This window comes from Rosa rugosa, chromosome 2 (genome assembly GCF_958449725.1).
Source record: "Rosa rugosa chromosome 2, drRosRugo1.1, whole genome shotgun sequence".
NCBI classification, from domain to species: Eukaryota; Viridiplantae; Streptophyta; class Magnoliopsida; order Rosales; family Rosaceae; genus Rosa; species Rosa rugosa.
Genome location: NC_084821.1, coordinates 19,306,912 through 19,379,000, shown reverse-complemented (window position 1 = coordinate 19,379,000; position 72,089 = coordinate 19,306,912). Strand labels below are relative to the sequence as shown.

Here is a 72,089-nt window from a genome sequence, read left to right as displayed (position 1 = left end):
GTTCTACAGCTTTATTATAATTAATTATAGAAGGTATATCATGTTTGTTGACTTGTTCGGCGCCGATGCACAAAGTCCAGCTTTGCATTGTTATACCAAAAAAAAAAAGGGTTTTTGTCCATTTACCCCATTTCTAGGGATTTTTTTCCCACTAACCCCATTAAGTTTTTTTAATTCTCTCTTACCCAATACACTCTAAGGGAGTCTTCCCTAATACCTCATTAAGATTTTTTTTTTGTTTTTAATTTTTTTTTAATACCATTCTACCCCTAACCCCTTTGTTACTTAGAGAGAGAGAGAGAGAGAGAATATGGAAGAGAGAGAAACCATAGGAGACTTCGCCGGAGCCCGTCACCGGCCGCCGGATTCCGGTCACCGGCCGCCGGATTCAGGTCACCGGCAGCCGGATTCCGGCCAACTTTCGCCGGAATCCGGTCACCGATCGCCGGAATCCGGCGAGACTGGCTGCCGCCCACCGGAAATTGCTGAAAATCTCACCGGAAAGTTTTTTTGCCCCCAATAGACATCTATTGCCCCCCAATAGACGTCTATTGCCCCAATAGTCTATTGCCCCCTAATAGACGTCTATTGGCCCCCAATATGACGCAGTCGGAATGATCGGATTGATAACTTAGGTTTACCAGCAATAAACCTAACAAAAGGATTCTGGAGTCCACCAGAGATAAAAGAGAAAATCTCTATTTTATTGATTAAAAGTTGAAAGATGCGTTCTGCAGCCGCTTGCGGCTGCATAAATAAGAGAAAAGTATCCTAGGGCGACTAACAACGAAACCCTAAGGCCCATGGATAAAAACGAAAACAATCCAAAAATAACTAAGAAAACCAAAAACGGGTAAAATAGAAAAATGCCGTTTTGAGGCCCTAAACGATCCCGAAAGCCCGAAAAATGCTACAGCTCATGGCAAAGCGATGAGTCTTGTTTCTGGCGCGATTCCCTTTCCGGAAAGGTAAGGTGCGTCCCAATCAGACACCGAACTGCCATTTCCTGTCTACTAGTCACTTTTCGTTTTCCTCCTTTAGCACGGTCTAACTGTTGTTCAAATTGAGCCGCCATCCTCTCTGCATCAGTCTCCTCCACCTCCGAAGAACTCGACCCCGAGTTCTCATCTGGATAAAGAACCTCATCTTCACGAAACTCATGCAGGTCAGCCACATTAAAAGTGTTAGAGATACCCATAGAATCAGGTAAAGCGACAACATAAGCATTGTCGTTAATCTTCCGCAGCACCTTAAAAGGACCATATTTTCTGGGCTTCAGCTTGTTATAGGTACCAACAGGAAATCTCTCCTTCCTCAGAAATACCATCACGTCATCACCTTCTTGGAACAATTTCACTCTGCGATGTTTATCAGCTGCAGCTTTATTCTTAGCATTAGTTGCTTCCAGCTTGGCCTTAACTTCATCCCGAACAGCTTGTACATCTCTAGCCATACTATCAGCAGCAACACTAACTCCAGGAACTTTAGGAAGCTTCACCAGATCAACCACATGTTGAGGAACAGTAGTATAAACTAAGGAGAATGGTGACTTCCCTGTGGCGCTATGCACAACACTGTTATAAGCAAACTCCACTTGGGGCAAAGCATAATCCCACTGTTTGGGTCGATCTCCACAAACGCTCCGGACCATGTTACCTAAAGTTCTGTTAGTAACCTCTGTCTGACCATCCGTTTGAGGATGGGCTGTGCTACTACGGTTCAAAGATGTGCCAAACATCCTCCACAAAGTAATCCAGAAATGGCTAAGGAACTTGGTGTCTCTGTCAGATGTAATGGACTTGGGTACTCCATGCAAACGAACCACTTCCCTGAAGAACAGTTTAGCTATATTAGAAGCATCAGCAGTCTTCTTACATGCGATGAAATGCACCATCTTAGAGAACCTGTCAACTACCACAAACACTGAATCCACTCCCCTTTGGGTACGGGGTAAGCCCAACACAAAATCCATAGCAAGGTCCTGCCAAATGTCATCAGGAACAGGTAAAGGTAGATAAAGACCTGTATTTTGGGACTGACCCTTAGATACCTGGCAGGTATAGCACTTTCTCACAATAGTTCCTGCATCCTTCTGCAACTGTGGCCAGAAATACCGCTCCTCAAGACTAGCAATAGTCTTGTCTCTGCCCAAGTGCCCACTCAATCCTCCTCCATGCAGATCTCTGATCAGTTTTTCCCTCAATGAAGAACTAGGGATACAAAGTCTGTTGCCCTTGAATAAATATCCTTCATTCTCATAAAATCTGCGACTGCATTGTTATTGCTGCACTTGGCCCAAATTTCTTTGAAATCAACATCTTCCTCATACAACTCCTTCAAGAGATCAAACCCCACAATCTCCTGAGCTAAAGTGACCAGTAAGGACGCCCTCCTACTCAAAGCATCTGCGACCCGGTTAAGAGTACCAGATTTATGTTGAATCACAAAAGGAAATTTCTGCAGAAAACTCACCCACCTTGCATGCATTTTATTCACAGTTTTCTGGCTATTGAGGTACTTCAAGGCTTGGTGATCGGTGAACAGTACGAATTCCCTCTGAATCAGGTAGTGCTCCCATTGTCTCAATGACCGGAACACTGCATAAAATTCTTGGTCATAAGTACTCCACTTCTGACGAGCTTCACTCAGCTTTTCACTAAAGAATGCTACTGGTTTCTTCTCTTGTGACAGCACAGCACCTACTCCCACGCCACTAGCATCACATTCAACCTCGAATATCTTGTCAAAATTAGGAAGAGCAAGAACTGGTGCAGTACAAAGTTTCTCCTTGATTAAAGCAAAACTCTTCTCTTGTTCCTCTCCCCATTGGAATTTGCCTTTCTTCAAACATTCAGTAATAGGGGCAGTAATGGTACTGAAATTCTTCACAAATCTTCTGTAGAAAGTAGCTAAACCATGAAAACTCCGCACTTCAGAAACTGATTTTGGAGCTGGCCATTCTCTTATTGCTCGTACCTTTTCTTCGTCAACCTGAATGCCTTCTTCTCCAACCACAAATCCCAGAAATAATAACTTGCTGGTGCAGAATGTACATTTTTTTAAGTTGATGTACAGTTTATTCTCCTGTAAAGCTTCCAAAACCTGCTTCAAATGCACCAGATGTTCTTCTTTGGTCCTGCTATAGATCAGTATATCATCAAAATACACTACTACAAAGGAACCTGTAAAAGGGCGAAGAACCTGGTTCATAAGCCTCATAAAAGTGCTGGGTGCATTAGACAACCCGAATGGCATAACCATCCACTCGTACAAGCCATCCTTGCTCTTAAAAGCTGTCTTCCATTCATCCCCTGGCTTGATTCGAATCTGGTGATATCCACTTCGAAGGTCTATCTTGGTAAACACTTTGGAACCTTCTAGCTCATCAAGCATGTCTTCCAAACGAGGAATAGGAAACCTGTACTTCACAGTTATCTTGTTAATGGCCCTGCTATCAACACACATCCACCATTGATTGCCTTTCTTAGGAACAAGGAGGACTGGAACTGCACAAGGACTCATACTCTCTCGAATGAACCCTTTTTTCAACAAGTCTTCAATCTGCTCTCTCAAAATCTCATTCTCCTTGGGACTCATTCGGTAATGTGGCAGATTGGGCAAGCTAGCTCCAGGCACCAAATCAATCTGATGTTGAATGTCTCTCATAGGTGGCAGCTCGTTGGGTAACTCATCCGAGATCAACTCTTCAAAATCTCCCAACATGTCCTGTACTTCTTTGGGAATCACCACTTCTTCCTTTTCTGCAGACAACAACCCCTTTATCACCACTGGACAGAAAACCTCAGATTCTTTAAAGGCCCTCTCCATCTCAAGTTCACTGCTAGATAAGGTCAGGAAACTCTCCCCTTTCTTCACATCAGATTTCTCAAATTGACACACAGGAGCCATAGCAATTTTATGGTTATTCCACATAAACAACATCACATTGTCCCTGCCTTTATAAGTAATATCCACATCATATTGCCAAGGTCGGCCAAACAAAATATGACAAGCATCCATATCAATAATGTCGCACAAAACTTCATCTTTATAATGCTTACCAATGGATACCGGCACTTTGCAGGATTCAACAACTCAAACTTGTGGACCTTTCTTGACCCACCCGAGGGAATAAGGTGCCTCATGAGGCCGCGCCGGTAACTGCAAATACTCCACCAGTTTCTTGGCTACAAAATTTTCGCAGCTCCCATTATCCACAATTAAATTACACACTTGGTTATTAATGGAACAAAGTGACCTGAAAATATTGCGCCGCTGCCCCTCTTCTTTAGGACATAGTAGAACCCGCTGCAACACAATGTTAACCTTCTCAGGGGATTCCTCCTCCGCAAACTCAGCTCCATCATAATCGCCATCCCTCCTAACTTCTTCTTCATCCTCATCATAATCATCTATAAGGGCAGTTTGTCTCCTCTCAGGACACACATTAGATCTATGCCCAGGCTTGTTGCATCGATAACAGACATCTCCTGTAGGTCTAGCATAAGGATTATTGATCCTCTGATTCGGGGCTCTATTTTGAACACCACTAGAATTGTTAGAACTGCCCGCGCCTTTAAAAGGAGGATTAGAAGCTTTAAAGGCGTTTTCTGCTCTCTGCAGCGTAGTTGTACCCTTGGCAGTTGAAGCATTAACCAAATCTGCACTCCTTTGGTAGTTATACCTCTGGAAAGAAGAAGCTCGTGAAGGTTTCTCCAACAACTCTGCTTTCAATGCTAGGTTTGTCACTTCGGCCATAGTATGAACAGTTTGCAACCCAATTCTCTCCTGAATGGAAGGCTTCAACCCACTGATATAGCGAGCCACCTTCTGGCCTTCAGTTTCTCCCAATTCATTACGCTCTGAATAGCGTAAGAATTCAGCCGTATAATCAGCCACCGTCCTAGTTCCTTGGACACATTCAATATACAGCCTATATAGAATCTGCTCATAATCATCTGGCAAGAACCTCTCCATCATCAACTGCTTCATTCTTCGCCATGTTCTAACACCCTGCTTCCTCTGTTTCTTTCGAGTGTTCTGCAACTTATCCCACCATACTGCAGCAGTACTCTTCAATCTCCAGGCAACATGCTTAACTTGCTTGTGTTCAGGCACTTCCATAATCTCAAAGAATCTGTCCACCTGAAGCTGCCAATCCAAATAATCTTCTACACCCAAATTGCCCGAAAAGAAAGGAATTTCGGCCTTGACTTTGTAATCCTAGTCAGCTTGTCCATGTTGCTCTTGTTGTAAAATTTCTTCTTCAGGCTCAGATTCTGATGTATTGTCAACAACTTCACCACGTGGAGCCCTAACTCGCTCGCCTCCTTCCCCGCCTCTATTCCGATTATTGTTGTTGTTGTTCCTCTCACCCAACAATCCACGAATTTCTCCGATCTGATTATTCAAGGAATTGATGGCAGCGGTAAACGCTGTTGTAAGAGCTTCAATATCTGATTTCGTAACCTCACCCATTGCTACTAAGGCAAATAAAAGAGACAGGGAAGACCTGCTCTGATACCACCTGACGCAGTCGGATTGATCGGATTGATAACTTAGGTTTACCAGCAATAAACCTAACAAAAGGATTCTGGAGTCCACCAGAGATAAAAAAGAAAATCTCTATTTTATTGATTAAAAGTTGAAAGATGCGTACTGCAGCCGCTTGCGGCTGCATAAATAAGAGAAAAGTATCCTAGGGCGACTAACAACGAAACCCTAAGGCCCATGGATAAAAACGAAAACAATCCAAAAATAACTAAGAAAACCAAAAACGGGTAAAATAGAAAAATGCCGTTTTGAGGCCCTAAACGATCCCGAAAGCCCGAAAAATGCTACAGCTCATGGCAAAGCGATGAGTCTTGTTTCTGGCGCGATTCCCTTTTCGGAAAGGTAAGGTGCGTCCCAATCAGACACCGAACTGCCATTTCCTGTCTACTAGTCACTTTTCGTTTTCCTCCTTTAGCACGGTCTAACTGTTGTTCAAATTGAGCCGCCATCCTCTCTGCATCACAATAGATGACTATCAGCCATGTACTGCCCCCCAATAGACGACTATCAGCCGTGTTTTGCCCCCCAGTAGACGTCTATTGCCCCCCAATAGACATATATTGCCTCTCAATAGACGTCTCGATTACCGAAATGGGAACCAATCTTTTTAAAATTATACAAATAAAACTTTGATTAAAGAAAAAAAAATGAGGAGATTACATCAATTCAAAACGTCTATTGCCCCCCAATAGACATATATTGCCCCCCAATAGACGTCTATTGGGGGGCAATACATGTCTATTGCCCACCAATAAAACTTTTTTTTTTCTTTTTTCTTTCCTTCTGGGCCTTCTGTCGTCATGAAACTGGCCTCCATCTCATCAACTCTCTTCCCAAGGACCCCTTGTGCAGCTATTTCCACTGCCACCTCTTCAGACGCCTCATCCATCTTCATATCTTCCAACTACACCAAGATGCACAACCAATAATCAATGTAATCCAAAATTCTAATAACTAATTCATCATTCACAATTATGCTTATCCACCTGCTTCATTAATCAATTATTCAAATTGCAAACTGAAGATTTAAGAAAAAGAACAACTCCTGAACACATTCCATTAACAAAAACCAGCTGATTCGGTCTATATCTAATTTCAATTTCATTTTCCTTTGCTTCAATTTCACGGCAAATAAACAAAAGGTAAGCAAATTCCAGAAAGTGATAAACCGGAAAAAGGAAATTGACCTTGGAATTTGACGGTGAGGTGGCCTGGATCTGGAACCGCCTGCAAAATCAACCAAGACGACGACGGTGAGAGAGCAAAGTCGGCAATCCGAGATGACGACGATGACGATGACGCTCAAGAGGACGTTGCCGGAGCAAACAACAACAATTCGAGACGATGACGCTTTGAAGTCTAGGATCAGCAAGGCTCGACTAAATCGGCGATTCACCGATTTGAGCTCGGAGAAGGCGAACACCCTCAGATCGACGATTGTCGGAGTCAAACTCGGACCGGCGATTGCAGCGGTATTGTCGTAGCTGCTGGAAGCCACACTGAGGGATCGCGCACACGAGACCTTGGACGGCGGGCCAGAAACAACGCCAGGCTCGATCTCCTCGTCGTCGTGCCTCTCACTGGGATCGGTGATCTGTACGTACGGGGAGGGGGGAAGAGAGAGAGAGAGAGAGAGAGAGAGAGAGAGAGAGAGAGAGCTGGGGATCGGGAAAAGAGAGAGAGAGATGAGTGGCAGTGGCTGTGGTTTCTTAATTAAAGTATGGGCAAAATTGTCATTTCTCTTTAGATTGGGTTAGTGGGAATAAAAATCTGTTGCTGGGGTAAGTGAGATAACTTTGGCTCATTTTGGGGCTTTTGGTCAAGGACCCAAAATAAAAAGTCCAGCTTTGGATTAACAACTTTCCTTTTGTTTTTTGTATTTTAAAATCTAGAGCCTCTAATAAAAAAAAATAGAAACTGAATTTGTTTATTGAAAAAAAAAAAAAAAAACCATGTCCTTCCTCTTTCTTTTATTTTCTTTTTTGGTAAATAGGGGCAGAAGGTCCCGAAGGAAAGGAAAAAGAAGAAAAAAAAAGTTTTATTGGGGGGCAATAGACGTTTTGAATTTGATGTAATCTTCTCGTTTTTTTCTTTAATAAATTTAGGGAGATTAGTTCTCATTTCGACAACTGAAAGTTCTATTGGGGGGCAATAGAGGTTTATTGTCCATCTATTGAAGGGCAATAGACGTCTATTAAGGGGCAGAGACTATTGGGGGCAATAGACGTCTATTGGAGGCAATAAACATTTCCGACGGGCGGCGGCCGGTGACCATATTCCAGCAAAAGTTGGCCAGAATCCGGCGGCCGGTGACCGAATTTAGGCGAAAGTTTGCATGAATCCGGTGGCCGGTGACCTGAATCCGGTGGTCGGTGACCTGAATCCGGCGGCTGGTGACGGGGCTCTGGCGAAGTCTCCTATGGTTTATCTTTCTTCCATTTTCTCTCTCTCTCTCTAAGTAACAAAGGGGTGAGGGTACGATAAAATAGTCTCAAAAATAAACTAAAAATAAAAAATAATGATTAATGGGGTATTAGGGAAGACTTCCTTAGAGTGTTTTGGGTAAGGAGGAATTTAAAAAATTTAATGGGGTAAGTGGAAAAAAAATCCCTAAAAATGGGGTAAATAGACAAAAACCCAAGAAAATAACAAGAAACAACTAAAATCAAGAACCAAAACCAAAAAAATAATAACACAAGCCAAGTACATAGGTGGCATACTGGCATGAGTTTACAAGCTGAAATCTATAGATCTCAAGCAAGAGCATGGATGTACCATTTGGAGCATGAAGGAAAAGCATGAATCAAGTAAATGTTTTCTCCTTATTGACATGATGACTCCCATTAGACCAAAACATGAGCAAAGGCAAAGCTGCTATTGATTTTATTCTGTTTGCTTCCTTGTGACAAAGTGTAAGTCCAACCACTGAGTTACTCTAATATTGCAAGGCAGCTAATATTGCAAGGCAGAACATTAAAAAATATAATTAAAAAATTATCACATAACCCATAGGAAATAAAACATCAACAATAACCAAAAATATGAGGATCAAAACTATAAAGCAAAAACAACATCAGAACAGTTTTGCTCATCGATTAGTAATGGAAAAACACAAGCCTTATGTATAGAAAACAAAAGGTACTGCAATATTGAAAAACATAAAAATTTTAATAAAGAAATAATAATAATTGCTGATTGTGTTCATTAAGGGTAATAGGCTGGGCATTACAACTCACAGAGGTCATTGCCTTACTGTTTTTCGGTAAGGAAGTTCCAGTCGCCACATTAAGTGAGAACCCGTAAAAGTTGTCGCCCAATTGGTCTTTTGCAAAGAAGTTAAGGTTCTCACCATTAACCGACAACTCACAGAAGTCGGCACTAAATCAGACTTCAGCGTCGAAAATTTAGTTGTCACATAAACATTAAGTGACAAACCATAGAAGTCATCACCTAATTAATCTTTTGCGAGGAAATTAAAGTTGTCACTTAAATATTAACCAATAATTGGTAGAAATCGTCTCCTGATTGACATTTTGCAAGGAATTGGGTGTCGCATAATGTCATATGGGTGACAACTGTCAATTTCTCGCAAATAACTACTCTATGCGAAAAATTGGTTGTCGCTGATGGGATCATGTGCAAAAACTGAAATTTTCTCATATTTTCCAAGTTTTTGCGACAAATTTTAGATTGTCACAATGAAATTTCTCACTTTTGCTAGTTCGAGGTGTCCGTCTCTTTCTGCACAACCACTGTTGTGGACTCCTTCATCGGCAGTCCCCAGCTCAAAATGACCTGCAAATCCGATAGCGAAAACCCACCATCTTAATTAAGGAAGACAGCGCATGTGAAGCTCCAGACCTATTACTTGAGTAGCAAAAGCAGCAGTAGACTCTAATCTAGGGTTAGGGTTAGAAACCCTAACTGCATTGGGCACACCAGTTTGAATATGAAAGCCCTTGGAACTTGAACCACAACGTGGATGAGTCCCCAATTCCAGCACCTTACCTGCCTTCAAACTAGGAGCTCCCTTCGCCTTCGATAGAACTGGACCCAGACCTGCTAGAGTCACTAAAACCCCAGCTGTTGCGCATGCAGAAACCCTAGGTGTAGCAGCAACCTTAGGTCCACGTGGGAAAAATGGGACCTTGCCTATGGGTTTATAAGGGTTTGGGCCACTCCATCCATTGCCAATTGGTTTTGGATGTGAACCCCAAATTACTTTATCAATTGAGAATATATACATCCCACATGGGAAAAATGAGACCTTGCCTATGGGTTTATAAGGATTTGAGCCACTCCATCCATTGCCAATTGGTTTTGGATGTGAACCCCAGATTACTTTATCATGGTATCAGAGCGGGTTATCCCACGTGTGCATGCCTCACGGCCACACGGGCTCCACGTCACCCAAAAATTGTCCACGTGTATGGCTTGAAAATTCGCCACACGTGCGGGGGCGTATTAAGAATATATACATCCCACATGGGAAAAATGGGACCTTGCCTATGAGTTTATAAGGATTTGGGCCACTCCATCCATTGCCAATTGGTTTTGGATGTGAACCCTAGATTACTTTATCAGAACACTGAAGAGAAAACTGATCAGCAGGCAGGTAGCGTCCCATCAATGAACCAAGAGGATAAGCGATTCCTCCAACCTCAGCCGTGGCGGCAGTTTCCTCACCACCACCGAAGTCTCTAAGGAATACAAAGAGACGACCTCCACATCTCCCAGACCATCGTACTCTCACAAAATCAGCATACGCTAGTTGAAAAACCACAGACCACCTTGCAACACCTTTTTGAATTCCTCTCTCCAGTAAAACCGGAACAGATTGAAACCGCCCTTCAACCACCGCCGCAATGGTAAAATGGTCCCCCAATCCCAAGATTGTAGATAGGGTACCCGAGAGACCTTCTCGTCGCCAGCCTTACTCTATTCAATCTCCTCAATTGATAAAAGTATTCCTCCGCAATAGCCACCGATCCAACCTTCCTAAAGTCCACCATCTCATCCTCTATGAGAGCCAAAGCGCCACCAGTCTAGAAGCCATGTCTTCCGCCATTGTTTTGGTTTGGAGAGAAAATGCAAAAAATTCAGGGAACCCTAGTTTCACAACCTTAGATTTTTTTTTGTTACCGTCACTTTAACTCACTAAAGGGCTACTCCAATAATGACTTATATTTCAAACTGTTGGAAGATTTAAAATTTTAACTCACTCTACCATTCTTCATCATATAACTCAACTTAATGTTTTTTATTTATTTATTTATTTTAATGATTCAAAGAATATTTTCATTCATTGAAAACGGGAACAACCTGGGTAAAAGCAAAGCATAGGCGCTTCTGTCCCCAACCAAGTACATTATATATTCCTCAACGTGGTTTTGTAGTCAAGGAGGGCCAATTTCAAGGCAAAACATACTCCCAGCCAATAGTTATAGCTGATCGATGAGCTAGCTGATTGTGTTTCTTTCGAACATGTTTCCGCTTAACCATCTCTAATTTTTTTTTTTTTTTTTTGAATAAAGGGCTGGTGCGGCTGCCCTCAAGCCTTGATTAAAGAAACTGTCGAATACAAGGGGGGGACATTGAGCCTAAACCCCTGATTACAATAGGCACCTAGAGAACATCCTAACATAATATTATGACTCTCTACTAAACAATTGTATTCAATTACGCACCAACTAGCAAATAGCGCTCGACAGGCGACTCTATTTGCTTTACAGCGGTGACACAACGGAAAGATAACTTGATTTGCAACTTGATTACAACATAGCATAATTTCCATACTCACAGCTTTCCCATCATGTTGCCACTGGAAAATGCATCCAATGACACTTAGTCTCACCCTGCCACTAGGCGGTAGCGACCATTTGACGAAGCAAGGAACTCGCCGCCTACCTAGAGCAGACAAGGTACTTAAAGTGCACATCCAGGCACAAAGCCCGACTAGCCCTACACCACTACTGTAGGGACTTATTTTCAATAGAACAACAACCGTAAACAAACAACAGGAAACAAAACAACTAGAAATTAAAAACCACCAGCAAGGCCCAGAAGCAAAAGCTCGGCCCAACCACCATCTCCCCCGAGGACCCAACGCTGCAGCCCACCAAGCTTGCAGCCAATGCCTTCCCTTGGAGCACAACGCCGCCGCACCGCATCCTTGCGCTGCCGCACCACCGCAACCCTTCGCAGGCCACCCAACAACCGGATCAACGTCTGAAACCAGATCCAAAATTGAGCTAAGCCTGCGCCGGGCTCATCTTTGCCTTGAGATCGAGATCTTAGCCGCCGCACAGATCCCAGTTGTAGGTGTGACGCCAGGTTTCGCTGCCGGCAAGCCGCACCCCAGAGCTGCACTGCGTCTGCCGTCACCCACGATCCCGGCAGGACAGATCGACATCGATCTCCCCACACTGAGATCGACCCTTCTTGCTCCCGCCGTGGGCCACGCTTCAACCCAAAAACCCCGCTGCAATCCCAGACCAACATCCTCTCCCGGACCGGAACGCAGCGGCGGGAGCGCCAGCTGCGTTCGGCCGGGAGAGATCGTACGAAACAAACTTTTCTTTCTTTTTTCTTTTGCTCGTATTCTAACCATCTCTAATTCTAGCATCTCATGCATGCTTGAATTCCTCAGACAGCCCTAATCTCGCTCAAATCAATACCATCAATATTTAAACTCATCAACACATTTAAGGCATCACCCTCAATCTCAATTTTAGCAAACCTTAATTCTTTTCAATAACACATGCCATACCTCAATGATAATGTCTTTGTTTCCAATGGACTCATTGCCCCATCAACTGGAACAACCAAATTAAGCACATCAAGTCTACCAAATTCATCTCAGATTACGCACCCATGCCAACCTTTCCATTTTTAACATTACATCTGTCATCAAAGTAAAGTTTCACCCAATTTGGTGAGGGAGATATCCGTTGTGGTATGTCATGATCATTACTTTCTGGAGAAGCAATTTGCATTAGCCTCTGTTCCATTGCTTGGGAATAGTCATCAAGCCACTTTTACTGTTTTTTGAACCAGCTTTGAAGCTCGCAATTTCTTGCCTCCATGGAAAGCATTGTTCTATCTTGCCAAATCCACCAAGCTACCACCGAAAACAACTCTTTCTCCTTAGCCTCACCTTCCACAACCACATGGCACAGCAGATTAGTAAACGATAGCTCTCTCCAACTCTCAGACTAAATGTTGATATTAAATGCTTATCATAAACTTTTATTTTAAAAAAAAAAATTATGGAGATGCTCTACCCAACATTATAGACATGCATAACTGCTGACTATCAAAAATTATGTGATACATTGTGGCATTAAATTTCATGAGTTTTGTAAGATATAGGTTTTGATGAAACAATGGTCATGCAGGTATAATTAAATCTTGTGGTTAATTACTTACTTCAATCAATGATGGCCATAAAGTGGTGGCCTGTTGCCCATAAAATTGCTAGTTAGATCACAAGTTACCAACAATTTTCTTATATATGATTATGTTCACAACATTGAGATATTTGAACAAATTAAAGAAGTTTGCCAAGAGTGTAATTAAGTATGTTGGGTGGGCCATTACCATTCAACACATACTTTCCCAAGGCCACTAGGAGATCAGATGTTGCACAAGACTAGGAGAGTACTTCTCCTACTTTCCCGGTGGTTCAAGGAAAATAAAGAAACGTGCAGAACATGAAGAGAAAATCAAGGAGAATCATTCTCACTGATCTTGAGTTAAAGGTGGTATTCATTTCATATCATTGTACATGATTTAAAATTGATATGCATATCGGTTAAATTGATTTGATATACGTATCTGCATTAAAATGTTTTCAAATTGCATACCAGATAGAGATCGGGTTTGCATACAGTTAGGAAGATTTGTTTTTCAACCTTTCCATGTTTATCTGATTCTGTGGTGAAAAAGAGATTTTGTTTTGAGGGGGAGTCTTGCTCCTCTATAAAAGGTTTTGAAACTGATCGTGATGGTTGGGGCTTTTGATATGAGCTTTTCATAGTGTGTTGCTTAGACTTCACAAACTGTTTTTGCATAACCCTCTCTAATATTCTTTACAAGTATTGCTCACTGCATACATCTTGGTAATTGTTCTTGAGATCAGTGAGTAGTTGATTCTGGAATCAAGTGGAAGGTTGAGGGTGTAAGGCTTTAAGCCATCTGTGTAAGAAACTATATCAGTTGTAAACCAAGTTAGCTGTGTTGCTGGTGAATGTGATTGTGAAAGAACATCACTACTTGTATTCTGTAACATTTGATTCATAGTGAATTTGTTTCTCATGTTGGCTACGTTATAAGCCACGTAGTGAAGTTTCCTCAGTGGTGAGGTTTACACTGCGTTAGCAATTGTTGTGTTCTTCTTGAGTAAACTATCCTCTTGTCAAACTGTTCTATCAATCATATTGCAATACATAGCTCTATCTGGTATTTTCATTTGGCATCAGAGCGAGTTCTAGAACTTTCTAGTGATCCCAGGGAAAATGGAACATTCGCGTGATAGGGCTGCAGGAGGATCTGTCAACAGTCCTCCATGGTTCGATGGGGGCTGTGAAAAGTACACGCAATGGAAGATTTACATGAAATCTTACCTCTTTGCACAAGACGAGCATGTATGGAACATTGTTGAAAACGGCTGGAAGACACCGATGGTTTCAAGCAAAAGTGAAGGATCTTCCACAAGCATCCCAAAGCCAAGGAAGGATTGGACAGAAGAAGAGGTACGTGATCTTCAAGCGGATTTCAAGGCCAAGAATAGCATATTCACAGCTCTATCTGAACGAGAAAAGCTAAGGATCAGTCACTATGATACTGCTAAGCAGACTTGGGATCTACTTTAGACAACCTATGAAGGCAACAAAAATGTACGGGCTCAAAAACTGCAAAGTCTGATCTATGAGTTTGAAACTATGGCTATAGGGGATGATGAGACGGTAGATGATTTTCATGGTAGAATTCTGAAAATTGCTGGTCAATGTCATAGCTTGGGAACATCGTTTGAAGATGACAAACTTGTCAAGAAAATACTGAGGGCCTTGCCTAAAAAATTTCATTCCAAGGTTACCAATATTGAGGATTCTTTTGACATTGATGTATATCCTCTTGATGAGCTTATCGGGAATCTCAAAACCTATGAGATGAGGTTGAAACCTGAGAAGAAAAATAAGGGTGTAGCTTTCAATGCAGTGAAAGGAGTAGAAGAGGAAGAAGAAACACTAGATCTTGCTCTATTGACAAAGGAATTTAAAAGATTTCTCAAAAGCAAGAATTCTTCTAGGAGTCCTAATGCTCCTAGGAAAAACTCTTATAGCAGTAGTGACTACAATGGTAAGAGTGGGAAAGGAAGCTTCAAGGGAACTTATTCAGGAAAAACTAAGTGCTATGAATGCGGTGGCTACGGTCATATCTCTACTGATTGTGGCAATAGGAAGCATGGAAATAGCAACAATAAATCTCTTTTTTTGATATGGAGCGATGATGAGTCTCAAGAAGTGGAAAATGTGGCTTTTGTATCATCACTTCTACCTGATTCTGATAGTGACGAGGCTTTTTCTGATGATGAAACAAATATCCGCTGCAAACAACTCTACAAGGCTTCGAAGGCCATGTTACTTAGAAACTTGAGTTTGGAGAAGGAAATTGAATTTCTGGGGACTGAAAAAGAGAAGGTGGAGCACATGTTAGAAACTTCACAGTCTGTGTGGGAACAGGAAAGAAGCAAGCTTGTGAATGAGTTGGCGGACTTGCAAGGTGACCAGGATTCTTCAACTTGGAAGACTGAAAAGACTGAGTGTTTCAACATGATCAAAATGCTGGAACTGGACGTTAGAGGACAACAAGTCTTAAACCTGGATCTGTTGGCTAAAAATGAATCTCTGCAAGACGAGTTAAAATCATCTCAAGAAAAATCGCCAAGTTTGAGGTCAGCTCTGGTGCTATGTCTAAATTACTTGGGTCAGGAAAAGCTCCTCATGACACTTGTGGGCTAGGATACACTGGAGAGAATTCCAAAAGTACTAAGTTTGTAAGAGCATCAAGACCACTTGTAGAGAAAAAAGAAGCCTCTGTTGATGATCACGTCACAATACTGAAGAACATAAAGGAAGGTCAGCCAACACACACTCATCAGGTAAAAGTTGACTAAGAGACTTCCACTGGTCAAAATAGGTATACAAACTCTAGAACTTTTATTCCCACTTGTCATCACTGTGGTAAGATAGGCCATATCAGATCTAGGTGTAATGAAAGACCGTTAAATTCACAGGTTTCTCAAGAAAAATGTACTGTTGAATCTTTACAGTGTGAACTTAGAGAACAGAATGAACTCATTAATAAACTAACTGAAATGTTTTCTAAGAAAAGCTACCAATCTGGAAGAGGAAAAACTATATGGACCAAGAAAAATGCGAGTGTCTTCTAGCTCTTGCAAACGAAACTGATGCTACATGTCTTTTGACTCGTGCAAGTACAACCCAGCAAACTACGCATATTGAGGCCACGTGTTTGGTAGCTCTGACTGCCCTGGCAGACAAGCGATGATATTTTTGGTATGTTGACAGTGGTTGTTCTAGACATATGACTGGAGACAAAGCCTGGTTTGCCTCCTTTGAGGATGAAAACACGACCAGTTCAGTCACCTTTGGAGATGGGGGAAAAGCAAGTATTCTAACTCGGGGCACGGTTAACACTCCAGGTATACCTAATCTCAAAAATGTGTTATATGTTGAAGGCTTAACTGCTAATCTAATCAGTGTCAGCCATTTGGCTGATGACTATGAAGATGTGTGGTTTAACAAACAGAGATATTTGGTGCTGAATCAGAAAGGAGAAGGTATCATGAGAGGTAAGAGATCTTTTGATAACTACTATCATATTCGAGCTAATGAAACTTTCAGCTTGCAGTCCTGTATGTCTGTGAGATCCACAGAGGAGACTTTTGAGCTTTGGCACAGAAGGATGGGACATGTGAACTATCAGGACTTGCTGAAGTTATCTTCCAAGCAATGTGTCAGAGGCCTGCCCAATCTAAATGGCAAAACTGACAAGATATGTGGCGACTGCAAGATTGGAAAGCAAACCAAGGCACCTCACAAGGTGGTGAACTCAACAACAACCACAAAAGCATTGGAACTGTTACACATGGACCTGATGGGACCAGCTCAATCTGAAAGTATTGGAGGTAAAAGCTATATGCTAGTGGTTGTGGATGATTTCTCAAGATACACATGGGTCAATTTCTTAAAAGACAAGACTGAAACATTTGAGTCATTTAAGAACCTGAGTCAAAAATTGATAATTGAAAAGAAGTCATTCAATACTAGCATAGTTAGAGTAAGGTCAGATAATGGTACTGAATTTAAAAATGCTGCATTTGCTAACTATTTTCATGAGCTTGGTGTGTCACATGAGTTTTCAGCTCCAATTACTCCTCAGCAAAATGGCATTGTGGAAAGGAAAAATAGGGTACTGCTGGACATGGCTCGAGTTATGCTACATGCTGCAGGTCTAAGTACAAACTTTTGGGCTGAGGCTATAAGTACTGCATGCTATACAATCAATAGAGTCTTCTTAAGATCAGGTACTGATCAAACATCTTATGAGCTGTGAAAAGGTAATAAGCCAAATGTAGGGCACTTTCATGTCTTTGGAAGTCTCTGCTACATTTTATGAGATAGATAGTATCTTGGTAAGTTTGATGCAAGAAGTGATGATGGTGTATTCCTAGGGTATTCTATGAACAGTAGGGCTTATAGAGTCTATAACAAAAGAACCCGAGTTGTTATGGAATCCATTAATGTCTCTATTGATGATCAATGTATGAAACAGGAAGAATCATTTGCAGATACATCATCCATCTCAACCTCAGTCACACCAACATCAAGCAAAGAAGTTCAAGCTGATGAAGAGGAGATCACAGATAGCATTTTTGAACCAGCTCCTACCATGAGAAGAGGCTTCAAGCAAGTTCAAAAAGATCATTCCAATCAGGACATCATTGGCAATATATCAGATGACCTGACAACAAGAAGGCAAGCTGTAGCACAGGTAAGTCAGGATGAGGTGAGTCAAGGAAATGCACTACTATGTTTTATCACTGAAAATATGCTAAGTATGAATGTTATATCCCATTTTGGTTTCGTGTCCTTAGTTGAACCAAAAAATGTTAAGGAAGCCTTGTTGGAGGATCACTGGATTAGTGCTATGCAGGAAGAACTGAATCAATTTACTAGGAATGATGTGTGGTACTTGGTACCTCGACCTAGTAATTGCAATGTCATAGGAACCAAGTGGATTTTCATAAACAAAAGTGATGAAAAAGGGAATGTGGTTAGAAATAAAGCTAGGCTAGTGGCTCAGGGTTACTCATAGGTCGAGGGTCTTGATTTTGATGAAACTTTTGCTCCTGTTGCACAATTAGAGTCTGTGAGATTACTCTTGTCTGTGGCTTGTCATCTTATGTTCCAACTGTTCCAAATGGATGTCAAAACGGCATTTCTCAATGGAATCTTACAGGAGGAAATATATGTGGAACAACCTCAGGGTTTTAAAGATCCACATCACTTGGACCATGTCTACAGACTCAAGAAAGCTTTGTATGGACTGAAACAGGCTCCTTGTGCCTGGTATGAAAGGCTTTCTAATCATCTCGTGGCAAAGGGGTATTCTAGAGGTTCAGTTGATAAGACCTTATTTGTAAAACAAGAAAAAACTGACATTATCATTGCACAAGTGTATGTTGATGACATTGTTTTTGGTTCTACATCTAAGTATCTTGTTAAAGAATTTCAGTCAGTCATGGAAAGTGAATTTGAAATGAGTATGTGTGGTGAGCTAACATTTTTTCTTGGATTACAAGTAAAGCAGCTTGACACAGGATTGTTTCTCTCTCAAACCAAATATGCTGAGAATCTGATCAAGAAATTTGGTCTTGAGTCCAAAAAGGTGGTGAACAATCCCATGAGCACCACTACCAAGCTCAGTGAAGACAAGGATGGCTAGTCTGTTGATCCTACCCTCTATAGGAGCATGATTGGTAGTTTGTTATATCTTACTGATAGTCGACCATATATCTCCTATAGTGTTGGCGTTTGTGCACGATTTCAAGCAAATCCAAAGGAATCCCATCTGGAAGCTGTTAAAAGAATTCTACGATATATCTCAGGTACTGTTTCTTGTGGAATATTCTATATCTTTGATACTAATGTGGAAATTGCAGGTTACTCAGATGCTGACTGGGGAGGAAATCTCAAGGATCGAAAGAGCACATCAGGCGGTTGTTTCTTTGTTGGGAACAACTTGGTAGCATGGCACAGCAAAAAGAAAAATGGCATATCTCTCTCGACAGCTGAGGCTGAATACGTGGCGGTTGGTAGTTGCTGTACACAGATGCTATGGATGAAGCGAATGCTTATGGACTATGGCATTTCTCAAGGTAAGTTGTCCATCTTCTGTGACAATACTAGTGCCATCAACATCACAAAAAATCTTGTTCAACACTCTAGAACAAAACACATTGATCTTCGTTATCACTTCATTCGAGATTTAGTTGAACAGAATATACTTGAATTGAGTTTTGTTCTCACGGACAGTCAACTAGCTGATCTATTCACAAAGCCACTTGATACTGCTAGGTTTGAACTTTTGAGAAATGCACTTGGGATATGTTCCTAGTATTGAGGCATCCTAACATTTGTCCAACCTTTAGTGAGAAAATTGTGAACTTAGTGTACTTTGACCACTGTCATTAGGGGATTGAACACATCTTCAGTCATGTATCCCTCATTGCCATGCCTTATTCTGGACAATAATTGTGTACTCTCTCTTAGCATCTTAATTAGTTAGACTTTTCTTACTTATAACTGTACGTGGTGGCAGGTTACTTGTTTCTTGTTCAGAGTATATGGGTGAAACAGGTGAACTGACTCAAATGCTCAAGTGTTTCGTGTCCCTCTTCTCAAATTAATCAGGTCCTAGTTGTGGTCAACTTTCTAGGATTTGTAAGAAACGAGAATGGATAATTGTTTACCTCCTCTCAAAGTAATCAGGCCCTGGTTGTGGTGAACTTTTCAGGGTTTGTAAGAAATGAGTTGGTTAGGTACCTTATGAACTTAAATGGTGATACTACAAGCAGCAACTTGAGACCCTCTTCATCAAATATCCTTGTTATGTTTAGCACCCTAAGATCGTCTGGTCTGGGAGTTACTGAGAGGTGTCTCGCTACATGAGTTCTTGCTCTTACATGTGACAAAATAAAATTTATGGCTGAGTTACACTACAACTGTGGGAACAATGTTTTCTACTTCTATTAGGAGACCTTCTGAGCAAAGTACAAGTCTTCAGTTCACTTACTTCACCTCTTCTGTCTTTCTCTAAACATGTTTCTAAGCTCCATCTACTGGTTATGCTCACATTTGACATAGGTTTTTACTGATTAAGGTCTACCCTTGAGTCTCAATTATTTTTGTTAATAGAATACATCATGGTTGCGTATCTGAGATATGTTCCTTCTACTACTTGATGTTCGGCCACTGTGCTTTCACTATGCTATATTTTCTCACTTCATGTTGTGACAAAACTATTACATGCCTAGATACTTGGATTTGAAATATGTTGTGTAATCTGTCTCCTTATGTGCCACTTGGTTCAATGTGATTTTCTTCTTGATTAAGCATGGTCTAAGGGGGAGATTTCGATATGCATGCGGCTTTCTCGGTTCCTTAAACCGTCATAACTCTTCTCCTTCTTGGAGAAGCTATGTTGAGACGGTGTTTCTAACCCTATTCTTGTGCTATATAAAGACTTTTTTCATCTCTTCTAGATTTCACTAGGGTTTGTCTGAGTGTGCAGATTCAACATTGTTCTTCCCCGGGTCTTCTTCATCATGGTTCGCACTAAGATCACTACCCGTATTGGAGGAAATCAACGTCACCCTCCTCTCTCTCTCTCTAGAGGAAGAAGGCCGTCGGGCCGCTGCTCGCGCCGGGATTACTCATCCTGGAGATCCTCGTCCCCCTCGTGACCGTAGTCGAAGTCCTCCTCTTCTTCCTCAACGCTCGCCCCGGCTGCATCATGGCGAATCTTCCTCTTCACCCTCTGCTCCCATCCCTCGGTCTGCGGCCACCCTGGACAGCCTAGCTGCCTCCATTGTTGATCTGCGCTCTTCTCTTCGTGAAGGCCTCATGGTGACCGATTGGAGGGTCACTTGCATGATTGACTATATTGCTGACATGAACTTCTCCCTGATCCGCTGCCACACTGCGTTAAACAATCTTGCTATGGAGTCTCAGAACGTTCAAAGCCATCCTCCTGGGTTTTCTCGGCAGGAGCCTGTGCCTCGCGTGGCTGCCTCAGCTCCCAGGGCCCCTGTTGGCGGAGATCCCGGACCATCCACTATGGCTGCACGCATGGAGGCTGCCTAGGCTGACAGTGATGACTCCAACAACAGTGAGGACATGTATGATCGACTCACCAAGCTGAACGAGGATTATTTGGAGCCTTCTCATTCAAAGGGGGAGTAGTAACAACATTTTCACAATTTCTATTATTTTTCTTTCTTCTTCTCTTTAACTTTTCTTGGACAATATTTTAATTTGTTTTGGTGTGTAAGTGCATAAGCACAAACTGTTGGGATGCTTGTTTTATTTGGGATGCCCATGCTTACATTATTTTGTTTTCAATTTTTCACTTGAATCTGGAAAAGGATGGAAACTGATTCCTTTGATTTAAGTGAAACTTCTAGGTACATCTTGAATTTTGATTAGTGTTTATGTGAAGACTGATCTGCAGGATAAAAGAAGAAAGAAAGTTATGTTGAATGAGAATGCCCAAAGGGGGAGATTGTAAGTATGTTGGGCCATTACCATTTAACACATACTTTCCCAAGGCCACTAGGAGATCAGACGTTGCACAAGAGTAGGAGAGTACTTCTCCTACTTTCCCGGTGGTTCAAGGAAAATAAAGAAACGTGCAGAACATGAAGAGAAAATCAAGGAGAATCATTCTCACTGATCTTGAGTTAAAGGTGGTATTCATTTCATATCATTGTACATGATTTAAAATTGATATGCATATCGGTTAAATTGATTTGATATACGTATCTGCATTAAAAGGTTTTCAAATTACATATCAGATAGAGATCGGGTTTGCATGCAGTTAGGAAGATTTGTTTTTCAACCTTTCCATGTTTATCTGATTCTGTGGTGAAAAGGAGATTTTGTTTTGAGGGGGAGTCTTGCTCCTCTATAAAAGGTTTTGAAACTGATCGTGATGGTTTGGGCTTTTGATCTGAGCTTTTCATAGTGTGTTGCTTAGCCTTCACAAACTGTTTTTGCATAACCCTCTCTAATATTCTTTACAAGTATTGCTCACTACATACATCTTGGTAATTGTTCTTGAGATCAGTGAGTAGTTGATTCTGGAATCAAGTGGAAGGTTGAGGGTGTAAGGCTTTAAGCCATTTGTGTAAGAAACTATATCAGTTGTAAACCAAGTTAGCTGTGTTGCTGGTGAATGTGATTGTGAAAGAACATCACTACATGTATTCTGTAACATTTGATTCATAGTGAATTTGTTTCTCGTGTTGGCTACGTTATAAGCCACGCAGTGAAGTTTCCTCAGTGGTGAGGTTTACACTGCGTTAGCAATTGCTGTGTTCTTCTTGAGTAAACTATCCTCTTGTCAAACTGTTCTATCAATCATATTGCAATACATAGCTCTATTTGGTATTTTCAAAGAGAGTAGAGAGGGAGAAAGTTTTGTTTTATGAACATAATATACTTGAATGGGTGAAAAAAATTGGACATCATGGACATGCATTATTCCGACTTCTATTTACCATTTTTGAAATGATAATGAGGGAACTATAATCTTTAGATAAGTTAAAACCTTGAAGAAAAAAAAATTAGGTGTTGATGATCATAAAAGTCCCTCTTATTAGTGTTATAATAACTGTATTATCTGGTTATGGTTATAACAACAAATATTATCATATGTGTAGGGCCCTTCTTATGAATGATCTCTTTCTTTGGCCAATTTAAGGAATTGTTTGTGGAAACTACATTTCGATCACGTATCGGCATATCAACTGTTTTGTTTTTATGTCTCAACTAGTATATATGTCACATATGCAAATTTTCAACTAAGTTGATGATCGTGAAGGTACCGAACTAGAGCATATCTATGGATGAACTGAATTTGTCCAACATGAACCGTTCATGTTCAAAATGGTAAATCACAATTATGAATGTCTTAACGATAATCAATTTAACTGAAAATTTGAATATCGTTAAGATACTCATAATTGTGATTTATCATTTTGAACATGAACAGTTCATGTTGGACAACAATATCATCTGATTATAGCAACAAATATCATATGATATTGGTAGAGCAATATAGATACTAAGATATATATTATGATTTATACAATATGACATAGGAGATTGTGTTCCAATTAGACTACATCACTGTTGTAATTTGTAATTGACGATTTTTGCTATAAGATCTAAACGAAACTCTAGACCACCAATTCATCTAACATATTACATATATGCTTGATGAATTTTATTTTGGAGGTCTGATAAAATGTCAGAGTGAAGTCCCTCATAACTTTGTTACACAATTGTCAGCATCTTTAGGGTTCTGGCGGCTTGAGTTTTTTCTATGGGTTCTTGGTCTTTCTAGGGTCAAGCTAGGTAGCATGGACAACTTGCCTCTCTTCTTTTTTGGTGGCTTTCTTTGCTGGGGTGGTGGGGTTGGGTGATTGATTTTGGGTTGGTTAGAGACCAATCTTTCGGATCCAACATCTTTTTATGTGGCTTGGTGGTCCGGTTAGTATGATCTTATTGATCAGATGGGTTTAGTGGAGGTGTCGATGCCATTTACGGCGGCTGGATAGTTTATCTTATTGGAGGGTTTAGTTGGTGGCTCAATGCTTTGGTTTTGTTCATCGATTAGGGTGCATGGTTTTGGGACTTTGGTGGTTTGGGTGGTGGAAGTATGTCTAGTATGGTGGCGAATGTAGCACTTTGGGTAGAAGAGTTCTAACAGTCTACGTTGACAAGCCTAGAGTGTGGTGTGAAATTTAGAGGTGACGTTTTGTTTAGGGCTTGTTTCCCCATCTGACGGCTGAAATCGATTTTTCCACTGTTAATGTGTGTGAAGTCGAATGTTGCCTCCTTGGCTATGCAGATTCCAGAATTTCTTGTTGTCGCAACAATGGGTGGCGAAGAGATTGACTATGAAGATTGGTGTGGTGCTTTGTGATGACTAAGCTTGGTTGACCCACTTGGGCTTACTATGCCAATTCTTGCTAGGGTTTAAGGGTTACTTCTATTGGAGGTTGGTTTGGGCAAGTTGGTTTTTTAGGCCTATTGTCGTTATGTGATAGTGCCTACTCAAAGGTTTGATTTTTTAATTGTTTTTTAGTAAAAATATACAGTATCTCAAAGCGAGTTCAAGTTTATAAATTATCAGTTCCAGAGTCTATCACTTCCTGTGTAGTGTTGCACTGAAAAATATGTGAAGTTACTTAAGTGATGTCTCTTTTAGCGTGTCCAAAAAAGGACGGAACGTCATATTTCTTTCATAATATTGCCTTGTAAGCATAATCATATATAGATGAAAATCCACCATTAAATCATTTTATCATAATCATATGGTTAATTTTAGTTTACCTTCTAATGTGTATGCCTCATGTTATTCTTATTTTTAAAAGGTGCGGCTATTGCCACCCTACCATTTTCTTTGTTCACCCTACTTGCTCATTACACCCTACATTTTAATTTTAATTATTAAATTTACTTATTTAACACATTTCTCTTTCCAATAATATTCTTATATGACAATACAATCAGGGTGAACATGGGTGCTCTGCTAGGGTTTCTTCCCTAGCCGAGTTTGACAACGCCGTCAAAGGCGAGAAGCGGTGTTTTGACACCGAGCAAAGGTTTGCGCACTGCGCTGATCCTTGGAAATGGCTCCAGCGTCGGAAACCAGGGACGTGGGAGGCGAGGTTGCTGGGCAGGTGGATCGGAAGGCCGGTATGGAGGCAGATCGAGGTCGAGCGCGTCAGGAAGGCGGGCTTACAGACCGGCGTCGCTTGTGGAGGTCGGGCTCGGGATGGAAAGTCTCAGGTAGAAGAAGACGGCTTCTGACCATGGGCATTCGCGTGGGGGCAGTGCTGCAGACGACGGTGCAGGTTCTTCTGGCATCGGCTTTGATGATGCAGGAGGTCTGGCCAGGGTTGGTAGCGGGCAACCGCGCTTGGGTGCCCAGATTCTGGGTGTCCAGAGCAGGAGGATGTTCAGATCATGAGGCTCTGTGTTTGGGTTGTTTTTGGGCCCATAGTAGTGCCCAATTGTTGGGCCTATTTTCTCCAAGGATTTGGATTTGGGACCCAGGAGGTGTTTTGGGTATCTGTTTGATCAATTGTGTTATTCGTATTCTTTCGGGTGTCCCGTGTTTATGTGCAGATAGGTTGCTCATCCCTACATTCTATCAGAATTCTATTACTGTGAGTACCACAATTGCGTGCCTGGCGAACAGTGATACTTGTGCTGGGACGAATATAGTTTTGATTGGTCTATCGATCTCTTGCATACCCGGATCGCAGATTCTGATGGTTTTGTCTCCAACTCTCAAGGTCATGGCAATGGTCTCGTTGTTGGTAATTATCTTGAGAATGCTGGGAATTTACCTTCAGTTGTTTGCTAGTTTCTCTATAAGTGATTCAGAGCAGTATTGTATTGTACATGAACAACCTATTGGTGTGGTACACCTTCTGATTTGTTCTAGCTTAGCTCTAGCTTCAAGTCATTTATAGCTTGTGTTTGCTCCCAAGATTTTTCGGGATGCCATTCTAAACGATTGTAATCGTTAAAGTTTCAATGAATTTACTTTTCAAAAAAAATATTCTTATATGACATATCTAATTAGAAAATAAATATTTTTAACGAAAATCTCTCATTTAATTTATACTCATAAAAAAATTAAAATTTATTAAAGTTTCCTAATAAAATCAAAATCTGATTTACTCGCATTTTTTTAAATTTTTTCTTTCAATTTCAATGTTCTTTTTTTTTTTTTTTTTATCAGGAACTTCAATGTTCTCTATTTCAATCTATGTAAAAAGATTAGTAAATTTACAACTATGATCAATGAAGAAGAGATTGATTTTTTTTTCTTCATGTTCACAAAGAATATTGCAAAGATTTTGATGAAGTTAAAGGTAATGGTTTTATGAATTGAATAACGAATTAACAATGAGGAGGCAACAAGGGTAGGAATGGGGTGGGGTTTAAAAAAAAAAAAAAAAAACAATAAGGAGGCAACAAAAAGACAAAAAAATAGTAATAAATTGAAATTTGGATTGAGAAGATAAAGATTAATGTTATTCAATGAGAAATTAAGTAGTCTTTGTATTTAATTAATTACTTATATATTTATTTATTTTTCTTATATGTTTGGATTTTAGAAAATTAATGTACTTATTAGTCATTTTGCACTTGGGTAATATAGTCTTTCAATAATTCAAATGTTTGAAGGGTGAACTAAGAAAATAGTAGGGTGGCAATAGCCGCACCCATTTTTTAATTTCTAATTTCATCCCCCGTGCCCTTGCACTTATTAATTTTCATCAATCTTATGATTCTTATCTAACTAGTAGCTTTTTCTTTAATTTTAGTTTAATAAGGCATTTATGTGACTCTTGTATATGTATCACTAATGTGGCATTTATAATCAGATCGTAATTAAAGAGAAACTCATGAAATAATGGATAGAAAAGATAAGTTCTAGATAAATTGATTCTGCCACCCTAAGTTCGTTCAACAACTCACCAAAAGATAGCTCTAAAAATTTGATTTGGCACCAAAAGATTGTTGAAGATAGCTCAAACCTCCTTCACAAGAGGGGTTATGACAGGACCTGCCCTGAATTTCACCCTGAAATCCGAGGTGGTCCTGTGGGGCCCACCTTAGGAATAACTCTACCGAAAATTCAACAGAGTCATCCCTAAATATGGACTACCCAAAACCTGTAGAAACACATTAACACTTCTAACAACCAATCTTATATTCCTGGAGCCACCCTGCTCCCAAAATTATATCATCTCTAATTTCACAAATACAAGTCTCAACTCAACACCATTAATCCCATAGGTTATCAGAGCAATTCTAATCTAAGGTAAACAAGGAAAACATAAATAAAATGAAAACGCGGAAACTATGCTGATGACTATGCCTCGATTCCATGTACGCCCGACCTCAATTAATCTAACCTGCACACTGGGCAAAAGAAACGGAAGGGCCCTGGAGGAAAGTACATAAAAACGTTAGCGTGAGTGGACAAAAATAAGTAAACAAGATAATTTAAATAAAGAAAAGCTTTAATACTTTCCCACAATTTGATATAGTCAAAAACCTCGATGCATGCAACGTTTATAAAACACATTTCTTTAAGCTTGAAAACTCATTAGAACATACCAGAGTATATGGGGAAGAAGTCATCACCATACAAGTAAGGGAGCCTCCCAGGCTCGGGTCGGAGTGTCCCACACTCTTGAGCATCCCATGCTCTGCTCAACTCACCCACAAACATAGAGTAAGTGGGGAGGAGTACTAATAGGCTAGCTAGCAATAAAAATAATACGACCTAGGTATGGTGGGTTAAAATCATATGAAAAACGAAAATCAATAAGGCTTCCCCAATATCTCAAGAGAAAAAAAATACATGTCCCAAAGACGTGGCCCCGTGCGCAAAGTATTCTCGAATTCATAAACCAATATGCGAGGTTAAAAGTAAATCCATGATCCCAACGAAAATCCCATTTTCGAAGATCCTTTGGGAAACTCAAAATTGACGAATGAAAACAATATTTAATTCCGGAAACCACCTCGGAAAATAATTCTTCGAAAATCATTAATAAATCGCAAATCATACGTTATTTCGAAATTCGCAATATCCTTTTAAAACTTAGACCAAAATCATTCTGAAATTATAACCGAGATAAATCATGATCAAATTCAAAATCCGAAATCCAAATCAATAAACCAATTTATATTCTCAAATAAATAAACGTAATAATTAATTACGAAACAATATTGCATGCATCACTTAAAATCAAAAGTCCACGCACAGTATACGGCTAACGTGGCACCCAAGCGTAAGGATCCTCGTCGAGCGATGGGTCGGTACCTCGTCCTGTACAAAATTATATTCCCTAAACAACAATTCGACGCTTAATACGATTCTAAACCGAAACCCGAAACCCCACGTAAACCAACGTCTCTAATACTTCTCGAATTCAACCCAAACTTCACCACTAATATCAATCCGTCGACTACCGTATTCCATAGCGGAAACAAGGGAAATCTGACCAAATCCGAAGGTCGGATTTCCCATAAATCGACATCTGAAACTCCAAAATTTAGAAATTCACAATCGATGTCAAACTTCTCCAAAATTCACCAAAATCAAATAATCAACCTCTACAATAATTATAGGATTTAACTAGCAAAAAAATCGAAATTAAAAAGCTGCCCTACGCGCGCCGCCACCGTCGCCCACAGTGGTGGCGCCACCGCCACCAGCTCCAATGGCCACCAAATTTTGGCAGCAACTTCGTCTCAACCATACGAACAACTTTCTCAACTACAACAAATCCAGAAAACGACTAGAAGTATCTCAACAATTAAGGAGAAGTTTGAACCCGAATCGTGAATAGTGACCCGTAGCTTCCAGCCGTCATTTCTTCCTCCACGTTTCGATTCTCGACAAAAGCTTTGGGGAGGACGCTCTTCGTCTCAATGCGCTCCTAATGGACCTGGTCTGACCGTTTTTGGTGCCCGGAGTTGGGAGATCGACGCGTTGACTCAAAACGGGGCCGTGGAGTTCTCGGCTGTCTCCCGCCGTTTTCTGGCCAAGGCACGGTGTTCCACCGCCACAGACGAGTCGAGGATGAGGAGAGGAACCGATCGATGGTCGTAGCTCATTCCTAGGTGGCCGGATGATGGAGTTGCAGGCGGGCCGAAGAGAGAGAGAGAGTTTTACCCGGTCACAGTAAAAAAATTCAAATATATACTATCTACCATCTACAGTAACTTTCGTATTTCGCTTATAACTTTCACATACAAACTCTGATTTTTACGTACCACATATGCACGGGCTCGGTTTAACATCCTCTACAACTTCCGTTTTTGGGAAGAAAATTTTCCCAAAAACTGGCCCGAACGAAAAGCCAACTTTTAGGCCACTAAAAGTATCGAAACAAAGTAAAAAGTGAAAATAGTTGTCGTTTACCGTCCAAATAACTAGTAAACGGAAAAATTGAGATACGGGACGTTACAAGTTAGGTCGAAGTCGAACTAGCACGCTTACTACTGGGCAAATTCAATTTCAGGGACAATTGCACTTAAGTACTTAACATGACCGATTCAAGGTTAAATTCTGTGGCTTCGGCCAGATTCTTCCCCCCTAGAATTTGATTATCATGGAAACCTGAACACCTATCGTGTGCGATCCCTAGGCACATAAACAACATGGTTGTTTACCTTTCGTCGACAACATCGACGAGCTCTTTACTCTTTCTTTAATCCCCCTTGTCTTCTTCTTTTTTCATAACCCATATGATTGATTTTGGTGGCAAATCTGTTGTGACTTTCAATCTCTTAGGCTTTGGTCGTACTTTCTTCTTGATGTCCTAGTTTAGGTACCCCGATGATTCTGTATTGCATGTGGTTTCTTGGTTGGGTAGGGGAGGTAGTCTAAGACTTGAGTTGTTTTGTGTTGCTTCTGGTTACTTGATGGCTTGTGTTGGTCGCGATCATATGACAATCATTTTTTGGGAATCTGGGTTGGAGCTTCTTAGATCTAAAGTTGCAAGTGTTAATTCCCACGTTGGCAGTGGCTACAGGCTATTGGTTGTGGACTTGTGGTGACTACGGGTTGTCTCTTGGACCTTAACTTTTGTGTTTGAGTTGCAAAGGCTGGACTTGCGATTGTTTTGGGCTTGTCTTTGGCATAATGAACTTTTTGTCTTTATCGTAGTCCGTTCCTCGTATTTAATAGAGGGGCCCTTCAATTTCTTTAGGGAAATAGTAGGGCTGGATTTGGTACGGTTACCGTTTTTTTTCAGCTGAGCCGAATACCAACCGAAACACATCGGTATATTGAAAACCGATACCACTACCGTACCGGAAAAGTCGGTAACCGTAAAGATCGGTTACCAATATTACGGTCGGTTTTGTCTCGGTTAGGGCCCAACCGAAGAGGATGATTGGGCCTAATATTGATAAACATTTACATAGTCCAATCACCCATTCTGGGCTGTTTTTAGACCATCTTTCCTGTTCAGTTTTTACCAAATACATAAAAGCTATTACATACATACTTAACTCTACAATTTCCTGAATAATACATCTTCATCAAGTGTATGTCACGTTGTCTAAAGGTTATTGAATATTACAGAACCTCAAATTGAAATAAACAATGAATATTACAGAACCTCAAATTGAAATAAACAAAAAGCTGCAAGTGATTAGAGTGTTCCAAAGACTAAACAAACAAAACAAAAAACACAGCAGCTGCATCCAAATCTTCAAGTAGACTCCAAAGACTTGACCAAAAAATGCACAGCAGCTATATCTTCGATCTGGATGTTTGCACCATCCAAATCTTCAAGCAGTACTTGTCGTAGACGAGTTCGCACCTCCCAAATTAAGCGCAGCAGTTTCTTCAATGTTAAAACCACAAAAAAAAAATACAAATAGCCAAGTCAATATAGAAATAAGTTGATGTATTAATAAACAAAAATTCAGGATCTGTTTCCTACCCTTTGTGGTCTTATCTACTCCTTTTCTTTTCCCCAGCCCCGCAGTAGCTTCCACCAATTCAGGATCTGGATTTGGTGTTTCAGTTGGGGTTGTAGTGGGAACTAAGTTAGGTGTTTCAGTTGGGGTACTATTATCTATTGGTGGTAAGTTACCTACTGGTGGTAAAGGGTTTTGGTTATCATTTGGGGAAACACTAACAGATTGATAACTTCCAGTAACCATGTTTGAAGTTATGGAAGGAGATGAACAACAATTACTTCCTGACCTACTTCTAGAAGCCATGGTCTACAATGACAAAAGATAGGTTCAGTTTTGACAAAAGATAGATTAAATGGCAACATACAATTAAAAGCAACAGATGCGTTTCATACTTTCAAAGTTTTGCAATCATGTTCAATTTATACTTAAAAGTTAAAACTTTAAAAGCAACATACAATTAAAAGCAACACCTTCATACTTTGCAATCATGTTCAGTTTATACTTAAAAACAACATACAATTAAAAGCAACATACAATTAAAAGCAACACCTTCATACTTTGCAATCATGTTCAGTTTATACTTAAAAACAACATACAATTAAAAGCAACAGTTTCATACTTTGCAATCATGTTCAGTTTATAGTTATACACACAGAAAGTCACAAAATAATTAATAAGAGAACAAGCAGAAACTTGGTTCACACAGAAACTCTCAAAGTCACATACTAATTAATAAGAGTACAAGCAGAATAGAAACTTCATGTTCAAATAATCATAAACACCCATACACAAAGTCACAAGCAGATAATCATAAACACTCATACACAAAGTCACAAGCAGATAATCATAAACACCCATACACAAAGTCACAAAGTTCAAAGAATCAAAACCCAACCAAGCACACACAAGTTTAGACGTTTAGTTACCTAATCAAAGACCTCGATCACCTCCCTGCCTCAGGATAAACTGATAAAGCCTCAACTAAAATCCATGGTCAATACCTTCAAGCTTCAAAGGACTTTCCTACCAAAACACATATGAACATATATGTTAGATAACCACGATCAATTTCAACCATGAAATTAACAAAATCAACAACAGATTCCTTTTTTTTCATACAAATTAGAGCAAAAGGAGTAACAAGAGTAAAAAACTAAAAGGAGATCGATTTTACCTAATTATTTGTGCTCGGAAACACCAATTGAACACCGTATAAGTCTCTGAGCAACCACTTCAACCAAGCAAGTGAAGCAAGTGAAGCAACTGATCTAGGGTTGGTCGAACGATTCACTACAACAATTATAGTCATTTCCAAGGGTGCGATTTGGTCGGAAAAGCCACTTTCCCCGTCGGAAAAAGCTATTTCCGACCGCAAGGTGCCCTCGGTGGTCCTCGGAAAAAATACCATCGGAAATAGTCTTTTTCCGACCAACCCTCAGAAAAAGATATATTTCCGACAGCCAGATGTGGTCATAAATAATTTTTCTGTGGTCGGAAATTGTTACTCCTCATCGACGACAAATAGTATTTCCGACAAAAGATGTTTGTTGGAAATAATTCGTTGCTTGTAGGAAAAAATTGGTTGCTAGCCAATCCATTTTTTTCCAAGGACTTATTTCTGACGAATAGTAGTGGTTGGAAAAAACTATTTCCGATAAGAATATTTAATTCCGACGACTATTTGGCATCGAAAATGAATAAGTTTCGAGGGTCATATTTTTCTCGGAAATTGATATTTCCTGTCGGAAAAATATAATCTAACATTTCCGAGAATGATATTGTGGTCGGAAAAAGTGGTCGGAAATGTTTTTCCACTAGATTTATTCGTTGAAATTTGTCAGCAATTTTTTTTTTCCTCCCACTCAATTTAATTGTCAACTAACCTAATTGGAAGAGGTAGATGAATAAAGATAATTTTTTTATTAAACATACAAGGAGACAATTAAATCTTCATAAAAAAAATTGCATTAGAAGAAACATAGTTAATCATTCATACATATGTTTTCTAACAAAATTTCATAAAATGATGACACCAACCAAGTCTTGAAGAACACCTGGTGATGACAACAGGGATGCCAGCAGAAGCTGCATCAACAGCAGCCTTTACTTTCGCAGCCATTCCCCTCGTCCCATTCTTGATTTTACTCCACAAGTGACTCCGCCTTGATGCCTCTCCTTTATGTATGTATGAATGAATGAGCTCTGAATTTGTGTCACTTGGGAGGCCCACTGTAGAGACCCTCCACATCACTCATAAGGATAAGAAGATCAGCCTTTAGCTCCTTAGCTAGTATAGCTGCCAAACTGTCATTGTCCCAAAATATACCAGAAGAATCCTGCAAAGGTGGTCATGACTGTGGAATTAGTGCACACTACCTATTAAGCGGAAACATATACATTTCCGAGTTTTTAGAATGGAATCAAGGGTTGGCAAAGTGTAGCGAACATATAATTCGTCTGTTATGTCGGAATCACCAGACTAGCCAAAGATTCATAATCAATTTCTGATTCATGTATAGAAGAGTGGTATATACCTCACATAAATCTGTTCTGGTACTAACTGCATCATTTTCATTGAATATAGGTATAGTCTTTAAAGATAGCAAGTGATCGACCGTTTCTTTCAGCTGCCTTTGAAAATATTTACCCCTAAAGTCACTTTCTGTGACAAGACACTAAGCTTGTGTCACATTCTGCAAGGAAATATAACAAAGAAGCAAAAACCTGAGCCTTTTAGAATACAACAAATTAGTTTTGTCCTAAGAACTACTTAAGAGAAGATCATTGCATGCACTCACCTCACTAAACACGGACTTAAAGAGAGCCATCAGATCAGGCTGTCCAACAGCTGCACATGCCTTCCCATCCAGTTCAGCTGGCTTTTGGAGATCAGCAGAGCTGCAACTGTTTGAAAATTGTCAATTTATGAATGTTCTCTTAAATAGAGAACATTTCAAACTCTCATATAAAAATTTCAATTGAATGATCATACACCATACAAAGAACCACACCCAGATAGCCAACAATGCCCAAATTTTCAATGAATGCAAATATCAAACAATCCCAATAAAACCCAGATAGCTATAAAGATAAAGGAATCAAATTTAACGCAATACAAGAAAAAAAAGGAGAGAACTTTATACAAACCTGGCCCTTTGTGAAGCCAATGAAGAACTCCCTCTGTCTGGGACGAAGGCCATGGTCCATATTACTGTGTCTCTCTAAAACCCTAATTACAGAGTTTGATTTTTTCTTTGTTCCCCAATCTTGCTTCCTCTTGGAAAACAGTTCAACATATATTCATTCAATTTGAAAAGACCCAGAATATAATGGCCAAAATATTCAAGATAATCAACATATAGTTATAAATGATTAAATGAATAGAAACTCTGGCAGACACCAGAGGTTTGAGAGAAAGAAAGAGAGACTTACTTCCGAGTTTTCACCGATCGAAGGGGAGAGAGAGAGAGGGACAGATTGGAGGAGAGAAGAGATATGTCTGGGTTAAAAATATTATAGATCGACACCCAGCGCCCAGACCGCCGAAACCCAGAACGATTTCCTCCATCGCCTAGAGCAAAATTTGAGGGGGGGGGGGGGGTGCTAGCGCTTAGTCGCCGTCTAGCGGCCTCGCAGATCCTCTTCTAGAACGCCGAGTGAGATTTCTATCCTTCTATCCTCAGTTAATTTAATAAAATTTATCAAAAAGAAATTAGAAAATTACATAGTAGCACATGACCAAAGATGTAAACACAGAAAACCCACATTCAATAAGATTTATACAAATAAGGACATAAGTCCAGGCCCAAAAGTCAAATGATGAAAGCCTGACTCTTAATTTTAATAGAAAATGACTAAAATACTCGAGTTTCATCACAATTTACAGATATTGCCACTGACCCAATGAAAACCTAAACCAAACGATGGAGCCAACGCCAAAACAGAAAACCCAACGCCCAACAGTAGCAGTTAGCCCGTGCTCAGCTCGAATTTGGCTTCAATGGAGGTCGATAAGGTAAGCCCTTACTCCAATTTCGCTGCCTTCGTTCATGTTTCTTCGAATTAGCAGTAGCAGCGAAAATGCTTGTCTGATTGCTTGTGTGGTGATTTTGCTGCATTTCTATTGATTTATGGGTGCTAGTGTTGCTTTCTTGCTACTGGTGCTTTGTTCTTGCTGCATTTCAATCGAGAGCTCTGTAGTTTCTTTTTGGTTTTTATCTCAGCTTAATATGATGTGCACCAAAGTGCGCACACCAAGTGTTTGTGAAAATGCTTGTATGAACATTTTACTGCTTTTGATTCTTATTCGACCGGTGTGATTCTTATTCGACCTCTCCTTTTGAAAGTAGCAATACTAAACTGCTTGAAATTTTCCAAGAGGCATAGCACTATAGTGAATAACTCCAAAAGGGACCAATCTGACATGACTGTATGAGCATTTTAACTTATCTAATCTGGTAGAGATGACACATCTTGGATCGTTGTCTGCCATATATGTGTAGAAGAAATCTCTTCTCCGTGATGCTTGAATTCTGCACTTTTGATTAGTATTTTTAAATTGTTTGCTAAGGAAGTATGGGAAATTAAGCAATACATGGTATATATATACCATGGTATATATAGCACCTTCGGATTCTATATACTCTGCCATGCTATGACAGCCTTTTGTTGATAGAATAGTTTAAATGATTTTAAATAGAAATACTTGCAGGTCCTCAATGGTACATACAGAATATATGGGACCTGAAAGTTGAACAATAAGAGCCTTTCGTTGATAGAGCCTTTTGTTGATAGAATGGTTCAAATTATTTAAAATAGAATTGTAGTACTTGCAGGTTTTCAATGGTATATACAGATTATAAGGGACCTTAAAGTTGAACAATGAGATCTTTTAACTAGTTCATGTTTTGGTTACTGATTCCCTTTCTAAGTAAAGTTTCTCAACAAAATCGAGTGGAATTCAGGACTTGAATTATTTAATGTTTCATCCCCTTCTTTTAGATATGCTACCCCTGCGGCCCTTCCCTAGATAAACAAGCACATAAATGATCAAGATTTTCTATATATGAAGTGTGCATTGATATATAGTTCAGGGTTTCACTATAGTTATAATGTGCAAATTCCACTCGAATCTCGTCCATAATGTAGTTTTCAGATCTTCCACTTCTGACAAGGTTTATATCATTAGGTTTGCATCAGTACTGTATTATTATTACCTTAATTATGAAGTTAAATGCTTAATACTACCCTGTCTACAATTACCCAAGTGAAAAATGCATTTAGATTTGTTAAAAGCAAATCCACTCTATGAAAGTTTCCTGGAAGGATTTTTGAAAGGCCAATTATAGTTTATGTCAATGATATGCTACTGTTGTGCTACTGTTCAGTGATATGATATGCTAAATTGGATTGATATGCTACTATATAGTTTATAGTTTATGTAAATGATATGCTCTGCTACTGTTCAGTGATATGATCTGCAATTTGTTCAATGATATGATCGACAATTGTCAATGATATGATCTGCTAGTGTTCAAATTGAATTGATTTGTCATTCATGGATTGACAGATCTAATTGCTCCTGCTACTGCTATTGTGATTATTGCTCCTGCTACTGTAACTGCTAGTGGTCCTGCTACTGCTCCTGATCCTGCTCCTGCTCCCGCTCCTGCTACTACTACTGCTTCTGCTACTACTACTGCTCCTGATACTGCTACTGTTAGTGCTCCTGCTACTGCTACTGCTACTATTACTGCTCCTGATACTGCTACTGTTACTGCTCCTGCTACTGAACCAATGACACATTTAGCAATAAAGAAGAAAAAGAAATTTGACAAAGAGCTCTGAGATTCTCTCTCTTAGCAACATGTAAAAAGAAGAGTTTTTTTTTTTTTTTTTAAATTTTTTTTTGCTTTGATATACATGAGGAGCAGATTCATGAATTTAGTATCACTAAGGTTCTGTGGTTTACTTTGATATGATCGGCTGTTGTCAATGATATGATCTGCTACTGTTCAAACTGAATTGATCTGCTACTTTATAGTTTATGGTTTATGTTAATGATATGATATTCATTGTTTATAGTTCAAATCGCCTACTGTGTGGAGGTGCAAAAGGGTGATGACACAAGAAATAATCGAACAAAACCAGTGAGAAGAAAAGCTCCGGCAAGTAGGAAAAAGTGCAGTAGCAGAACTGGACGAGTATGAGTGCAGCGAGTGCAGTAGCAGGATTGGATGAGTGTAGTAGCAGGATTAAGCGATGACGAGTGCAGTAGCAGGACAAGAGTACAAGTGCAGTAGCAGAACTGGACGAGTATGAGTGCAGCGAGTGCAGTAGCGGGATTGGGCGAGTGCAGTAGCAGGATTAGGCGATGATGAGTGCAGTAGCAGAACTTCACGAGTATGAGTGTAGCGAGTGCAGTAGCAAGATTGGACGAGTGCAATAGTAGGATTAGGTGATGAGATTCTAAGATTCTTTCTCTTAGCAACGTGTAGAAGAAAGATTTTTTTTTTTTTTTTTCTTTTGAGAAGTAACAAAAATGGATTATTCTCAGAAAAAAAAAAAAGTAATATAAACAAATTATTCTCAGAAAAAAAAAAACATAAATAGATTATTCTCATAAAAAGAAAAAAAAAGTAATATAAAGGGATTAGAAGTCAAAATGAGTAGTTAAGGGGGAAAAAAAACATAAACGGATTATTCTTTGAAAAAAAAAAAGTAATATAAAGGGATTAGAAGTCAAAATGAGTAGTTAAGGGTAAAAAAGTAAATTAACTCATGACATGTGGCAAGTGGAGAGCAGATTGTCCTTATTTGTAAGACTTAATCCTTATAAAAGGGTTACAAATCAAAATAAATAGTTAAGGGTAAAAAAGTAAATTAACTCATGACATGTGGCAAGTGGAGAGCATATTATCCTTAAGTGTAAACTTTTGTCCTTAAATGTTCAAAACCAAATGTTGTGGAGTTTTTTGTGTTTTGAAATCCTATTAAGGGGGTATATGTAGTTTGCTAAAAAGAAATTACCTCTAATAAAAAGGTCAAAATATATCTTTATTTTTATATTTTTTATTATTTGTAATTTTACGTGTTTATCCTTTGTCATTAACGTGGTTTTTAAAGTACATGTATAAGGGGTATTTACGTAAAAATTTATGTTTTGGCTAACAAGCACTTTAGTTTTAATAGATAAAATAATTAAAATAAAAGAATCATAATACCCTAAATACACTAAACTCTTTTCATATAAAAGATGTTCTAGAATCCCAATTTTTAAAAAAAGTTCTCTTAAATTCTTAGTAGTAGTCAGCAATGCAATTGCCTTCTAGCCGAGCCTCTAACCTTACTACGACATCAACAAACAAAGATTAGCATTACGAAAACTAAAAAAAGATTGAAATTCTGCAAGATTGAAAACCCTAATTTCAGATTTAGGGTACTAAATGAGGAGAAGAAAAACTAAGAGAGGCGACGTCGATGAGAAGCGTTGCATGACAAAGACACTACTGCTGGCAGGTATTGGTGTTTGGAGGTTCGTATAGGGAAATCAAAGAGCAGTGATCGTCAAACTAAGCCTTTTTTTTGTCTCTAATCATGTGTTTGGGGAACAAAAAATTTAGGGTTTTCTCAAGTAGTGTATTCTATATAATTGTATACGATCAATCAATGTCTACTGTATAGAATGCATATATGTGTGGACGGACAGTCGTACTATAGATGTAGTATGTATGTGATCGATAATGAATAGTACTGGACAAGCACACATGATCAATCGACAATGAATTGTGTGTGTGTGTGTATGAGTCTTTCACTAACGGATATTTGTTTTGGTCATTTTAAGAGATCTCTTGTGAGACCCAATTTTTGATTACATATATCGACATCTCCACTATTCAATTTTAGGTCTTCATGAGTAGCTCACTTATACAAGTTTCCAGCACAATTGATGATTGTTCATGTAGTCATAATCATGATTTACTATTAAGCTTTAGGGTTTTAGGGCGGAATGTCCCAGTTAGCATGATCTCTTATTTAAATAGAGCGGAATCTCCTAGTAAGCATTCCAGTTAGCGCGGAATCTCCCAATTAGCATAATCGTGATTTACCATAGATGATCTCTTATCTACTTCCGCAACTAATAATATATTGGGTTAGGGCGGAACCTCCCAATTAGCATGATTGATCGATCAAGTCTTATATAAATCCAAAACACATATGTATTATGTATATTATGTATATATAACTATGAGACTTATAATATATTATATATATATATATATATATATATATATATATATATATATATATATATATTATGAGATTTATCCGATCTTACCTTATAACCAATATATAATAAAATTGTTTTGTCTTTAACATATAATGCATCAATTACAATATTAAACTAATAATATGTCATCAAGTGACCTGTGGAAAAATGGTAAAATTAATTTTAAAAAGTTAGAGATCCTATGCTCAATTCTCCTCTTCGACATTATATTTTTATAAAAATAATACAATTTAGAGAACTATTTTCAAGGGTCACTAGCCGTCGGAAATACTTTGTTCATTACCGAGGGTACTTTGTTGCCCTCGAAATTAAGAAATCATTTCCGACAAAGTCAACTGCCTCTCGGAAATAGGTCTATCATTACCGACGACACAAAATCTTGTCGAAAATAATACTGGCGCCAAAAGGTCCCGCCAATTTTTTTGTTTTTCCGACGAAATTGGAACGCTTTTCCTACACCATATTGTCCCTCAGAAATAAAATATATTTTGACAGAACATTTCCGACGACCATTTTTTGTGGTCGAAAAAGGAGTGTTTTTGCGAGGGCAATTCTGTGCTGTCGGAAAATTTCGTCGGAAATGAGGACTTTTGTTGTAGTGATTTGGGGATTTCAAAAATCAAACTCAATCTGGGTTGAAGCTTATGTTGGTGAGGTTCGCATCAATGATCGATTGTTGTTTTTGGGATTGGATTGGGGTTGGGTTGGTTCTGAGAGGAAGAGAGAGGAACAGTCTAGGGTTCGTCGAACGATTTGGGGATTTCAAAAATCAAACTCAATCTGGGTTGAAGCTTATGTTGGTCAGGTTCGCATCAATGATCGATTGTTGTTTTTGGGATTGGATTGGGGCTGGGTTGGTTCTGAGAGGAAGAGAGAGGAACAGTCTAGGGTTCGTCGAACGATTTGGGGATTTCAAAAAGGAAACTCAATCTGGGTTGAAGCTTATGTTGGTGAGGTTCGCATCAATGAGCGATCTAATCGACTGTTGTTGGGATTGGATTGGGGCTGGGTTTGGTTCTGAGAGGAAGAGAGAGGAAGAGATCGAGAGGAAGAGAGGGTCGAGACTCGACAGAGAGAAAGGCTGCAAATGACCTAATCTGAGTGACCCCTGTTAGGTTAACCCAAACTCCACAGATCCAACGGCTATCATTCACATATCCTATAAATCAACGGCTTAAAACATATCTGGTATTAAAAATAAATAAAAAATAATACAAGTATATATGTACGGTTGGTACGATAATACCGTATAATTGATATTTGTGTACCGATACCGAGCCGCGTACGCGTATACGGTACGGTAAACCGAACCGGATCTTCCGGTTACCATCTCAGTCGGCGCCGACGGCGGCGGTTCGGCCGGTTCCGGCAGGTTCGGGAATTTCAGCCACCCCTAGGAAATAGTTCATCTAGCTTATTTTAGGAACGATAATTATACATAGTCAAATTAGACTGTGGGGGTTGATTTATACTGCTTACTCTTATAATTTTTTTGTGTTTATGAGCGGATATACACATGAAAATGAAATTTTATGTGTGGAAAGTTTGTATTGACGAGCATCGGTAAAAAAACAAAAAACAAAAAGTTTATATTAATGTGCCATTACGTGGAAAGTTTCTTATGATTTTTATTACGTGGCCTAGTGGTGCTCCCCAACCTAAGTTCGAACCCCGAAGCTGTCAAAGTGGCGAGGCACTGTGCAGCAATGCACAGTTGGAGCATTTCACATGCGCCGAAGGGGTTTATCTTGGGCCTAGGAAGCCTTTGGGTTCCCCTTGACAAAGTCAAAAAAAAAAAAATTATCGTTTCTACTCAAAGAAAAGAATAAATTAAACTTTGTTTGTAGCGAATAGAGGTATAGATAGAAAGAAAAGAAAGAAGAATGGATTAGAAAGGAAATAAAGAAGATGTGGATTAGGGAAGACATGAAGATGTTATCACGGACAATCTGAGATTAAGGAAAATCTCCATGGAAAGTGAGAAAATTTAAAGCAAAAGAGAGAAAAATTAACTAAGCCTAAAACTAAAAGGTCACCACCCCCTACTCTCAAGCTTGATCTAGTTTTGGAACTAGGGAGGAACAATGAATGAACACTACAACAAACCTCCCCATTAGCACCCTTTTTTTAGCCACCAAAAAGTCATCAGTCCCAAAATGAATAGTATAACACTGATATAAATCATCAGTGAGTTTTTTTTCCCGCTCACTGATCATCAGTGTCTAATATATACAGTACACACAAGTAAATAATTGTTTAATCCCTATGTCACTGTTAATGGTGTCAAGAAGGAATAGTATTCTGACTTTAAAGCACTGTTCATCTGTGGCTGCACTGAAAGAAAGAAAAAAGTAGGACTTTAGACATTTTTCACACAATTGCATAGCCACCAATACAAATTATAGCCGTCGGATTACTGATGGAAGAGCTGATCTGACGACGAGAAAACACTTCCTTCAATATACCCCCGTCAGGGTTCAAACCTAATTCTAATACAGCTAAAAGAACGAAGTCTCCAGTGTTTTCAATAAAACTCCTCTCTTTCTCTCTCCAAGAAATATCCCAAACCATAGGGCTTCACCGTCCGGTTGCCTGTAAGATCCACCCAGCCATGGCTGACGAGCCCTCAGTGGCACCACCGCAACCGCCTTCTCCTTCATCCTCCAATTCGCCCCTCGGAAACTCCGTGATCCCCATAGTGAACAAGCTCCAGGACATCTTCGCGCAGCTCGGTTCCCAATCCACCATCGAGCTCCCTCAGGTCGCCGTTGTCGGCAGCCAGAGTAGCGGCAAGTCCAGTGTGCTCGAGGCCCTTGTAGGCCGCGACTTCTTGCCCCGTGGCTCTGAAATCTGCACGCACCACCCCCTAGTTTAGATCTAGATCTGGAGGTTTCTCCCCTCTTCTCTCTCTCTCTCTCTCTAAATCCAAACCTAAACGAGATCTAGATTTTTCTCAGCCGTTTTCAATCTCAGCAAAGAACTCGATGCCGCCATTGACGTGCTTCCAAGCTCTGCATCGAGGTCCAAACGACGTTATAGTCAAGCCAATGAGGAATTCTCGAGAAGAACGTCTCTCCGTTTGAAGCCTTCAACTTTGTTTCTTAATTTCTCTCTGGATCTTACCCCTAGCCGCTTAGTCTTCAGGACTCGATAAATTCGTATATTGCTTGGGTTTTTTCGCTTGTGCAAGGGAAGATAAACTTGGTATTGTTCCTAACTTTCATTACGTTCCTCGGTGAATGTGTCTTCTTCTTTCTTTCATAGCCTGATGAAGTATTCTTTAATCTGTGATGTGAATGCTCTGGCCTTCTTTGTTTCCTGTAGTTATCCGTTGTGTGACTCCTGCTATTTTCTTGTATGCCTTGTTTGTTTGGAATGAGATTGGTAATGAGTCCAACAAAAGTTATTGATGAAATGACAATTTTTAAACCGTATGAAGATTGTGCGAGGATGTTAGAGGTCAGAATATTCACTTTGTGGTCATTGTTTTACCCAAGGTTGCCATTCTGAGTACTATGAGGTTGAACATACAAAAAAGTGCTCGCTTTTCAGATTCTCCAGGAAATTTGGCTTCGTGGTTGTGTAATGATTTCCCTGTGAAGATTATCTTTTTATTCATCTCTTTATTCTGACAGGATCATCCTAGTTTTGAACAGATGCCTTTTAGTTATTTCTGAGATAATATCTACTTCTGATATACATTATGAATGATATGTGTTATTGGTCTTGTGAAGGACCTTTAGAAATCACCCAAACCCCTATGTTTGATAGTACTTCAGTAGTTCTTGAATGTATATTATCTTTGAGTTCAGACCATTGATAATGAGATATCATGCAGTATAATATCGATATATGTTCCAATTATTAAAATAACTCCATATGCTTCTTTATGAGAAATTCTGAAGATTGATGTCTATGGTCAGGATATTGGATTTAGTGTGGAGTATACAAATGCGTGTGGGGAGAAATCTGTAAGATGAGCCATGATTACATGAATGTTATAATGTACTGCCTTCATTGCTTTATTGGTTTTAACTGATTTGCTTTCTTGTAACTATCCTGGGGCATTGACAGTTACTGCAGCTCATTTTACCTTACAAACGTTACGAGTCTGACCAAGTAAGTTTAATATTTCTTCTCATAAGTTGTCTTACGAGTCTCTTGACTTTCTGTACCCAAAAAAGTAGTCTCTTGATGAAAATATTTTGTAGGGGAATTTCTGCACGTGCGAGGCTGGAAACTACAAACTCGTTTGGGACAATTCATATTCAAGTTTCTTTAAGAAGGTATGCAGACATGTTTGGTTCTATGTTCTGTTTATGTTTCACCTTCCCACTCGTCTTGTCATATCATCACTTTGAAAAATCACCGGACCATTTGGGATTTGACGGTTGAAATTATGGTAATACCGCTAATAAAAATGTAAATCTCTGGAAATTTACTCTACACACGACTGACTTTTTTTAATGTCACTTGTGTCAGCTCGCGGCTCAATTGACCTCTTTTGCTTACACTCTCAACATTTTTTTTCAGTAATCTCATATATTATCAGTAGATATACTGGCTTGAAGCCATTTCAATTTCCCCATCTCTACTGGATGATAATCTTCTGAAAATAATTGATTATTGATCTGTCAGGTCATAACTTCTTAATAAATAATTGATTATTGATCTGTCAGGTCATAAATAATCTGCTTTACTGCACCTTGCGGTTTGCTCCACAGGCCTTGCATAGACTTGGAACCAAACCTTGCATTCAGTGGTGATAAGGATAATCTTGTCACTATGCCAATAATGCCTTCAGACGACACACTTCAGACGACAGAATTCTTGTTTTCTGTCGTCTGAATTTTTTAAACTTCTTCAGACTACATATAAATTAATTATGTTGTCTGAATAGCATGAGAATCCATACTGTTTTAGTTTTTCTTGCTTTGAAAAATTCAGACGACAGATAACTGTCGTATGAATAAACTGAGAAATTCTCACTTTCAATTGAAAAAATAAGACGACAGATTTATGTTGTCTGAATGAAACGGGGAAATTACTTCACCTTGTGTGTCCAAAAATTATGTTTTGTTACCATGTAAACTTATCATCAATTTGCCTTAACATGTCCGTGTTTTTCCCACACTTGGTCAAAAAATCAAAAACACCTTCTCGCGCCTAGCTCTCTCTCGACCCAGCAGCAATCCTAGGCAACCCAGAGGAACAACCTAGCAACATCCCATCCATTACCAGCAACCCAACCTAGATTCCCTTGATTCCTCTCCATCAGAAAAGACAGAAGATTCCTTTGCACTCCCCGAACTAGGTTTTCCCAGAACTGGAGTTCTTCGATTTCAAGAGCTGGAGTCCGAAGTTTTCAGTATTGTTAATTGCATGGTAAGCTCGTTCTTCCTCTTAGGGTTTCGACTTCGATTGGTTTTGGATTTTAGGGTTTTGTTGGGATATTGATTTGGGGGTTTTGCTAATCTTCTTTGAAATTAGATTGGGGCATTAGGGATTTGTTGATTTACAGGTTGGAAGTGACTGAAATGGAATTGAATTTTACTCAGGTTTAGGGATCTGGTACTGGGTTTTTGGATTACCTTATTGGTTTATTCTTGAATTCGATTTGGGTGTTTATTAGCTATAACCTTTGAATAAAATTTGCTTAAACTTTATGGGTGTTCTTCAAATTGTTTTGAGCTGGACTACGATTCGTCGTCGTTGTACTGTCTCCAGCTCTAAAGCCGTCTCTGCTCACTATACCCAGAAGACAACACCTTGAATATGAGTAACAAATGGATGTAACAGATTGTCACGCCCCGAATTTTGAATAATAAATTCAAATCCGAAACATGAATAATTACAATTACAAAATCCAAATCTCGAAACTTCGAGTTCATTATTACAATTCACTCTCACAAGCAATATTGTAAAGCTCAAATGAGCATAACACACCTCACAACGTACAATTGCTGTAAAACTCTAACAATTGCTCTAACCGCACGATCACCGTCCTGGTTCTCCTGTCCTGTAGGATTACCCGCTACACAATTTGAATAGTGTACCGGGAGTTGCAACAACACAAAACCCGGTAAGCTTTTTACAGCCAGTATGAGTAAACAAGAAGAACTGTTGATTTAATAAAATACATTTCCTTTAACTCAAGTATAGAAATGTAGAAACATCACAATTACAATGATCACCACAAAACCACTTCACTTTCTCACTCTCATATATATATAAATATATATATATATATATATTATACACTTATGAGTCACTCCCCGTTACCCTCATAAGGTCACTCAACATTTGGCAGACAGACTAGAGCTCTAACTGATCGTTTCCACCTACCCGGCGCGAGGGCGTGGTTCACGATTTAATGCTATTAGTTTCCACCTACCCGGTACAAGGGCGTGGTTCACTAATAGATGCCATGGTCACCCCCGTGACCTATTGATCTCCACAGATCAATATATCTCAACAAATCAACAATTTATTGTTTCTCAACAATAAATTTAATACCTCTCACAATATTGTTGCTTTTCAACAATAAACTCAACACAACCATAACAGTACATAATATCTCACAATTTCAACAATACATATTATTTCACATAAATAATATATATATAGATAGACATTCACACAGGAATGCCCATTAATACCAACTATAGCTCACACAATGACGACAAAAAATAAATTAATTAAAAGTACTCGGTTCGTAATATGAACCACGTGAGGTTTACTCACCTCGATAATCCCGCTGCGTCTTCAATTCCGCTCAAAATACGATCCACAATCGTCCACTAACTCAAACCGTCAATCACCTGGAGCTAAGTCTGGTTTGGCCTAGATCGTCCTAGATCAAGCTTGGAAGTCGGATTAATCATGGGGATGATCAGCATGAAGAGGAGATCACGAAAATGGGAACGATCGGCCCATGCAACGCCGGAATCGGGGATTTCCGGCCGGGTCGGGTTTGCATGGCTGGGTGTCTTCGATCTCCATCTGGGAGCAGCGGCGATGCAAGGGGAGGCCAGAGGGAGGCTGTGCGTGCGACGGCGAGCTCGGGGAAGGCCGGGTCGTGGCCGGAGGATGCCGGAGGAGAGAGAAAAGTCCGGGTCGGGTCGGAGAAAACCCGCCGGGTCTGACGAGAAACAGAGGAGAGAGAACGGAGAGGGCTGGGGGCTTTTCCGCAAAAAGAACTTTTTTTCGTCCTTAAATGAAAATAAAATCAGAAAATTTCCTATTTATAGAAAATTCCCAATTTTCAAAAATTCATAACTTATTCATACGAACTCCAAATATTGCGTTCCACATGTCCACGAACTCGTATCGACGAGCTCTACAACTTTCATGAAGAAAGTTTTCCCAAATTTTGAACGTATAAAAAGTCACTTTTTGAGACCTCCTAAATAACGTTCGTTTTCGAAAATTAATCGTTCGAACTAATTCCATAACTTCTCCAAGCCTCGTACTCGCTCCCACTATCGTGAAATCATTTCTAAAAATCTACGGAAATTAATTTGGATTTTTCGGGGTATTACACAGATTACAGGGCTGGAAGAACAGTAGTGGATCCTTCGGAGAGATCTACTTAGGTGCGTTGTTCACTTCTTCTTTTACTTTGCTTGCTTTTCGTTATTGCTAAGTCATGTTTGTGGTTCTATAAACTCTACAATTTATATGTTCGGACTCATTTTTGTGGACTGGAATATCCCTTCTCTTACAAAAATCTCTACTTTCTGTCAATTACGAGTTATTCATTTGCATACTGACAATGGGTAGCGTGTAGTTTGCTTAGTTCTGCTCATATAGCTTATCGTCAAATAGGTGCTAAGTTGTGTACAGAAACTGTTTGTTAAAATGCCTCACCGATGGTTGATTAGCTAGTTATCATGTACCATTTGAATTAATACATAAACAATGAGCTCTGTTCATCCAAGTAGTCCAGTCTATCCAATATAAATTGTTTTATTTATTTATTTATTTTGATTGATCTTGTTAGTCTTAAATCTCTGTCACATTATGATAAGAACATATTGTATCTTTTTCAATTCTGAACAGGTCCGCACAAAAGGCTGGAGTTTTTGCTGCATCAATCTGTGAACAAGTCCTATGCAGATTGTGGATCTTCAGATCCAAAATGGGTGCAAGTGTGGCTATGCCTTTTTCTGTCTACTGTCAATATATTTTATTTTTACAAGCTTCTTTTTCTTCGTAGCAATTCTACTTTTGGCTTTAAATATATATCAAAGTATGTCTATATCACAATGTGGGTGGTGTAAATTGACAAAGGTTTGAGATGTCTACATCATATTGCTTTGGAGCGAGTATGTGATGCATGTTTTCAATTCTGGACTCCAAGGTTTTTGAGACTTTGAGTTCCCTCTATTTTGATCAATTTAATTACTTAGCTTGGCCATTGGAAATTGCAATCATATTTGTATGAGTTATAACTTATAAGCAAGGTCTTGTCTTCATCTTTATAGCGGTTTGTGAGGCGGACAAAAGGCTCAGGGTCTGCCGTCGATGGATCCTCGGGATTGCTACGCAGGAGAGGACCGTGAACGAGGTTGAGTGTGGGTTCATTGGCAGATTTGGGCTGGGATGAGAGGAAGTAGAAGGCGGGGGAGGGGTGTTCTGTGATTGTAATATGGATAGCTTCTCTGTTCAAAATTCTCCATGGTTCATACTCACCTTCCAAGGGCGCTATCTTGGATGATTCTAATAATGGTGGGTGTTCTGCACAAGCGTTTGTATTTTACAGAGTGTTTTTTTTTTTACTATTGGTTTAGTATAATGTGTTGTTGATATCAAGTGGTAGTGCCAAGAAGAGAACTGCATTGCTGGTTGTTGGCCACCCAGATGATGAGTCCATGTAAGCATAGCTTTACAAATTGCTTTATCATGTTTCAAGTCCAATTGGCTTTAGTTGTGGCTGACTTCAGCTGAGTTTCTTTTTAGTGTAATTTATTGTGTGGATCTTGAATAATGGGATGGTATGAAGGAGAATTTCTCTTCATCGTATAAACATCAGATTGCCTCTTATGATGCCCTTTGATTTTGATGTCTGCATATATTTTCAAAATTGATTGTTATCCTTGATGATTAACATCTGAGAAAAGTTCAAAGCCTGTTGCAGAAACTGCCCTGTGTGTGTGTGTGAGAGAGAGAGAGATATTAGGATACTCATAACTTGTATTCCATAAGTTGTTGATCCAAGAAGTCATGGATAGGTGCTAACTTCTTTTGGAATTCTGCAGAAACTGCCCTGCAGCACAGCTCTCTTTGGTATTTGTTTTACCCTACTAACTGATCTTCAAATATCCTGAAATTTTGATATGTTTCTTTTCTGTTAGTTAACAAAGGATCTGGAAAGTTTCATCTTATTCCGAAGCAAAGTGAATTTTCGGTGATTTTTCCAAATTTGGTCTGCATTTGGGAAAGTTCCAGCATTTTGAATGTATCCTCTGATTTTCTGTTGAGATTTGAAATCCTATTTGAATCATTTAACCTCTAATTTTTATGTATATTGAATTATGCATTTGAAATGGTTGTTTCAAAACTGATTTCATGTCCATTGGACTTACAATGAATTTTTGGTGAATTTTCTAAGTTGACCATACTGCTGAGATTTTTTTATATAACTCCTGCAGTTCAGTCAGATTGTGTTCATCTTTTTCCTTACTTTCCGAACTCCGAATTGTATGAAATTTTAGTGTGTTCTACCTCAACATGTTTACTATGAGTCTGCAAAATTTCAAGTTCATGGCTATATAAATGAATTTTTAATAAATTTCCAAAGCTAAGCTGTTCATGCCTTAACATTCCAGTTCACTTATGTCTCCCTTTTGATGTGTGATGCAGATTGCTTTGACTATTTCATGTCGATTTTACTGGGAGAGAACAGCTTGCAGATAGCCATGTCAGTTCCATATATATATATATATATATATATATATATATATATATATATATATATATGGTAGATGAATAGTTTTAAGGAACTTCTTTTGTCCCTATAGATAGAACTAGTCACTATAGGATTATACTTAAACCTAGCTAGTTTTTTTTTGTGCCTTCATCGATCATACTTGAACCTCAGAGATGTTCCCCTGGTCACTAGCTGACCAAGGATTATATGGTCAGTGACCGTCCGATTTCAATCGGACGGTTGATAGCTTTTATTTTTTAAAAAGTTAGAGAACTGTCAACCGTCCGATTTCAATCGGATGGTCACTGACCATATAATCCCTGGTCAGCTAGTGACCAGGTGAACGGGACCGACTTGAACCTAGTTTAGTATTAGGGAACTGATGGGATTGATCACTATATGTATTCATGTATTTTGGTCGAGACAATGACAAATATGGCTTCATTTTGATGACTAATTTTAATGGCTTTGGTGATTGTTATTTATGAATGATGTTGATATGGTTAAAATCCAACACAGGTTTAACAATATATGTTGTCTCAACGTATATAGGAACAACTGAACCAAACTATAATCTGTTGTTTCTTCTTACTTTTAAACAACAGAAAAGTGAAATCAAAATCAATATCAAACAACAGAAAAGTGAAGTCAACATCAATAACAAACAACAGAAGTTGCAATCAGACGACAGAACTCATCACATAGATGTTGTCTAAGTGACATTATAACCACAGATGTATGTCTAAATCTGTTGTCCAAGATTATTTCCCAAAACATTTATCTGTTGTTTCTTTCTATTTTCCAACAACATTTATCTGTTGTTTCTTTTTATCTTCCAACAACATTTATCTGTTGTTTCTTCTTGTTACAAACGATAGAAGGTCACCAATTCTTCAAAGTTGGGAACTTCAGACGACAGTTTCTTAAATTGCATCTGTTGTGTGAAGGAAGGTGAGATTACGGACGATGTCTGTCGTCTGATGCCGTAAGAGATGACAGCTGGATACACTACAGATAATTTGCATATCAGACGACAGATATCATCTGTCGTCTGAAGCTATTATTGGCATAGTGTGTAACCACCAGGAAGATATATAATCTGGCTTCAAACCTTACAACCAAGATGCTGCTTATGACCACATTAACAAGTCATAAGAATCTGCACTGGGTAAGATTTCTTCAAGCTTTGTGACTAGCATCAAGTATCTAGAACAACACAGCTCTTTCATTTTGGCATGTAGAACTGTTCTCTTTTTGAATGTTAATTCTCTTGAGTTATGGACACTTGTGCTACTTAATATTTATATATTATGTGTGTGTGTGTGTGTGTGTGTGTGTGTGTTTTAATTTGTATAGGGGACTGGTCTAGTCTAGGCTGTCTTTCAATTCACTTCTGTCAATTAATCCTGCCTTGTGTTGGTTTTACATATTTTGTTAAAGATTGTTTCTGCACTGTTGCATCAAATTGAAATATGGGTAGTTCTTTATAATTAAATCAGTGCAGATTTTGCTATCCATCTTAAGAGACTAGTACTTAACAGTAAAGTAGAAGACATTTCAATTTCAATACTAACATCCAGGTTATTAAATTATAATCTACTTTTTGTATCTCAGGGTGGAATTGCAACGTTCTCATAAAAGTTATGAAACTGACAGAAAGCATAGTTGCTGGATGTAACCAGATGCAGCCATAGAGGAACATGAAGAGATTTAAGTTAGCTTTTTGTTAATGTTGTATTTTATTTGAAATTGTATACGATTTGTACTGTACATTTTAGAAATACATGGTTGTAGCTAGACCAAATTTTTTTTTTATTTTATATATACTCCCAGTTTTGCCACTGATATTGGTGGCATTGAGAAAACGCACTGATTCAATAACAGTGGGAAAGAAAAAGGTGGTTTGCTGCATTGGGTGTTGGTATGTCACTGATGTTTTATTAGTGTGATTTGTCCCAATAGCACCTGCAATAGAGGGGACTGATATCTCATTAGTTGCTGCATAGTGGCTAATGCCATTAGCCACTCTTTTCAGTGTGCTTTGTCCCAATAGAGACTAATTCAAATCAGTGTGCTTTGGGGAAATTTGTTGTAGTGGAACTTACTTTGTGCTTTCTGAAGAGAATGATGATCCTCTCTCTCTCTCTCTTCCCCGTCCCCGTTCCCCCCCCCCCCCCCCTCCCATCCCTCCTCCTCTGGCGTAAGGTCTTAATTAGTATAAATTATATAAAAACATATACTTGACAAAATGAAATTTGGAAATTATCGGTTCACCTCAAAAATTTTAAAGGACGTAAACGTAACCTAGCTATCCCTGAAATTGCAAGGAATATGCCCTCCCTCCGACGTAAGAACTTAATTAGTATAAATTATATATATAAAAATACTTGACAAAATGAAATTGAAACTAGAGAGAGATTCTTAATTGTTTTGAAAATCTCGATGTCAAAAAAAATTCTCTCTGACCTAGAATGCACCGCACGCGCTTGGTCAGTTTAATTTGAGACGTATGCCTGGTTCGACGGCACGCCATAGTGGCGGTGTCGTCGGACGGGCTATTATGGACCGAGTGTCCGGCAGTAGATGGGTGTCCGGTCGGAGTGAACGATGCGTGCTAGCTTCGCTTTCCAAATCATGCAGAGGTACTGTCAGGGGAGAAGAGCACGGGCTGGTCTCAATCACCCCAAGAGTTGAGTGTGCTCGGCGGGAGATGAATTAGCCTGGAGGTCACGAGTTGGTGGCAACGAGTGCGGGATCTGAAGGGTTCAGATCAGATCGACATGCTCTGATCCGGTTTGGGTTGTTTGGAGTCGCGTACGTCTGCGAGTGTCTCTTTGGTCAGATCGGGTCAGCTTCCAAAAACGACAATGTTACGTCTTATATCTCAAATTTATCGGTTTACTAGTCATTTGGACGGTAAACGACAATTACTTTCACTTTTTACTCTATTTCGATACTTTTAGTGGCCCTAAAAGTTGACTTTTTATTTGGGTCAAAATTTGAGAAAGTTTCCTTCATGGAAGTCGTAGAGGACGTTAAACCGAGTTCGTGTATATGTGGTACTTAAAAATCGGAGTTCGTATGCGAAAGTTGTGACCTAAAATGTGGAAGTTACTGTTCACGGTAACTTTCTATATATATATATATATATATATATATATATATATATATATATATATAAAGTTAATGTGGTAGGTTTCCAGAAACCCCGATTTCTCTCTCTTCCTCCCCCCCCCCCCCCCCCCGCGTCGGCCTCTCTCCTTCTCCCCTTCGTTTTGCCGCCGTTCGGCCACCAAACGGCAAACCCCAGCGGCGGTCGACTCATTCTCCTTCCCCCCTACACACCTGTGGTCGTGGGTCGTTGTGATTTGGCCGAAGAAGTTAGATATTGAGCTATGAAGATTATTGTAGCAGATCGAAGTTTTCGGCGATTTCTTCCAATTCCGGCCATCTCTGGCCACCAAGCCAGATCTAATGGAAGCGCCTCTAGCCAGTGATCATTTTCCCTCAAGCTTCTAGCTTCAATTCACAGTGTGGAGAGTGAATCGAAGGAATTCCCGATTCTAGGGTTTGGGAATTTCTGGAAAAATTTCACCGGCCAATTCGAGCACTTCAAGGTAAAATTGGAACTTGTTGTAGTTGAGAAAAGTGTTAGGCTTGTTGAGTACATGTTGTGGCTGAAATTTGGTGGTCGGAGGTGAAGTTGGTCGGTGGCGCGTGGAGGCGTGTTTGGCAATGTTATGGGTTCTGTTTTTAGCTAGTTAAATCCTATTTTTGATGTAGAGCTTATATATGTGATTTTTGTAGAAATTGGAGAAGTTTGATATCAATTGTGAATTTCTGAAGTTTGGAGTTTCGGATGTCGATTTATGGAAATCAGACCTTCGGATTTCCCTTGTTTTCGCTGTGGAATACTCTAATCGATGGATTGATATTAGTAGTGAAGTTTGGGTTGAATCCGAGAATAAATGGAGAAGTGATTTTACGAGGATTTGATTTAGAATCGTATTTAATTTGCGAATAATTTTGTACAGGGCGACCGCTCGACGAAGAAACCCTTATGCGTGGTCGCCGAAATAGTACTGTGAGTGGACTTTTGTTTTAAGTGTTGATGCATGCATTTATTTCTTGAATTAATGCTTTATTTAATTTATCACGTTATATTTTGAGCATATAATTTAATTTCAGAATTTGATTTTTGATTTATCTTGTGGATTTGCTTCCAAGAACGATTCTCGGAGATCGAATATACTTTACCTTGATTATGATTTGGGAAATGGATTGTGTTACTATTCCTCGGATATTGAGCTTTCAGTGGTTTATTTTCCATATATGAGTATTATTTGAATTTATGATTTATCTCGGTTATAGTTTCAGAATGAGTTTGGCTCTACGTTTTAAAGACGATATTGCGAATTTCAAAATAAAGTATGATCTACGATTTTATTAATGATTTTCAACGAATTATTTTCCGTGGTGGTCTCCGGAATTAATTATATTTCTATTCGTCGATTTGTGATTTCTGAAAGATTTTCAAAATGGGATTTCAATGGAGATATTTTTCTTATTTATTTATCGACTTTCGGTTTTGGCATTGGGAATGCCTTAATGATGATTTTGGATTTGGTTTTGTTTCTGATTTACGATTTATAATTTGATCTCGCCTTTCTGCTATGAATTTGAGAATATTTTGGCGTGCGGGGCCACGTCATTGGAATATACTTTTTTCTGGTGAGAAATTGGGGAAGCTTTATGGATTTATGGGTTTACTGGTTTTCGATTATTTTCTTCACCATGCTGGGGTCATTCTATAGTGTCTCCTCCTCACTTACTTTGTGTTTGTGTGTGGCAGTCGAGGTGATTTATTCTCCTCCTCACGTGAGTGGTAGTCGAGGTTATTAGTTCTCATCCTCACACAATCTATGTGTGAGTGGTAGTCGAGGGTAGAGCCTAAGGGGCTCCTTTACCCGTATGGTGATAGTTTCTTCTTCCCTATATTCTACTGTTACTGTTACTTGACTAGTGGGGCTAGTCCGATTTCTCTTAACCAGCGAGGCTGGTATGTTTTTATGAGATTTTGAGTTTAAAGAAATATATTTTATAATGTTGCATGCATCGAGGTTTTATAAATTTAAATAAGTGGGAAAGTATTCAAGTTTGCTTCATTCAAATTATCTTGATTATTTATTTTTGTCCACTCACACTAACGTGTTTTTCAATTACTTTCCCCTGGGCCCTTCAGTTTCAAATGCCCAGTTTTTGCAGGCGAGATTAGTTGAGGTCGGGCGTACATGGAGTTGAGGCATAGCCAAAAGCACAGCTTCCGCGTATCCATTTTATCCATGTTTTCCTTGTTTACCTTTTATATTACAATTGCTGTGATAACCTGTGGGATGAATGTTATTAGGTTGAGATTTGTACTTGTGAATTGGGAGATGTTGAGATTTGGGGAGCATGGTGGCTCCAGGAGAATAAGGATAGATGGTTTAGGAGTGTAAATGTCTTTCTACAAGTTTTTGGTAGTCCATTTTTAAGGGAAGTTCTGCCAAATTTTTGGTAAATTTTCTTCTAAGGTGGGGCCTGCATGGCCACTTCGGATTTCAGGGTGAAATCCGGGGCGGGTCCTGTCATATGATGTCGGCTGGTGTGATGGGGAGGATGGAGGGCTGGAGAAACGGTCCTAGTTTTCTCAGTGCGGAGGCGATGGTGGGACGGTGGGAGCTCTGTGTGCGAGGTGGAGGCACAGTGGCGTATGCAGACTTCATTTTAGGCTTGGGCTTGGCTCTAGTCGAATACTTGGTTTTATCTTTTATTACTTTGTTTTTTATATGTGTTATTGCATTTTATTTTTAGTATTATGTGACTTTATGCCAGCAATAAGTCTCTATCACTATATGGTAGGGCAACGTGGGTTTGGTTTCGGTATGCACATTCAGTGTGCCTTGTCTGGCCTAGCGAGGCGGTGAGCTATTTGCTTGATCAAATGGACGCAACCTCCTAGTGGCAGGATGAAATTGAGTGCCGCCGGATTTATTTCCGTGCGGCAACATAATGGGAAAGCTGTGCTATTTGTAATGATACTTCTTCGTTATAGAGTTATCTTTCCGGTATGTCACCGTTATGTCACTACGCCAATAATATGATCAGACGACAGTTTTTCACTATCGTCTGATGCCCCTCTTTGCTGTTGACTGAGTGAGAGTCGTCTGATGGAGGTATCAGACAACAGCGAGATTCTGTCGTCTGAAGAAAATTTGGACAACAGCAAGAACTAACAAGGCTGTTGTATGAACACCAGAAAAGACAACATACCTCCTAAATAGCTGTTGTCCAAAGTGAATAAAGTCATCAGAATGTAAACAAAATGAACTTCTGAGGTCATTTAGGACAACATTTTTCTCATAGTAAAATGTTGTTTGTAGTCGACTCAAACAACATCTTTCTAGATTTTGCAGTTATTGAAGTTTATTTTCAACCATGGTTTTGCTACTATGATGTACTGCTTATTGAAGTGAGACAATGTTTAATTTGTACTCTATGTTGTTTTTCTTTTGGTCAAACAACAGCATATTTGTAGTTTGGGCACTGTGATGTAGTGGTTAATGAAGTGAGACAACAGAATATGTACCTTTAAGATTGTGTTTTACAATGTTGGGCAATAGAACCAATGTAAAAGATGTTGTTGTTATGTTGTACAGACAACAGTTTTTTCACTTGAATTTTTTGTGCTCAATTGTCAGACAATGGTTTTCTGGTGAAATTGAATTGTCTGAGATTGGATAAGAAGACATACATTCTGGATATTGCATCTAACAAAAACCTATCAATCAACGCATTTACGAACACATCCAATATTGATACCAAAAACTTTCCATTGATTCCAACAAGATCTACAATATTCCATTAGTTCGATTCATCCCAACATCGATCAACATAGTAATCAACACCCTGATGCCTACACATATACATTAAAACCAAAAACATGTGCTTGTATAACTCTGTCCAATGCACATTCACCATAATATGCCTATACATAAAGGCCAAAAATGGCAACTAGCTAGCTAGGGTGATCAAAATACCAAAAACGTTATCCCTACATTTACCAGCTATGTGTGATACTTCATGACAAACTTAGCCCAATCTGTCCTCACAGCATCAAGATCCTTTTGGGTGTAAACCAGTTCCTTGAATGATCGCCGCTGCCACTGAAACAAATATAGCACTATCTCAACATCACAAATCACATGCAGCAAGAAAATGAAGTTACTGTTGAGAATATTGTGTAATTAATGTAATAGATTTGTTGTATAATTAGGAGATATCCTTGTATCTTCGTTATATCCCTAAGTTGTAGGGATTTGCTAGCTGTAGACTCTGTATATATTTACTCAATATCAATGAGAAAAGTATTCAGTCCCAATATAATCTTTTATGGTATCAGAGCAGGGCTAACCATCCCTAGCTCTTTGTTTTTTGCCGCACCAGCAGCATCATCATTCATCCCCTTCCAATGGCTCTTGACGACGATGTTCTTTCCCCTGCAACCGGTGGCAGCACCTCCTTTCTTGATGAATCTGCCAATCCCCTATTTCTTCATCACTCTGATCATCCCGGTTTGCTCCTTGTATCGAAGAAGTTGACTGGTGACAACTATAATTCATGGTGCCGCGCTATGAGAATATCCTTGAGTGCCAAGAACAAGACCAGATTCATCACCGGCACAATCAAAGAACCTTCTGCAATCAAGAAACCAGAAGAGCACGCTCTATGGCAACGTTGCAACGACATGGTTCTGTCCTGCATCCTTAATTCCCTTGAACCGGACCTCGCCGATTCAGTTCTCTCTTGCACAACTCCTCATGCGATTTGGGAAGATCTCAGGGAGCGATTTGCCCTGGGAAACGCCCCACGCATTTTCCAGGTTCAACGTGATATCTACAGAATTGAACAAGGACAAATGTCCGTTGCCGCTTATTATACCAAGCTGAAGGCACTTTGGGATGAACTCGCCTCGTACAATACTGCAGAGAATTGCACCTGTGGGGCTCAGAATGATCGCACTAAACTCATGCAATTTCTCATGGGGTTGAACGAATCATATGCAGGTACTCGTGGTCAAATCTTATTAATGAATCCATTGCCTTCTGTTAGACAGGCCTATGCTTCTGTAACCCAGGAAGAAAAGCAGCGTGAACTTGGCTCAGCCTCTCTTGTCCCATCTAATGCAGCAGCCATGGCAGTCCTCAGGCCACAAGCAATGAATCAAGGTGACCAAGGCAGCAACTCACGCAATCGTCCTCCAGTTCAGTGCACTTATTGTGAGAAATATTATCATACTGAGGAAACTTGCCACAAGAAGCATGGTTATCCACCTGGTCACCGTCTCTACAAACGCAATCAGCGACATGGCAATAGACCTCAGCAACGCAGCAATGCCTCTGCCAATCACGTGGATTGTACTCCATCTTTCAAGGAACTTCAGGCTACACTTCCTAATCTTACTGAGGATCAGTACACTCAAGTCATTGCCGCATTGAATCCCAAACCATCCACTCCTCAAGCCAACGCTGTTTCTGTTGCTGAGTTTGCATCAGGTTTGTCATTAGTTGATCCTAATCGATGGATAATCGATAGTGGAGCCACTCATCATATCATCAATTCATTGCAACATTTTACTAGTCGCAAGACCACATCTTTTCCATCTGTTTCGTTGCCCAGTGGTGCTAAGGCAAATATCACCATGAAAGGATCTATTACAATTAATAATGCAGTTTTGAGAGATGTGTTATGCGTTCCCTCCTTTGATGTTAATCTTATGTCCGTTGGACGAACTACGGATGATTTGCATTGTTCGGTGACTTTTTTTCCAAATTGGTGTATCTTGCAGGACTTGGCTACGAGGATGATGATTGGTGTGGGTAAGCGACGTGGAGATTTGTACTACCTTGTGGTGTTGTCTTCCACCATCCCTGCCAAACACCCTTTTGCTTGTCATCTTACCATCTCTTCCGATCTCTGGCATCGTCGCTTGGGTCATCCCTCTCCTGCTCGTCTACAATATTTAGCAAAGAATTCTCTTTCCTGTGTTTCTGAATTGAATTGAATAGAAACGGTTTTGTGCTTTCTCTGTGATTGCTTATGAATGGTTATGCTTAATGTTTTGCATTCTGCAAATATGCATCTGTGATTGAACAAATGATGTATGATGAAATGAATATGTTTAAGTTGATGAATTTTCGGGTTAAGAATTCATGCTATCTCCCTGTACATATTGTCATATTGTCATTAAGAAAAATTGCAGATTGAGTAAAGTTACTTTTCAAATTCTTTAAGATGATTTGAATTGATTTTAGTTAAAAATTTACTTAGGTCATAGATTATTGCAAATAAGAATAGGCAGGTTGCACAAAATAATTTTTGTTGTTGTTTGCATATGATCATTGAGATAAAATTGACCTGAAAACTTGTGTTAATTGCTTCAAACTGTACTTGCTTGTGTCTTCCGAAGAAGTGTTAAAATTTGCACAATTTCATAACAAACAGCTTCACACATAATTTTGAATTCATATTTTGATACTTGAAGACTCTTCTACTGTCATAAGATGTTGATTGTCTTTTTGGATAACTTGAATTCTCTAATCGTGGGGTGAAGATTCAGAAACTTAAGTACATTATGTCTACTGCTACAAAAGTGTTGCCTAATGTAAAATTCAGTTTTGGGGTAATTTTATTGGCACAGTACTTTACTATACTTGCTGCTATTTCGTTTGATATTTATTTTGGTGTTTTATGTGTGTTTTGAACTGCTTTGGAACTAACACATAAATTTACAGAAATATCATTGAAATGAAACTTCATGCTTTTGAGTTTTTGAAACTGAAAACATACGTAATTTTTCTTTTTTGCTTTTGCTCATTAGGAAATGTTTACATGAACCTCAACAATGTTTTGATGCTCACTGGAACAAATTTTAGAGCCTGGAGAAACTCAGTAGAACGATACATGATGATGCATGAGAACATAGACCTAGTTTTTCATGAAGATGAACCTGAGGCACTAACTGATGAAAGTTCAACTGAAGACATTAAAGCTTTTAAGGCCTGGCACAGGTCAAATAGAATCGCCAAGAACACCATTAGGAACACTATGTCTGACACTGTAAGAGGTAGTGTAGAAGAACCTGACTTGGTTACTGAATACATGGAAGCCATTGAGAGGAAATTTATACAGAGTGAGAAGGCAGAGGCTGCAAGACTGTTTAAGTCTTTCCATGAGCTGAAGTATGATGGGTCTGGGGGAGTTAGGGAACACATTATGAAGCTAATCAACATTAATGCTAGGCTCAGGGAGCTGTTGATGGGAGTAAATGATAGCCAAGTGGTGCATGTTACACTACATTCCCTACTAAATACCTTCAGTGGACTTAGAACTAGCTACAATGCTGTAAAAGGTACCTGGACCATAGATGAACTCATAGCTATCTGTACTGGAGAGGAAGACAGAATTAAGAAAGAGAAAGAGCATGCAACCTCTGTGAACCTGGTAGAAAAGCCAAAAAGAAAGAAGAACAAGTTGAAGGTCACCAAAACCATCACTAAGCCATCTGGAAACACTGTAGCACCAAATACCACCAAAGCTTTTAAGTTCAAGTGCTACTTTTGCAAGAAAGTAGGACATGAAGAAGGACTGCTCAAGTTTTAAGGCTTTGTTGGTGAAAAAGGGTAAGAATTTCTTAAGCACTACAAAAACCTTTTCTTTAGAAATTAATTTTGTCAATATTGAACTTCACACTTATTGGTTAGATTCTGGCTTACCCTTGCATATTACGAATTCTTTACAGGGACTCACAAAGAAGAGGACACCAAGAAGTGAAGAAACCAATGTCTGTGTGGGAAATGGCATGGGGGTTGCAGTGAAGGCTATAGGAACCTTGAGGCTAGATTTAGGTTTTGGAAATTTTTTAGTATTGGATGATGTTTATTACATTAATCCCTCAATTAAGAGGAATTTGCTTTCTATGTCTCTTTTGGTTAAGACTGGCTGTTGTTTTTACATTGATTTGGATGGAATAAAAATTTCTAAAGTTTCCTTGCTATATGGTTCTGGTGTTATTTTGGATAATTATTTGAAATTAAATTCTTCAATACCTCAACAAGTAATCTCACTTGTTGAAGACAGAAGTAACACATTAAATCAGCTTACCTGTGGCATAGGAGACTTGGCCACATTTCAAAAGAGAGACTGCAAATATTAGTGAAGAACAAAACAATTCCAGAACTGGACTTTTCAGACCTAGCAGATTGCATTGAATGTTTTAAAGGTAAAATGACAAACTTAAGAAAAAAGAATGCTAGCAGAAGTGAAAAATTGCTGGAATTAATTCATACAGATATATGTGGTCCTTTCAGGCATAAAACAATATGTGGCAATGTTTATTTCATTACATTCATAGATGACTATTTAAGGTACTGTTACATCTACCTATTGTAAGAAAAATCACAGTCTCTTGAGGCATTTAAAATTTTCAAAACTGAAGTTGAATATAAACTAGAAATGAAAATTACTGTGAGGTCTGATAGGGGGATGAGTTTTATGGTAAGTATACTGAGCAAGGACAACAAAAATGTCAATTTACTTTATATCTGCAGGATGTAGGTATAAAGGCTCAATATACAACACCATATTATCCCCAACAGAATGGTGTTGCAGAGAGGAAAAATAGAACTCTGTTGAATATGGTGAGAAGTATGATGTGTACTTCTGGATTGCCTAAAATGCTTTGAGGAGAAGCTTTAAGAACTGCAAATTATTTTTGCAATAGATCCCCAGGCAAGTCTGTGGATAAAACACCATTTGAGTCTTGGTGTGGTAGGCAACCTAGTCTACATCATTGCCATGTATGGAGTTGTAAAGCTGAGGCAAGAATTTACAATCCCAATTTAGGAAAGCTTGATCCTAAATCTGTAACTTGTCATTTTATAGGCTATTGTGAAAAATCTAAGGGTTACAAACTCTATGCACCTCACCACTCACCTAGAATTTTTGAAACTCATCAGGTTAAATTTCTGGGGGAGAGTATTTGCAATACAAAATTTGAAGATTTAACTGATGATTTTGAGGAAATTGCAGAAATTGAGGATATAGAAATAGAAATGCCAAATTTTAAAAATAATTCATTGGTCTCAAATACAGAAACTGAAAATGAAGTTTAAGATGCAGTAGATAGTGATTTAGAGCTTGAAAATCAAGATGTAGAAATGGCTGAACCTATACCAGATCAAAATGTCCCTCAACCACAACAAAATGTTGTTGAACCTAGATGATCACAAAGAACCAGAAAACCAACTTTTGGAGGAGAAAATGACATATATGAGGTTTATCTACAAGAAGTTGAGAGCACACTAGCATATGATAGTGCTCCTACAAGTTTTAGGCAACCTGCAGAAAGTAATGAATCAAAACAATGGAAAGAAGCTATGGATGCAGAGCTTGAATCCATGTATAAAAATGAAATGTGGGAGCTTGTGAAACCAGATCCCAATCACAAGCCTATAGGCAGCAAATGGGTGTTCAAAACTAAGAGAGATGCCAAAGGAAATATTGAGAGACATAAAGCAAGGCTTGTAGCTAAAGGGTTCGCACAAAAAGAGGGTATAGATTTTATAGAAACATTCTCACAGTTTCAACTAAGGACTCTTTCAGAATCATAATGGCTCTTGTAGCTCACTAGGATATGGAGTTACATCAAATGGATGTAAAAACAGCCTTCTTAAATGGTGAACTTTAAGAAATGATATACGTGTCACAACCAGAAGGTTATATTGAAACTGGAAAAGAAAACTTAGTCTGTAAACTTAAGAAATCTATATATGGACTTAAACAAGCATCTAGGCAATGGTATAGAAAATTTGATTATGTGGTTGCATCTTTTGGTTTTACAGAAAACCTAGTTGATGAATGTGTTTTTCTTAAAATTGTTGGAAACCAGTTTGTTTTTCTTATCCTATATGTAGATGACATTCTCCTTGCTAGCAGTGACATTAACTTGCTAAAAGATACCAAAATATTTATGTTGAGAAATTTTGATATGAAAGATCTAGGAGAAGCTTCTTTTTTTTTTTTTTTTTTTTTTGAAGGGGTTTGGAACCCAGCCAAGCTGGCAGGCTCATCCCCACGCCTGACTTATTATATTAAAATTAGACATATGCATCGAGGGGGACATAGAGCCTTGACCTCTAGCAATATTACAAGCATCCTCGTAGAGTACATCCTGAATAATAGCAGGAGACTCATCTAACCAATAGTCATTAAGATAATTCATACTAGCAAGGTGAGATAGCCTATTAGCTACACCATTTGCTTCCCGAAAAATATGACGGATCTGAGTAGAGCGAAAATACGTCAAATATGACTTACAATCTTCCATAATGCACCCTACTTCAGACCTATCAACCACCTCTTGTTGCATCGCATTAACCACAATAGAGCAATCACACTCTAAATCAACATCAGTCAAGTCCTGGTGGATAGCAAGAAGAATACCTGCTCTGATCGCTTCAGCCTCCATGTGAAGCGCGGAAGCAGCATAGGGGAAATGCCGAGCCAAAGCAGCTACGCAAGTCCCAAATTCATCACGAATCACCACGCCAACACCACCATCACCATGATTGGCACGGAAACTCCCATCCACGTTCACTTTAAGTCTTCCACTAGGTGGGGTCTCCCATTTGGCTAAAATCCTTCTACTTTTGGTCTTCCCAGTAACATGGAGAGCTTGATAATCTTCTAGAAATTTCTGGACCCATTGAGCAGCACAAGAAGCATTGAAGATACTACCCTTCCAGACCACATTATTCCTTTCTGACCAAATAACCCACAATGCCATGAAGAAAGCACACCGTTGACCAGCATTATATTGATCAACAACATTAAGAACCCAATCCTCCAATGACATGGCAGGAACAGATTTTGGCATTAATCCCAACAAAGTACAGCTCCAGAACCATGCAATTATTTCACAATCACGAAAGACATGCAAACCGGTCTCCACAGACTTCATGCAAAAAATACAACGTGCATCAGTAAGTGGAACTCTTCTCACTAGCAGCTCCCGTGTGGGCAGAATACCCTTCACTAATCTCCACACAAAAACTCGTACTTTCGGAGGAATCTTGGAATGCCAGATTACGTTCCAATACTTCCCCTTCGCACCAACCACTCCATTAGAGCTCGAAGCACGCTCTGTCTTCCCTTCCTCCATTCGAGCCACATGATACCCATTACGTACACTATACATTCCCTTCTTGTCATAGTGCCAGACAAGTTTGTCATCAGTCCTTCTAAGGCTGAGTGGAATGCGCAGAATAATATCCATCTCTATAGGTGTGAACAACTCCTCAAGAAGCGGTACAATCCATTCATGCTCATCATGGTCAATTAAATCATTTACCTTCAAAGACTCAAGGCCTTCCATAGGAGAAGAGAAGGGCTTGAAATTATAAGGTAGAGGAATCCAGGGATCATCCCACACTGACAGCTTACTCCCATCTCCGACTTGATACCTCACCCCCTTAAGCAACAACTGCTTCCCATACATTATACTTCTCCATGCATAAGAGGACCCACTATCCAGATTAGCCTCCAGAAAGTCACAATTTGGAAAATAGCGTGCCTTGTACATTCTTGCTAACAAGGAATCAGGGTTTTGTATAAGTCGCCAGCCTTGCTTAGCAAGCAAAGCTTGATTGAAGAGGACCATATTACGAAACCCCAAACCTCCCTCCGATTTAGGCACACACATATTCTCCCATGCCAACCAATGGATCTTCTTATCATCTACCTTGTCTCCCCACCAAAATCGAGCCATCAAATTATGCATTTCCACACAAAGGTGTTTGGGCAATTCAAAACAGCTCATGACATAAGTGGGAATGGATTGGGTCACAGCTTTGATCATGATTTCCTTACCAGCCAAACTCAAGTGTTTCTCACGCCATCCTTGAGTTCTTTTCCTGACCTTCTCAGTAAGAAAGTTGAAGGCCTCTGATTTAGAATAACTTAACTCCGTGGGTAACCCTAAATATTTGTCATGTTTGTCAACTCGAAGAACACCTAACACCGCTGCTAGAGCATCTTGCTTATCTCTCTTGACATTTTTGCTAAATGAAATACAACTTTTCTGGTAATTTATGACCTGCCCCGAGGCTCTCTCATAGTTCTCAAAGATCTCCTTCAGCACACTACACTCATCATACTCTGCCTTGAAAAAAATGAAAGAATCATCCGCAAAAAACAAATGAGAGATAGAAGGAGCACCTGTGCAGATCCGGACACCATGAAGTCTTTTCTCAAACTCCGCACGAATGATCATCCGAGATAAGGCCTCAGCGCACACCAAGAAGAGGTATGGGGAAATAGAGTCTCCCTGTCTAAGTCCCCGGGCTGGAATGATTCGTCCTCTCGGAACTCCATTGATGACAAAGGAGTACGATACTGTTCGAACACACCGCATCACCCACGTTACCCAGACAACACTGAAACCTAACTGCAATAACACCGCCTCCAAGAACGACCATTCAACCCGGTCGTAAGCCTTGCTCATATCCAATTTTAAGGCACCATATCCAACATGTCCCCTCCTCCGTTTCTTCAAGAAATGGGAAATTTCAAATGCCGCAAGGGAGTTATCAGAAATCAATCTTCCCGGAACGAAGGCGCTTTGGAAAGGAGAGATGATATTCTTCAATAATGGCTTCAACCTATTAGCAAGGACTTTAGAACCCAGCTTGTAAATAACGTTACAGAGACTGATGGGACGTAGCTGGTTAATATGTTCCGGGGCTTTAACTTTTGGTATCAGAGTAACATTCGTGTGGTTCAAAACTTTAAGCATCTCATCTGACCCCATGAAGCACCGTATAGCAGTAGAGACATCATGGCCGACCAAATCCCAGAAGTGTTGATAAAAGCACGGGGCAAAACCATCCGGCCCAGGTGCTTTGGCCGGATGCATTTGCTTGAGAGCCATATGAACCTCAACATCTGTAACCTCACGAGAGAGTAACACATTCATATCATCAGTAATGCAAGGAGTTAAGAGAGACGCTACCTCATCAACACCCTGGGGATGGGACGTAGAGAATAAATTTGTAAAATAGCTCAACACAATATGCTCTAGGTCACTGTCATCCTGGCACCATACTCCTTCATCGTTAAATAAGCCCTTGATTCTATTCTTCCTTCTTCTATTACTTGTTCTCTGATGGAAGAACCGGGTATTTGAGTCACCTTCAGTGAGCCAAAAAACTTTGGCCCGCTGACGCCAAAAGTCCTGCTCTCGCTTCAGAAGCTCCTCTAACTCTGTTTCAAGCTGTATTCGTAAGTTGTCAGGAGGAGCAGAGAACGAGTCCCCGTAAAACAAGGCTAGCTTATCACGTAGGGCAGCTATATCCTTCTTCAGTGACCCAAACTTAGTATCACTCCAGTCCTGCAAAGCATGACGCGTGTCCCTGATCTTGTTGCATACGACAGAGAACGGATTATCCCCTTCATTACTCCGCCAACCCAACTCAACAACCCTCCTACAATCATCCTCCCTGAGCCATAATTCTTCGAAGCGGAATCGCTTTTTTTTCTTTTTTTTCTTCTTAGGCCGACATTCACGCACCTCCAATAAGATGGGTAGGTGGTCTGACCTATTAGGATTCTGATGGATAACTCTTGATGCAGGGTAGACGTTTGACCAGTTCTCATTGACTAAGAAACGGTCCAACCTCACCCGTATTACTTCACCACCACGTTTTCCTTTCCAAGTGAACCTAGGACCCGAAAAACCAATGTCACGCAGAGAGAACAGTTCAACAAACTCTCTAAAACCTTCCATTTGCCGCTCACACCGCGCAGGTCCTCCATCTTTTTCACTATTCAACAGGATCTCATTAAAGTCTCCGCCTAATACCCAGGGCAAAGAACATTGTAACCCTAGTGTCTTCAACAGAGACCAAGTTCGATGACGGTCCTCCACTTTCGGGTGCCCGTACACCCCAGTAAATCTCCACCTTTTAGGGTCCGAGGGACTACCCACAATCACATCTATATGATGGTCAGAGTAAGACCTAAGAGACACCGGTACATCATCATTCCATAAAAGGCATAACCCCCCAGACCTACTAACCCCCTTGCCATGCTTCTTCACTTTAAAAGTACAAGGTACCGCAAACGCATTACGCCAGCCCAGCTCAACCTTAACATCCACCATTTCTGCGACTGTGCACTTTGTTTCAGACAAGAAAATTAAAGAGGGATGAATTAGGGACTCCAGCCCTTTGAGACCTCGAACTGTCCAGGAGTTCCCCAGCCCCTGGCAGTTCCATGACAAAACATTCATGACTCGTGATGGGTCGAGTCCGGACCCATCACGGAAGGACGTTCAAGAGTACTAGGAGAAGCTTCTTATGTAGTAGGAATTGAGATAAAGAGAGACAGAGCACAAGGGCTATTGGGATTATCTCAACAAGCCTACATTTCAAAAGTACTTCAGAGGTTTGAAATGGCAACCTGTGCTCATGGGGAGGTTCCAATATCTAAGGGAGATAAATTAAATAAGGATCGGTGTCCCAAAACAAGTGTTGATAAAAGGGAAATGGAGTTTGTACCATATGCTAGATTAGTTGGCAGTTTCATGTATGCACAAGTGTGCACTAGATTAGATCTATCTTTTACTGATGGCATGTTATCCAGGTTTCAATCTGATCATGGACACAAGCACTGGATTGTTGATAAAAAGGTATTGAGATACCTGTAAAGGACTAAGAGTCACATGCTTGTGTATAAGAGTGTAAAGAAGCTTGAACTCATAGGCTTTACAGATTCATACTTTGCAAGCAATTATCCTGCATCAATGAAATCTACTTGTGGATATGTGTATATGTTGGCAGGTGGTGCAGTGGCTTGGAAAACAATGAAACAGTCATTGATAGCCACATCCACTATGCAAGCAGAAATAATAGCCATATATGAAGGTGTATGTGAAGGCCTATAGATCAAAAAATTTCTTTTAGAAACAAACATTTTAAGTAATCTTGTTGATGGAAAACTAAAAGTTTATTGTGACAATGAAGCTGCTGTGTTCTTCAGCAAGAATAGTAAGAGGTCTAATAATTCAAAACATATAGACTTGAAGTTCTACAGTGTGAGAAAGAGGGTAAAAGATGAAGAAATTGATATAGCTGCCGTTAGTACAGATGCACAGCTTGCAGACCCTTTTACCAAGGCATTATCAGTTTCAGCTTTCAAGAAGCATGTTGAAGACATGGGAATTTTGTCTAGTTTGGATTCTTGAGTTCAGTAAGAGAAAAAGTTATAAAGATCATGTTTTCCAATTTCTTAGTTTGAAAGTTTCAATTTTGTTTCAGTTTGCAGTTCATGTTAGAAACAATATTTATTCATGTTTTGATAAATGAATAAAACTCGAGGTATTTTCATATATATTGTTTTAACAACTTGATCTCATTTTGAAAAATATTTGATTGCTGTTATTTTAGTTTGTTGATTATCAGGTGGATGGTTATATGCATATATTCAGTAAGAAGCAAACATATTATCCAATGGTACTTGAGTAAATAATGTTTACATTATGATTTTGATATTCAAAATTTTAATTGGACTATGATCAAGTGTTTACTGCAGAGTGACATACATTATCACTTGACTTCATCATATCAGTTTTATAGTTCATGTGAGGTGCAGAGGTTACTATAAGTGATTTGGAACAAGTATGTTTACACAAGCATGTTTATTTCCAAGTTCTATTTTAGCTGCTACATTCTTGACAAAATTGAATGGATTTTGAGAAATCATATATTTCAATGCACACTTTGGATATTTTCTGGAATGAGTTTTGGTTCAGTTGATATGTAGACAATATTGGTCCAAAGGGGAGATTGTAAAACATTAAGTGGACCAAATATTATCTACATTAAGTAAATAACAAAGTTGATTAAACTTATTACAATAAATAGAAAATATATGAATTATCTACCTAGTTACCTAATGAGCTTTGGTATGTCACTCTTGGGTTAGGAATCCATTTTGATAAAGATAAATATCTAACAGTATGATATGATAACCATAGCATCTTTACATATAACTCACATACGACTCTTTTATGGGAATGCTTATCTAGCTTGTATGTATAGGTGCTTGAAGTCCCTATTCTCTGTGTGACAAAACATTTCAGTCCTGCCTCATAGATAGGAGTTAAACACACAGTAGAGTAGAAGGCTTTCTCGCGTGTGGCAGCTTGGAGATTGGTGTTTGGAGCTTTGTGTTGAATAGCTGTGTTGCTGCTACTGCTCTTGAAGAAATGGCTGTTGTTAATGAAGCAGGTGATTCATTCTTCACTTAATGAATTCTAGTTCTTGTTGTCTTGATCATTTGGTTGTGTTTATGTGTTTTGTGAAATGATCTTCGATTGCTCATTAAGTTAATAGTTACTAGTTCCAATATACTGTATGTTTACCACATTTCTTGTTGAAGTCATTCACTTGTTATTTTGCCTATCTTAACTAATTTTTTTTCATGAGATTGCACGTACGTGAGGAGACGTATTGAATAAATTCTCAAATCTAAAAATGACAAAAATAATCTATGAGTAACTATTGCACCAAGACCTTGTGGGTAAAACTCCTCACCTAGTGACAAAAGTGGTTAAGTTATCTACGATTTCAGTGCGAATCAAATAAGAAGACCAGTTTTTTCTTCGTGTTTTCTACACAATAGTGCAACAAAAATAATAAAAAAGAAACGCGCATACGTACGTATTTCAATTAGGTCGATAGGGAAAACAAAACCTTGTGGAGAAAAAAAAATGTACTTTTGTTCTTTTCGATTTTTTTTTTTTTTTTTTTTTGTGATCATGAAAAATTAAGTAACAAAGAAGATCCCTTGAGGAAATGACGCGTTTGCAAATAACAAAACTAGATTCATTGAAATAAACAAGAATAGGATTAGAGATAATTATACTTTATAAACAAAGAGTGGTGCTATTCACACACATATTTTCTCTATTCACACACCCCCTCTATTTTCTATTACTTTAATTTAATTTTCTTTTACAAATTACCCTAACTACCCTCCCTTGCAATTATGTTTCTTTTTCTTATTTCTTTTTTTCTATGTGGCAAGTCAATCATGAATCAAACATTATTTATACAATAAATCAAATTTTTTTGCTACTAATATATTATGATACGAAGATCTTCCAATTAACACTAATTTTTAGCAGTAAATATGGTTTTGCTCTCCACACTCTGATTATTACGTAAAAAGGTACCGGACCTAATTCAACATTGTGAAAAGCATGCCAATACAATCACTAGTTGGCTATTTTGAGTAGTAGTTATAGTTACTAAACTGCAATGTATAGATGGTAAAAAGTTGGTTCGTATATAAAAATGAAATGCATAAACCATAGTTGGGGCTGCAAAACCGGAGAGTAAAAAGTTGTACATGATCTTACAGTAGCAAAGAGCAAGCTATCCTTATTTCAACACATTTAATTCCTTTTAACTAGAAGCAATGATAAAACTGTCAGCACAAATACTTCAATAATGTATATTGGAGCATGAATTACCCAAATAATTTAGTAGAAAATAACAAAAACCAATGTACCAGTCCACAACATTGCTTCATAAAAATAAAAGCTAATAAATAAGAGTAACTAGAAGCATCAAAACCAATCAACCCTTAATAAAAAACACAAACCCTTGCTGAAACCCACCCCCACAAACAATCACTCCTTATCTCTGATACCCTCCCCCCCAACTCATATTTGTAAAATTTTTCTATGGCAAAATCTTTCGGATTCTAGCATAATATAGTAGAACAAATCATGTCTATAATCATAAGGCTATCATTATTAGGTTGTTATAAAGTTATATAGTTGCTCAATGGATTCAAATACACCAAATAATTTCAGTTAGAATCTTATCAAGAATGATGGATTCAAAGGAACTCGAATGATCACTGAACTCATATTTTTCTTCCATATTTCCATTGCAATCAAGTGTAAAATTTTCTCCAAAGATGGGTCTAAAGTTGTTTGTTCTACTTTGATTGAACTTCAAAGTATCACATTAGAGAGAGAGAGAGAGAGAATAACTATGCTAGAGAAGTTTTTGATGGAAAAAAGAAAAATGAATCGAAAAGAGTTTTGAAGTTTTCTGTGCTTGTGGAAAAATAAGGATTTAGGATTTGAGGATGAGTGAATTGCCAAATAGCCAAAAAAAAAAAAAAAAAAAAAAAACCTTAATTGCAAGAGAGGATAGTTAGGGTAATTTGTAAAAAAAAGAAGTGTGTGAATAGAGAAAAATTGTGTGTGAATAGCACCACTCTAAACAAATAGGAAGAAGATCTTTGTCCTTATTATAAACCTTAAGGATATTTGTCGCATGCGTTCAAAGTCCAAAACAGAATACAGGAATAGCCTAGGGCATATTAGGTGTGACCAACAATTGACAAATCACATCAATATTCTTTCGTAAATTCAATGGTTAAAACCACCTAACATTACTTGGGAATGCAAATTACTTAAACGTACATCTATAGCAATCAATTAAAATTTAGTCAAAAACACAATGAGGAAGAGCTATGGTAAGTAATGTACGTGGTCCACATAAGACACCTTTATTATAATGGACGGTGGAAAATGTTGTTGACAGTGAGAAGGAGAAAGCTAGGCAGTGACGAAGCTCATCGACTCTTATCTAACGATGACAATCAATATTTAGGCTTTAGCCTTTATCATTGACAAAAAAGAAATTCAAAAGAAAAAAAACAAGTTCTACAACATGCATGGAGGGCCCGATACTTCACCGTCCCTGTTAAGCCAAAACATGCACTGGCCCTCACTTTCTTCGATCTCTCAGTTCTCTGCTAATCTCTTTTCCATAATTGGTATAATCAAGTGTTTCATCTAATTAACACTAGCTTATAGTACAACAAAAACTAAGGCTAAATTAAGGGTACAGTACTCTACCTTGTAATGAAAGGTTTCTCATTGCTGAGTAGCACCACTAGTACTGCTACTGTACTGGGTCAAGTGATCCATAGCTGAACCCATTGAAGCTAAATTTGCTGCACCTAGCTCTTGTTGAAAGAAGGGTACACCAGTAACTCCACCTACTCCGAGAAAATCCCTCGTTAAGCTACTCTTCTCGGTCTCATTCACTGTAGTAGTAGAACTACTGCTTGCTAGAGGCAGATTCATCATGTGATTTAGATGATTGATCTTGTTGCTCAAGAATGAAGTCGAAAACAATGACGAAGACCCGTCTCCGATTTGAGTTGAAGGAGATAGGGAGTTGAGCAATACATTGAAGTTCTCATCGTTCTTGTTGTGGCTGTATGGTGAAGAGTTCATGAAGCCAAAGGCCGCCGGAATGACGTCGCTGTTGTTGCTCGTTGTAGATCCCATTTGAGCAGCTTTTTGCAAGAGTGCGGTGGCTGACATGTGACCTAGACTCTGATTATTGTTATAGAAAGAGCTCGAACTCATCGTTCCGGACAAATTTAAATTTGCTTTGGAGTCTTCCTCCTCCTTGTGTCCCCGTGTCGACATTAATGACGACATCGAGAGATTCCCGTTCGTAAATGATGCCTCGGGGAACTTGTTGAGCCACTGGTTCTGTGAGGAAGAGGGTCCGAACATATCCATTGACGACGCCGTTTGCACCATTTCAGGCAAGCCTAAGTTGACTGCAGAGAGGTGACCTGAGCCCGAGAATTCGGGCTGCTGCTGATGTTGGAAGATTGGTAAGAAATGGGGGATGTTCCTCGCTTGTTGTTGTTGTTGTTGTTGATGATGAGGCTGATTATTTGTAATAGATCCATTCATGAAGCTCGGAACATTAATGTTCGTGGCTGTTGAAGTTGAACCAAACCTTGCGCTTTCTTCAGCCGCCAATGCATCACAGAAAGCTCTATGAGTTATGAAGCTATCTTTCCTGTTTTGGAAAAAAATCCACTCAGTCATACAACATTAAATTCAGCTATTTGCGTGCATTTAATGTATATTCTCTTTCAAAATCAATCTTAAACTAGGGAATTTATTGCAAGAAGAATAAGAAATTAACATTTATATATCGTCTCACTCACACAGAAGAACTTGTGTCATGACTGGTTCAGAGAATAGTATTTTTTTCGAAATGGCAGAGACGGGTGTTACCTGGAAAAGAGTGTGCCACAGTCACATCTATACTCTCTAGTCCCGCAAATCTTGCTATGTGCTTTCCAATCTGACTGCACTGCGTACTTCTTCGAGCACTTCTCGCACTTCCATTTTTTCTCACCGTGCTTTCTGCTGAAGTGCTTCTTGATTCCGGTGAGGTCTCCGAGAGCCCGTGAAGGCTCGTGGTGTACGCAGCTCTTCTCGGGGCAGACGTAGACCTTTTTTCTAATCACTTCGAGCTTCGAT

At 39.1% G+C, this 72,089-nt stretch overlaps 2 protein-coding genes and 2 long non-coding RNA genes across 7 annotated transcripts in view; 2 read left to right on the top strand and 2 right to left on the bottom strand.

The window, feature by feature from the left end:
- Positions 1-29,993: 29,993 nt before the first annotated feature.
- LOC133733160 (uncharacterized) lies at positions 29,994-34,050 on the bottom strand. 4 transcript variants are annotated; one of them, XR_009857523.1, is made up of 8 exons: positions 33,828-34,050; positions 33,543-33,671; positions 33,194-33,299; positions 32,930-33,088; positions 31,570-32,731; positions 31,322-31,418; positions 30,416-30,701; positions 29,994-30,316 (listed from the first exon to the last, which is right to left on the bottom strand). It is a non-coding gene; the product is annotated as an uncharacterized LOC133733160 (long non-coding RNA). The 4 variants fall into 4 exon arrangements; XR_009857520.1 differs by lacking the exon at positions 33,828-34,050 and having other exon boundaries at positions 33,543-33,821; XR_009857521.1 differs by lacking the exon at positions 33,828-34,050 and having other exon boundaries at positions 31,322-31,413; positions 33,543-33,821.
- A 7,543-nt stretch (positions 34,051-41,593) lies between these two features.
- On the top strand, positions 41,594-43,449 carry LOC133734721 (uncharacterized). The gene is made up of 3 exons (XR_009858536.1): positions 41,594-42,656; positions 42,769-42,804; positions 42,897-43,449. It is a non-coding gene; the product is annotated as an uncharacterized LOC133734721 (long non-coding RNA).
- A 22,715-nt stretch (positions 43,450-66,164) lies between these two features.
- LOC133730504 (secreted RxLR effector protein 161-like) lies at positions 66,165-66,956 on the top strand. The gene is made up of 3 exons (XM_062158082.1): positions 66,165-66,401; positions 66,450-66,636; positions 66,736-66,956. Exons 1-3 carry the CDS (start codon positions 66,165-66,167, stop codon positions 66,954-66,956), a joined length of 645 nt encoding a protein of 214 aa, XP_062014066.1.
- Positions 66,957-70,200: 3,244 nt separating this feature from the next.
- Positions 70,201-72,089, bottom strand: part of LOC133732848 (zinc finger protein BALDIBIS-like) — a 2,633-nt gene continuing 744 nt past the window's right edge. The window contains exons 2-3 of the mRNA XM_062160446.1: positions 71,841-72,089; positions 70,201-71,619 (exon numbers count right to left, since the gene is read on the bottom strand). The exon at positions 71,841-72,089 is cut by the window's right edge and continues 151 nt beyond it. Of these exons, the coding sequence (XP_062016430.1) occupies positions 70,671-71,619; positions 71,841-72,089 (1,198 nt within the window). The 3' untranslated portion in view covers positions 70,201-70,670. The remainder of the gene's footprint in view (positions 71,620-71,840) is intronic.

What these genes read in the sequence shown, in the direction of transcription:
- LOC133730504 (XM_062158082.1), top strand. Translation starts at nt 66,165, where the DNA reads ATGGCAACCTGTGCTCATGGGGAGGTTCCAATATCTAAGGGAGATAAA. An exon ending in ACTGGATTGTTGATAAAAAG is followed by an intron (nt 66,402 to 66,449) that starts GTATTGAGATAC and finishes CTTGTGTATAAG; the next exon opens with AGTGTAAAGAAGCTTGAACT. An exon ending in AATAATAGCCATATATGAAG is followed by an intron (nt 66,637 to 66,735) that starts GTGTATGTGAAG and finishes GTGACAATGAAG; the next exon opens with CTGCTGTGTTCTTCAGCAAG.